We start from the raw sequence: 60948 nt of genomic DNA, 5'->3' as shown, positions 1-60948 counted from the left end.
AAACTTCTACTAGTCAGTACAGTGAGTTGAGTTGAATCGAATGGTAAGACATTTTATAAACAGAGCAACTTGATTATTTTCCTAATACAGCATCTCCTTTAGTGTTTTATCCTTTAAGGGAGTTCCCTGAAGCAGCATCAGTATCAAAAAGTTTGAAAAGTATGAAAACGTTCTATTGACTTGCGCCGGTGTTGTGACACAGTGGTGTAGAACCCCAGGTACTGAAAACCACACATAAAATAAATAAACACATACATAGACAGACATATTTATGGATGTCTTATTTTTCACGTCAGTTCCCAAAAGCTGGTCAAAGGCTGGATTTCGGACATCACACTGTGGTGCGTCCGGGTGGCTGGCCACATTCAGCTTGGCAGCGCTGCTCCTTCTCACTAAGGTATTTGAGGTAAAGTAAATGAGTCGAAGCTGTATTTTCTACTTCACTGCACCACGTTTTACCATTTAGCAGTGTAGTGCATTACACTAGTGTAGGATTCTAAAGGTTGAAGGAAAACTCCACCCTCAACCACTTAACAAGCATTTTATTCTTAATGGGTAAAAAGGAACAGCTATGTGTTACTGCGGCTCATGCCCATGCTAATCCTACCGTAAATACCACCATGCTAGTCAGAGTTTTCAGAGTTTTCCTAACTAGCCTAGATAATTCTCTGCCATGATGCAGTGTCTACCTCCAATATTTTTAGGAGCTTTGCATCCAACATACTCCATATTTTCAGATTCTTTCGTTTTTATTAGCTAATCAACAAAGGCGGTTTCATTTTCCCAAAAAAAAAAATCAGAATCAGCATGGTGGTCCAAAACCACTAATGTTTGCAGGAATAACAAAAATACAGCCGCAATTAATAAATAATTGCTTTACGCAATACAAAGTTTTCAGGGTGGAGTTTTCATTTAAAAAATACGTAAAGCGAAACCAGGGAGTTTAATCATCATAAAAGTCAAAGTTCATCATCAACTATCAACAAATATTACTTCCATTTATTGAAAATTAAAAATGTTCAAGCTCCATGCTATAGTACAGTACAACCCCCTGACGAGTAAATCTGCTTACAAACGGTGTTTTATTCACATTATTTATTATCGCTCTCATATTGATATCCTAATACTCACATAAATACTTTAAACAATTGTATTTAACTCATATATTTGTCTGTTATGAAATAAATGAATTCAGCTTGCACGCAGCGAGCAGGAAGGAAAAAAAACAATGAAGAAGGCTTGTTGTTTTTGACGTGGTCGTGACATACGGGAATACAAGAAAAGTGTTCAAGAGGAATCTCTCTAATGTGTCTAATTTGTCATGGTGACACCGGTTGAAATGTGCCCACATACATTCCAGGGATCCTAGCTCAAATCTGGAAGTTTTTAAAGCAGGGAATGATGAATAAACACAGTCAGAATCATTGCTTTTTATGGTGAGCTTGATCGCCTCGAGGTTCTGCCCTTTCACAAGCTGGAGAACATGTTCATTACGAAGCAATCGTGATGCGCTTTCCGAGTGCAGGTTGTTATGGTTGCGTTATCTATTGTGTGATCGTTAGGAGTCAACAAAGCAGGAGGTGTGTACATTAGAAATGGGAACGCCAACAGGAGGTTCTGTCGGGTTCAGTGAGTCCATACTCAGCGCCTTTTTGAGAAAAATACCTCGTCTGCTACACCATAGCCGTCGATTTACTCAAATAATTAATCCATTTCATAGTCATTTTTCATTCCAAAGCAATGTTTATCTTATCATATATCTCATTATACATCTACTGTAGATTATATAAGTATCACAAAATAAATTCTGTTCAATATCATATACTTAAAACTCAGATAAAAAACAAAAAAAAGTTATTTTGCCACATATGAAAATACTTTTTTTTGCATGCCTACAGCTGAATTAAAGATCCACATTGTCTTTTCATTCCAAGCTGTGATAAGAATTGCATCCGACTGTCTTTTACCGGCGGCGTAAAAACAGATGTGCCACAGTCAGTGGTTCAGTCGTGTCATACTGAAGCGTTTGCAGAGCAATTAGCTGCCTCTGGCTGTCCACTATGTGATTCAGTGTTGGATGGCAGTCCAAAAGGAAGCAGTCTCAGACGGGAGGAAAAAGGGAATGGCGGCTATACCCCCAACAGCATGCCCATAAAATCCGAGCCGTTCTGTATCGTGATTGAAGCTCCTGCTGCGTTATCCACGAATATAGAAGTGTACTGACCAGCCTGAAGAGAAAACACAATAACACCGGTTAAAAATATTAAATCATTAAGATCACTCCTGCATACTCCGTATGTGTCCGGCTTAGACTCTGACCTGGAGCTCCAGCAATCCGTGAACGTACACCGTGAATATCTTGCTGTTGCTCTCCAAACCAACGATCATCTCCAAAGAACTACACATGGAAGTCAATGCGTTAATAATAGAAAGCAATAAATAAAGTGATTTTCATGGATATAAGATAGAAGGAACAAATACAAAAAATAGATGTAAGCAATAACACACAACAGGATGAATTGTCGAAGCCGACAGAAGCTGTTATAGGGTTTAGAAAGGCGTGAAATCTTTTTACGAAGGACGTCTCGAGTCTTCGGCTCTAACTAAGCTCATGCTCATGGAAGTGGAACGGAAAATCAGAAGTGACGCTCTGACTTCTGAAGATCCGCAGCGCCGCTCTGCCACATTTTCGCCACGGCTCTCGGACGGAAAGTGAAGAATTTGTCATGGTGAATCAATCTTCCTGACGGTCTCTCTAAAGTGCTTCACTACTGTACCTCACATTCTCAGGCTCTGTTTCACCCAAACAAATCCAGAATTTTCAGATTTTTGTCTTTCAGGTTGCAATCTATCATCATACACTCTTAGTTGACTTGTGACCATTTCTTTAGCAGTAATCTGTCTGCACTGGTGTTACTGGTGTGCTTTGCATCCTGTAATAAGAGAAGGACAGAAGACCTTTAAGTAAATAATCTTTTAGCAGCCAGGTCAGATTTTTTGCCAACACGAATCCACCCCTGTTGTTCCAAGGAGCCTGTTGTTAAAGTCAAAGGTGCTACCCAAGTGGTCAAAGGTTACCAAGGGTACTGAACCTGGCTCAAGGTTTAAGGACATTTTGGGGTTTTTTTTAAAGGTCTGCTCCATTTTAACACAGGAAATGCCTTGCTGCTTCCACACAGGCCGGAACAGACGACATAATTTACAGCCCGTAAATTTTGGCTCAAGATATTCTGGCATCCTAAGAGTAATCAGGTTTACGAACCATCTCTTTCGCGTTTGCGCAGGGCGTAACTAGAGCAACAGCAAAAAAAAAAAAAAAAACATTACTGCTGCCTTAAGGGATTTGCCTGGATCTACCCTCGATTCTCTTCCCTTCAGTGTCTTTTTTTCTTCAGCTAAAATCATTTTTTCGTTTGATTTCATAAAGAGGACTTTTATGACATGCGTTCGCTTGCCCAAAACACTTAAACAAGAACCACATGGTCTTAATTCCAAGAGGAGCCCGAAGAAAAATACTAATTTTCATCACCAATGATGTATTCTCCGAGCGGGGTCATGCATGAATTTATGAAGATGTGGATACGGTCTGTGGAAACAGAGTCAAAATCGGGGGTTTGGCTGTAATAAATACATGAGGGGAAATTATACAGGCGACTGACTTTCTTACCAAAATTGCTGTTATAAGCAAAGATGTCTCCCACATGGGCTTGTTAACAGAGTTGACATTGTCTGACAACAGACAGAGCTCAAACCACCAAAACTAACATAGGGGCCAAAGAGAATCACACTGAATGTGATATACAATTATACATATCAGATTTTTAGAGTTTCAGCATCGTAAAACGGTCCACAAAGAGCAGCGACATGCCGCTACTTACAGTAGAAACGCTGGAATAATGGAATCATACACCAGGCTATGAACAAAGTACTAGCACAAAGCAGCAGAGTCACGCCACATGTTTTACTTTCGCACTTGATGAAATTATATACAGACAAATGCATTACGTCTTTCAGATGAACTGCACTGCATCTCCCTACAGCCTGACTTGTTTCATTTGATACTCTGTCTGAATGCATTCGTGTGGAGCTGGAGTTCTCACATTTACTGGTCAGGTACTCCTTTAAAGTCTTCATGAAATAGTTTTGTATGTAGTATAATAGATTTTTCAGCTGTTTTTGTATCTGTGGATTGATTGTGTATGTTGGTGTACTTACAACATATTGACCAGCTTGAATGATATTATACGTTAACGTTCGAGAAACCTCACACCCTCAAGTGGTTAAGGCTCTGGGTTGTTGATAGGAGGATCAGGGTTCAAGCAAGGCCCTTAACCCTCTCTGCCCCAGGGGTGCTGTATCATGGCTAACCCTGTGCTCTGACCCAAACTTTCAAAGTTGGGATATGTGAAGAAAGAATTTCACTGTGCTGTAATGTATATGTGACAAAATAAAGGCAGAACGGAGAAAGGAAATTCTAGAAATTCCATCCTGTTTAACTAAGAGTACAAGCTTGCAGCTAACAATCTGCTATTGCTGTTCCAGTAAAGATGAGTTACAGGGGGCAGGACACAAAGTATATGGTTCTAATTGGACCACCGTGAAGATCTGCACATACATGAATCATGATGACTGTTTTTTTTTTCACAGACCCCCTTATGACAGTTTTAATCATTTATACCACTATAACACACACTCACTCATTCATTTTCTACCGCTTATCCGAACTACCTCGGGTCACGGGGAGCCTGTGCCTATCTCAGGCGTCATCGGGGATCAAGGCAGGATACACCCTGGACGGAGTGCCAACCCATCGCAGGGCACACACACTCTCATTCACTCACACACTACGGACAATTTTCCAGACATGCCAATCATCCTACCATGCATGTTTTTGGACCGGGGGAGGAAACCGGAGTACCTGGAGTAAAACCCAGAGACACGGGGAGAACATGCAAACTCCACACACACAAGGCGGAGGCGGGAATCGAACCCCCAACCCTGGAGGTGTGAGGCGAACGTGCTAACCACTAAGCCACCGTGTCCCCCACTATAACACAATTTTTAAAAATTTCATAGTATTGCTAATCCTCTGTGGAGAACCTTCTGCATCCAGAACACTCACGTGTATCGATGGCAGAGAGACTCAATGCAGATTAGGACTCTCACGTTGTCTCGAGCCCTGAGTTGGTTTTTACTCCTTTTCACCTCACTGTGGTCTGCAAATAGAAAACACAATCAGCTTCACGCCTGGAGCTAAACAACTGGAAGACTCCTGTGAGTGTATTCAAACATTGTGAGGCAAACTGAAAGAGAAGACCAAAAAAAGAAGAACTAATCTGATTTTCCTTTACTGAAGTAAACATGGCGTAAAGCCTGCAATGTCATCAGCAGTATAAACAGTAAGGTATTGGCGTGTTACCGACGATAAGTGCCAGGGAACTGAGGGAATGTTGTATACCACACAGAGACAGAGTCGAATCGCAACACGGCCTGAGCGTGGATCGAGGTGATATTTACAAATTTGTCACATGATGGTGGAGATTCTATCATAGTCGTGTACTGAGAGATAATTCCTGAAGCAGAAAAATTTGCCCCAGGAGAGGCTTTAAGGCATTTGGTCCAAACATAGAAAAATGACAAAGTGTACAATTAAAAGTGACCTAAAATTAATGACTAAAAAATGTCTGTTGTTCATGCTGGTGTTTGAATTTGTGATTCTGATTGGTCAGAGGGCATTCAGTTATTTTCTATGACAGGACAAAACAGTGAATGTTGTGAGTTTATATTACTTTCTAGTATATTTCTATAGTAACGTTTCTATAGTAACAGTTATGGCACGGTATGGCACAACACACACAATCACTTTTCCTTATCACTTCTTTTACTATCACTTAATGTTCTTCATTCATTCATTCATTCATTCATTCATTCATTCATTTTCTACCGCTTATCCGAACTACTCGGTTCACGGGGAGCCTGTGCCTGTATTATCTCATAATACACCCTGGACAGAGTGCCAACCCATCGCAGGACACACATACTCTCATTTACTCACACAATCACACATTACGGACAATTTTCCAGACATGATCTTCTTCATAATAACTAAAATAAAGTATGTTAAGATATTTGGTGTATTGTCTCAAAATATCCAAATATCACTGAGTATATTAATACTTAGCCATAACACTTGGTTTATTCTGAGAATCTCTCTGGACATGACTACATGCTTCTTTATAAGTCTTCTTTATACAATTAGGTCTCCATTACAGTCATTTCAGAACAGCTTGACAGCTTGACTGCAGTATCTGTTGTTTGCTTGCTACAGTATTGTATCTAATGGATACACAGAACTATTTCCAAGCATTAAAAAGCTAAGATTTATGTGATCGTCTTACCAATATGGACGTTGGCAGAGAACTGATAAATTCCGGTGATGGGTGCTGTAAATCGACCAGTGGACTGATCCATCCCTGTTCCTCTGAGAAAGGCACCTTTGGCAGGAGGCTGAAGGTAAGAAGCAAGTGAGAATTACTGAGCATGACAAGCATTTGCCAGACACCAAAATACCAAGGTCAATTTTGCATTTATTTATTTATTTATTTATTTATCATATAACCTATGCGGCTTAACAAATACACTTGCAAAAAAGACCCCTGCAGAGAAAATGTTGTGTCTTTTGAGTAGCATTCCAAACTATGAAATGTTTTGAGAATGTCTTTTTTTTTTTAGGCAGTTTAATACACTGCAATATAATAAGCCCACATACTGTTACGAAATAAATCGAGTTCGGTTTGGGAGCAGGGAGACGTTAAGGGTTCAGAAATATTTCGTATTCTGCCAAGACGCCTCCATTCCTGTTTTTGATCATCGCTGTATGGGGCGGTCATGCCAGGCCGCATTATTCTGTATTACGCCTTCCGAATCTATCAGAATGATTTTGTACTTTTGTCATGACAGAAAATAAACTCAAATAATAGCATTTAATTGGACTTTTATCGTGTAATTCTTTTATGACACGAAAGACTTGAAATTAACATTTACAATGCATTCTTAAAAATAAAATACGATCCTGATTGATTGCTTTGAGAAAGGTCTAAAACCAGCCGTTCTTCTACACAATTTATAACAACGTTCCAGCTGAGTGCACATTCTATTACTGGTAAGAAATCATGCACCTTTAAACTTTGATGCTGTTTTAGCGGTGGCATGCTTGGCACCGCAGCCTTTTATTGGGGAATCTTGTCTACATTCATCAAAGCCCTGGGTTTTTTTCATTCCTAGTGCAAAGGCCACTTCACAGATTACAAAGGCTTTTTTTTCTCCCTGACGCTCCCTTATATGCCAGCGTCTCACTTCCCAGCACCAGGCGCGTCAGAATGTCACAAGACATAGCTCTTCCCTGAAGCAGTGTGCCATTTCAAACAGAATCTATTTTTTTATCCCTACCGCTCCCTGGTCCAAGTCCCAAACAGTGTACCTTTTTGTACAGTGCCAAGAAGGCAATGTGGCACATTTGGAAAAGGAGATATTTTTCAGTAGGAGGACTGTCAGAGGCTCAGGTTTGCTCCTGTCTGGATGATTGGCTAATCCAGACGACAAGAGCTATTCACACTGAGACACGCTGCTCCCAAATGTGGCACGTAGTTTACAGAACTGTGTAACGATGAGGACACGACTGCAGGGCTTGAATAAATATTACATGCGTAAATATTCACCATATTCCCATATCTTGTTCTGTAAAAGTCTGGAATAAAAAAAGACTCAATAATCTACACAAAATATCCCAAAATATTAAATTGCAAGGAAAAATTAATATTTCGATTGCAAAATTATTAGTGCATAAATATTCACCCCATTGCTGTAAAATTCCTAGATCTGGTGCAACCAGTGATCATAAAAAAATTAAAAATATGTTTTGGTCACAGAATAAAGATCGGCAATAGAAGATTCTCGAGAAGAAAGGAACAGACACAGCCAAGGAAAGACATACAACATCCTGTTTGGTTTGAAGAGTCAAAGACCCAATCTCTTTGTTTGGCGGAAACCCGAGACGTCTTATTACCATGAGAACTCCATCCCCATAGAAAAGCATGTTGATGGTAGCATTTTGTTAAGAATTGGCCTTTAGATTGGTTTTCTGACTAATGCCCCCTTTAACTTGTTGTGTTCTGAGAAAATGTTTCACTTTTCCTGGAATTTGTTGGATTGTTTGGAGAGCACCACGGTTTTCAAGGTACTCTAAAAATCTTCAGGAACAGATGTATTCATACATCCGTATTTATTAACCATATTTCTCTGTATGTTGCTACTGGATGCATGAATTTCCATTATCAATAAAGCAGGTATCTATCTATCTATCTATCTATCTATCTATCTATCTATCTATCTATCTATCTATCTATCTATCTATCTATCTACTGTAATCACTGTTTTTGATTGCATCATTGTTAATTAAGCGGATTCAAACCACTTGATCTAATCAAACTTTTATGTTTTAATTTGAAGAATTTTCCCAAATTTTGGGTTCTTTTGTGTTGATTCATGACACATGATGCCCCAATTAAGCCCATTTGAGCCATTCCAGTTTCAGCTTGTACCACTACAAATTGTGGAAAAGTTCAAGGGGGGTGAAAACTTATGCCCTTCATTTTAAGTGGAACTTGGATCAAAATCAAAGAGGTTCACAAAAGCCTGGAATTTGTCCAAAAACAAGTCGTCGTCACCAACATCAGTGCTTAAATGAGCTATTACTTAGGTCCACTGAGTGCTTTTCAGGGTATGATGTTAAACTGCATCCATTATTATTACATTATCATTAGATATTCTCTGCTCCTCTCTCTCTCTCTCTCTCTCTCTCTCTCTCTCTCTCTCTCTCTCTCTCTCTCTCTCTCCCTCTCTCTTTCTCTCTTATTGATTTACACATTATGTTCTCCACACACAAACAGCAGGCTCATAAACCAAAGGCTGCCTGTGATTTTACTTCAGCCCACCTGTTTTTGTTTTTATGCATATGTTCCTTTCATGGCATTAAAGAATAGAGTGAAATGGAGATATGATTACGAGTGATTAAAGCTCTTGTGATGAGGTAATGCACAACGAGGGAAGATAAGACATAAAACAGTGGACGCAGAAAGAAAAACAGACAGGGTGAGGATAGATGTTGGGGGGAAAAAAAACACTACTGCCTATCAGTAAAAGCGACATCATGTTATCATTAGCACCCTCACCTTTATATGATATTTTCAGACAATGCTGTTGACAATGCTGTTGGCTGTATCATTATTCACCCATCTTTGCATGTCACCTCCAAATAATATTCAATTATTAAAAAAACCTTTGCATCAATTCTCCCTAAATTCGTTCCCCATAAAAGAGATTTTCATAACGCTTACTGTCTGGAAGTTCTGCAGCTCAGTCAGTGTCTTCTTCTCTACCACGACAGGACCTCTGAGCTTACAGTGGAAGGCTTCTTCGATCCTCCTGTATGACGCCACACCTTCCAGTGCCAGCAGAGTTGTAGGCAGCTGGCTCTGCCCGCTTACCTTGTCCACCATCGATCTTCTCTCTGTGGCTTCTGAATGAACACAACACACCAAAAGTGTCAATCAGACACCATTTCAGACATGATTCAGTCACGCTACAATAACAACCAGAGAGAGCAGAATTAAAACATCTCTTTGCAGCTAATAGTTTTGAAATCATTTTTAATAGTTGTCGAGATTATATTTTATTGAATAGTGGGATGATTAATGTGGCTGAATGAATTTATTTATATACTTTCAATCATCTTCTTTGGGTTATCCAGTGTTGAGTGATTAGCTAGTTGCAAGAAGCAATGTTATTAGCTTAGCAACATTTTAGCAGCTGGGATATTTTCATTTTCAGATAGTAGCTACTTTTTAAAACTTTTTTTATATTATTTATTATTAATTGATTAGCTAGAAAATTGGAGCTAAGCTGGCAGCATATCCGAGCAATTTTCAAAATAAGATAGCTTTCTAGTAAGTAGTCAACATGCAGCGGTGTAGTACTTATTAAGAGTGATGTACAAATACCTACATTAACTCTATGATGGCCATATTCTGTACAAAGCATACCTCAGTTCAAAAAAAGACCCTTGGAAGACTTTTAAAGCACAACAAGCTAGATCAATAGCTAAGATCTTCCACATGTGCTAATGGAAACCTGTTTGAAACCCAGCCTAGTGTATATTTGCTTATTAATGTGTGAAAAACCCTGAAAACCCCCAGACTCTGTGTGTGTCAAATTGTCAACACTCAACAGATCAGTCTTTAAAAAGAAAAAAGCATATGGTTAGCATACACAAATTTAACAGGCTAGTTTCTAGACCATGAAAAGCTCCTTGTGTGTAATCACAGGTTCTCTAAGTGGTGTTGCACAAGCTAAGACCTTCTACAGTGGCTTTTGGAGAGCATGTGTGAGAATGTGTGAAAGTGAAGGCATTGGAAAACCACAGCCGCGTGAATGGCGTCGTTCGGCAGATCAGACTTTTTTAGAAACCCATATGGGTAGCATGTGCAGATTTTTAAAAGCTTTATGTCTTAGGTTCATGAGAAGCATCTCGTCCAATCACAGGTGCTGAGATTTCTAACATATGCAGATGGGGTGGTTTTAAGGTGTGTGTGTGTGTGTGTGTGTGTGTGTGTGTGTGTGTGTGTGTGTGTGTGTGTGTGTGTGTGTGTGTGTGTGTGTGTGTGTGTGTGTCTATTAGAACACACCTTTGATCATTTCTTTAAATTCCTTCAACAAAACCTCTTGAGTGACCTCTGCACCAGGGGCCCCTGGTGGACCCTGAGGTCCTGGAGGGCCAGGAGGTCCCTGAGGTCCCGGCTGAAACATAACATACTCTTAATCTCTAACTCAAAGGTCATAAGACATGTCACAACATGACATAATATATCATAACATCAGATCAGAAAGCAAATCAAATCAGATTAGAAATTGATGAGTGACACAGTATGATTTGAGATTCAATACCAGAGGTCGCTTCCTTCTCCGGCATTTTGCTGGGTTGCCAACAGGCCTCTTTACAAAATCCATCCATGATCCATGTGGGTCTACTCTTTGGCTCTCTGTGACCTGAATAAATAGAATTTCAAATATATATTTATATATGTTGTTTCCTTTGTAAGCGTATAAGCATGCAAGACTTTGCTCGAGATTGTAGACTTGGCTTTGGTTACACGTATCATTGATCACTCTGCCTGTGTTCACACATTTTATTTTTATTTTCCTCTTCAATGAGCCTTGGAAGACTGCACTAATTATGTGATTTATCAGACATGTTAAACTGGAATCGTTCTCCACTTGGCATTTGGTGTAGAGTATTGTCACTAAATCCAATGAGCCATAATTTCTGCTTACAAACCATCACTGAAAAATCTTGCCTAAAGATACTATTAAATGGTGCCAGACATCAATGCAGGTTGTTCTCTCTCTCTCCCTCTCTCTCTCTCTCTCTCTCTCTCTCTCTCTCTCTCTCTCTCTCTCTCTCTCTCTCTCTCTCTCTCTTTCTTTCTTCATATTGTTTTTTCTTTTTTCTTTTCCTTTCCATTAAACTGAATGAAGTGGTTTTGTGGCATGTTAAGCTACCACATATTAAGCATGGTCCTGTTTTATGGATATTGCCCAGGTGATACATCAGACACCACGACCTCCATAATAGATGTTATAAGTCACAATGTAAATAAAGTCTAGGGTTAAGGTCTAGGGATGAGGTAAGGATTAGTGTCTAGGCTTAGGTATAGGATTGGAATTAGTGTTGTATCAGGTTAGTGTCTAGGGTTGGGGTCTAGGTTTTAGGATTAGGTCCAAGGGTTAAGGTTCGTCTCATCTCATCTCACATTCACTCATATTGTGGTTATCAAATCTTGATAATCTTGACAAATCTGATATAATGCACACATTTTGCAAATAATCTAAATCCAAACTTGATGACAAACTCTCGATTATAGCATAATCCGATGGAGATATGGACATTTCACAGCATCCAACCTGCAAAAACATGTGCTAGTAAACATTTAGCTAGCTGAGTGGCCTACACTAGCTAGCTAGATCTTTTGTTTGTTGTTTTACTCTGTGTAAGTTTTGTATTAAATTTAAATGTCATTTAAGAGTTATTGCCTGTTGAGCAGGTAACACTTGCTCATTAAGATAGATAGCTAATTAGATATCTGTATAAATTAACATGAGCTAGCTGGTTAGTGACTGAACCTAGCAAGCTACTGAAACCCTAAGCATTTGACTAAGTAGTCAGCTAACACGACCTTTATTAGTATCCATTTTTGGATTAGTTATCCAGGTAGATTTTTTACTAGAGGACATATTAACTAGTAGTATCACTACATTTATATTTACCCAAGTGAATAATTCCATTAATTAAGTATTATTATTATTATTATTATTATTATTATTATTATTATTATTATTATTATTATTATTATTATCATTATATTGACTGGAGACACAAGTAAAATATGAACAAAAAGGAACCACACTGCAGTGGCAGGACTGCCTTCAGTAGATTTTCTTTGGAATGATGTGGCGTTGGTTGCAAATGACCAACTCAGTCATCCAGTTGTTTTAAACAGTTTGAACCAAATTCATAGAACAATCCAAACAAAAACAATCTATACAAAAGAACTAAACTCTAACACCTACAACAATGGATTTACTCTCTTCCCTAAAAGTCAAGTGACTGTCATGGAGATAAAAGTGAAGGCAGAGCAGAGTCTTAGAGGTGAGGTGTCTGAAATGGAATTTGTTTGGGTTTGGCAGCCTGACATGGATCACTTATCTGTTAAACTAACATGCCATTTTTCATTGCAGAAAGACATTTTCTTATGCAACGACAAAGTAAACCCTTGTTTTGTTTTGTTTTTAATCTCAAATATTCTGGTATGAAAGGGGCTTGTATTTTGGTTTTGGTTGGGCAAGGTTTTTTCTCTCTCTCTCTCGTTTTTCTTGTGACAGCAGACAAAATAAACAACTTAAGTAGAACACGAGCTTCTTGCGTGTTGGACGTCTTTGTGTTTGTGTTGTGCCTCAGGAGCCCTGAGACATGAAAAAGACAGACAGGCGCAGTCAATTGTAAATATATTGTTAAGGCCAAGAGTAATTCTTCAGATCCTTCCCACAAAGGTAATTGGTTCCTCATTGTTCCATTTCCTGGAATGATGCCTGAATGCAAATAGGAGTAGGATTGCATAAGATTGCTAAGGAAAGTAGCTTAAGCTAGCCATATATTTAGTGTATAAATAACTTAGCCGGTAGATGAAAATGAACAATGAAGGTCAGATTTTGATCAAATTTCTGTTTATTAAAATAAATTGTAAGATTTCTCATTCTATAACTTGTGTAAAAACTTGTAAATGATTAAGCTTTAGGTGAGAGACAGAGTTAGTGCTCATCCATGTGGGCTCGCTCTGGGTTCTCAGGTTTCGTCCCACAAAAGCATGCAGGAAAAAGTTGTGAATGATGGAGATACTAGGTGTCCTATCCAAGGCGTGTCCAGTGACCAGTTTATTCGTGTTTTAAAAAAAAATCACTCATTTATTAGAATTTATCACAAGGTTGTTTCCATCCAAGAAGTTTCCATCTAGTTTTCTACAGAAGTATGGAAGCATCAACACCTTAACGAAACCACATCGAAACAGTGACCGGCTCTCGGCAAACACTGTGAATGAACAGACACATATCGTGCATGTGGAGACACCATAATTCTCTTAAAGCAGGGGATTAGTGAGCAACAAGACAATGCACATGAGTTTTGTAAAATTTCGCACAGTAACAGCACTCCCATGTTCTGTCTGTGGTAACAATCGAGACCACCGTAAAAGTGCAAATCTGCCACTCCATAGCCCGAGGGAAATAAATAAGGCTCAGAATTGCTGTGTCAAGAAACAAGCTGAGGATTGTCAGCACATAATAAGAAAAAGAACGATACCATTCCCCTAATGTAGCACAGATCGGTTTCAAAAACCAGGATGATGATGATGATGACGGTGGTGCCAAACCACCGTCTTTATTCCAAATAATTCAAGAAGCGATCTTCATTGTCTTGTTTGTGAAACAGCACTCATGCAGTGTTCTTTGTAAACAGAAGCGGCAACATGACCAGCGTGGAAAAAGCTGCTACGCTGAATTATGTGAACATTTTGAGAAATGCCTGTCATGGATCATGCCAAGGAGCTCGTAGCTCAGCATACCTCCACCTACGCTCTTTTATGGACCTAGTTTTTCCTCTGATGATTTGGGTTTGTGGTTGTTAAAATAGCAGTGCAGTTTGGGGCAGGGCTGCCAAATACTCCATTATGGGTGACCTGGTGGAAAGAAAGAATTTTACTCGATAATATACGCCTCCCACAGAAGTAATCTAGAGAAGATGAAAGGAAAACACAAAGCTTCGTAATTTATTAGCCTATGAATAAAACACTGATGTAGTAGGGGTGTCAAGGGGTGTCAAATGGTATGTGGATGTTGGATACCTAATAGTTTTGCTCGAACCACAGAAACACTAGCACACGATGCACGTTCAATATACTGTAATTAGCTCTGTTTTCTTTTTTTTTTCAAGATAATCAGCGCCTAAGTAGTGAAAGTAAGTGACATGTGTATACCTGCAAATACGCAATTACGAAATAATTTGACCACAAAATGTATCTGGGCATGAAGAAACTGAAAATTGTTGCTTTTGGTTTTGGATTTTTATAAGAACAACACTGTACCTGTAAGTTGTGACATGCTATAATTGTCACGTAAGCCTTTTTCAGTATGTTCTTTGCTGCATTCGTTGAATACTTTAGTCAAATTCAAGGCTCCACACGACTTTAAAACAGAATGGTTTCACATCAGGCATTTTTTATTTAATTTTTTATTTTTTTTTTGAAAACCTCTCCAAAGTTCTGCCACATAGTATTTGTTTAACATTTAAAGGAAATTTGAAAATGAGCTTATTTTGAGCAACAAAAGTGGGAGGAACGAGAGGCTGCCTGCCACGGCAAACATAAACACAGCCATTAAACTATTTTGTGGCCACCATCGACAGCCATGCAGCACTGTCTTTTTGTGGAGAGGCTTAATGATTGTTTAGGCTTACATTTCCATGCCATTACAATCAGCTTGGTTATGATTAATATAATTCCAGATATTCGTGCCATGACTATGCATTAGGCCTTAATTTTTTTCCATTGCATTTACTGACAGGCGTGTAGGCCGTATTTCTACAGCCTATAATTAAGCCCACGCACGCACATCCTGCACAAGCTAGACTAAATATTGCATAAATAATGAATCTTTACAAATTGGGTGCCCCTTACACCAGACAGACTGTCATGTTTCCTATTTATTTATATCAGATATAGAACCTAAGCTATTATATACAGCAGGGAAAATGGAAAAAAGCCAGAAAAAGCACTGCCCAGCTCTCTGAAGTGAAGAAAAAAAGCAAGAGGTTGGTCTACTTTTAGAATGAGGCCAGTGAAGCATTTTGATGCTCAACGTCTTCAACTCAGCCTTGGATAATTTTGCTTGGATACCGTCCATTTGTACATGAGAAGTGCTGAGGTAATCATAAAGACTGCCCTGTTTTCATCCTAGCACTCGTTTTCACAACACACTCTCAGAAATACCATATTAAACTTTACATTTGCTTGTCACTCATCTTAGTTGATCTCCTGGGAGAAAAAAAAATCCAGATTATATCTCCAGATTATTTAAAAAATTTGGAATGTTGCTCTGGAGATTTGCCTGTTCAGCCACAAGAGCGACAATGGTGTCGTGTACTGGTGTTGGGCATTCCAGTTCATGCCAAAAATGTTCAATTGGGTTAAGGATCTGTGAAGTGAAGTGCTTTGTACAGGACACTTGAGTTCTTCCACTCCAACAGTGATACACTATGTCTGGACATAGTTGCACTTTTGTGCTGAAACAAGTCTGCTAATCGTACAGCATAGAAATACTAAACAATTTGCATGCTTCCAACTACGTGTTTAAAGAAGATTCATATATGGTTGAGATGCTCAACATGCTTTAGTCAATGTGCCATGGTGGCTCTAGAAATTGCAGAACCATTTACATACAGTAGTTAAGAAACTAGGTGTATGAAGTGTTCCATGACAAAACCACCACAGTGACAAGAAAATAGTTCCTCATGGTGTCTCAGGGAGTTTTTCCTTGCCACTGTCGCGTTGTTCATTAGAGATCTAAACAAGCATCTCTGCTCTGTGACAAGGTCTATTGTCTATTGTTTAAGCAAAATAAAATTAAAACAAAATTGAAGGTTTACCTTTAGAGCGCATGGGTGTTTTATACTGTATACAATAAATGTGAAGAAAGGCGAAAAGCTCTGACTGACTACTTTATAATATCCCACAGAACAAACTGTACTGATTGCCATCACTAAATTTCAGTTCTGTAATGCAGTGTAGTTACTGTACACAGTCACCAGATCTATAGATTACAGTTTCTTTCCTACAAAAAAAAAAAAGGTTGACGGATGTTTAATTAAAGGGAAATAACAACAGCCACAAACTTGCACTCAGATTCCTGAATGCTCGCATTTGTCCTCTCTTTTTTTATGATTAGTTGACTAATCAAGTTTGTGGAAAATAATTACGTAATAACATAAAAGTAGCCATATTTAACTATCATCAGATTTACCATGAGCTCAGTTTATTGTCTGCTATGATTTTTACATGTTGTTACCGTGTGGGTTTTTTCTTCAGCTTTCCAAGGTTTCCTTTTAACTCCCAAATACATGGCAGTAAATGCTGTGGTGTCTCAAACTTGGTTTTTGAACCGTTCATGGTGTTTTCCCAACTCGCTCCCAGTATTCCAGACTAGGCTCCAGATCATCCCTAGTGTATCTCTTCCAAAAAAAAAAAAAAAAAACTAAACTCGTTATAAACTCATCTAAAATTACCAAACAGAACTACAATTTAATTTTTCATTCAACTTCCTTTGACTCCAATTTCCTATGAACGCCATTTGTGAGGTTCTTAAGACAGAAGTAGATGTTTTGTATGTTTTTTTTCTGCTCATGCAAGTTAGCAAGCGTTTAAATTCCTGACACATGGATCCGTTCGACTTTCCCAGCTGGTGAGTTTTTACAAAATGTGTGAATTCGGCTATACTATGCTATTTTTTAAGCTTCATTTTCGATGTGTTGCTTTTTGCTTTATATCTGAGAACTGTGTTACCGTCCGATTATGATACAAATTTGAATATGAAAGAAAATTTAAAATTTAAAAGTTCAACATTGTGTTATATATTCCGTAGAGTTCTCTTGTAAGAAATTTGATTTTGCCTGCAAAAGGAAGTCGTGACCTAATGGTTAGAGATTTTGACTACTAACCCTAAGGTTGTGGGTTTGAATCTCTTCCTGCTGCTCGTATTCACAACATACTCAAATCACCAGCACACATAAGGATTAGGATATTTGACTTCCTAAAGGAATTGGCAAAAACACAGAATGATAACTTTTATCAGTCGTCATCAGTCATCATCTGCAGTAACTGTTTTATTGTGGGTTGTGGAATGAGACTGCATGGCATTCACACCTAGAGGTGTGAATTTAACAGAGCCAATTCAAGGGTCTCGTATCCGTTCCCGTTCCAGTCCATCCTGAGTGGCTGTGATGGAGATTAAAAACACAGGTAGATGTGAGCTGTGAAGGTGAGCTGAATGAAATGGAATATGTTTTGCTCACTCTTTCAACTTTTCATCGCTGAAAGTAATTTCCTCTTCTTACACAGAATGTAACAGCATAACCTTTTGGGTTTTTTTCATCCCTATTGAATCTAATGAAGGGAGCCTCTCTTTGTTTTGGCGTTTGGACATCATTGGCGTGTGTCCTCGCTGTTACGCTCATCTCCCTCTTGCCATTCAGCCACCATTCCACTCCAGTGCCTTGTTCCATTCCGGTGTGAAAAAAAAACCCTACATTTTACATGCAATCTTATACACATTTTTACCATGTGCGCTTAAACGACTTAAAAATTAGTATGTCGAAAGAAATGTGTCAATTTCTTATGTTCATCATGTGATAATTAAAAATAGTTAAAGTCCATGTTACTGTTCTGTAAGCATGGACACAGGATTGGACCCCACTTGAGGCCCCCAGAAAAAGAAAAAGTGGTACACTGTGAGTGAATGAACAAAGCGCAATGATGCCATGTTCCCGGCGTTGCTTTTTACGGATTGGTGGACAGATTTACAATCACGATTATACGAGCGCATTGGCGGAACGCCTCTGTGCCGTACCTACAATTAAACCCTGGGTTGATCCCAAGTCATTATGCCCTTTGGGATCCAGTGTGGAGATACAAAAGAAAAATGATCATTTCACTGCATGTCAAACAGGAGGCCACGTTTTCAAAGGCTTTCACCGAACAGGTACCATGTAGTTTTCATTATTTCATGTCATCTCTTCTTCTTGCCTAAGGTTTGACAGCTAATATGCTCCGGACGGACAAATATAGATGTTGCTCTTTTGTGTTTGGTGAAATATTTGTTTGGCAGATGCCATAAAGTTCCTTTCATCACATCTTTACATACACAGTGAAACAGTTAACTGCTGTGTTATTACTCGAGAGGAAAGTTGGAGAGGCGCCCATTAGGCCCATGGGTCATTAAATCAGTGACAACAAAGACGGCTGTATCTAATTTACACCGCCATCTAGCACACGTTTACAAAACATACCGCCGTGTACAGTATGTGTCAAGAATGGCTGGGAAACTTTCCACGGACAGAGATCCGAGCTGAGGTTAGCTGGGGCCCCGTGTTGTTTTTAATCTCTTGGCAGTGTAAACATTGTATAGATATTTTTGTGTGCGAGCGAGCGTATATCGAGTGCGCATTCCTTTGCTAGTGAAGACATGTGAAGAGTAACAACCACAAGGCCTATTATGAGCTCTGTAGAATTATTCAACCCACCTCCTTCAACAAGACTGAGAAGAGGAAGATCGGAGCATCACACCTGCTTTTGTACACAAATTACAGTGCAGAGATGGAGGCTGGAGTGGCTGCTCTTTTTCCTCCTTTTTTATCTGTGGTAGGTCAAATGGATCGTTTATGCCAACACTTTGCGTCACAGAGACCTAAGTATTTTGATGGCTGCCCTGATTTTGGGAAGCACCTTTGATGATGGCGATTCATTTTTTCCATAGGGTTGTTCAATGATAGCTCTGGAGTTCTTCACTTGGTGACTCAGTGGTTTGGGGTACTGAGCTACTCATGGAGGAGCTGCTGCTGTTGGGGCTTGAGAAAGACCTTTAAATGATTGGTTTTAATCACGTCTCGAGTCACTTTGGATAAAAATGTCAGCCAAATTTATTCATTTATTCATTCATTTTCTACTGCTTATCCAAACTACTCAGGTCACGGGGAGCCTGTGCCTATCTCAGGCGTCATAGGGCATCAAGGCAGGATACACCCTGGACAGAGTGCCAACCCATCGCAGGGCACACACACACACACACACACACACACACACTCTCATTCACTCACACACTCACACACTACAGACAATTTTCCAGAGATGCCAATCAACCTACCATGCATGTCTTTGGACCGGGGGAGGAAACCGGAATACCCGGAGGAAACCCCCGAGGCACAGGGAGAACATGCAAACTCCACACACATAAGGCGGAGGTGGGAATCGAACCCCCAACCCTGGTGGGTGTGAGGCAAACGTGCTAACCACTAAGCCACCGTGCCCCCTCAGCCAAATTAAGCCAAACTTAAAAATGCAAATTTAAAATGTTAAATATGGCAGTAACAACTTACTTAATGTTGATTTTTGTCATATATTTTTTTGTCATATTTGTTATTATTTATCCTTTATTTTCTGCAGCAGCATCCATGAGAAGATGTAAACTAATAAGGTGCCTCTGACAATAAAGCTTATATTGATTCTAGATTAGAAGACATTGTTTTATTAATTTGAAACAATTCCTGCATGATATGAGATAAAATGACACATAAGCCAAGTTCACATTCATATTTCCAGAACGTGCCAATGTTAATTATGCCTTTGGCATGAACACAGAGGTTAAGTACAAACATTCAGAAGAATAAGCGAGCTGGAAAACGAGAGAGCTTACTTCTGTTTACTTATTTTAACTAGTAAGTACGATTATAAATCGTATAAAGATTTGACATATTTTCCTTTAATGCCTTTTAACATGCTTTAAATCTCTGAAATTGATCTTCGGCCCATAAACCTGGAGATCAACTTAACCCCGAATCCATAGCCCAGGTGATGTTGTTTGGCAGTGACACGATCTGGCATAACACAGGGTCTTAACGTGATTATGTCATTATTCCCTGATCGCATGGGACCAGATGAAAAGAATGTAAGCAAGGCAGGGGCAAAGCAGCTAATCCTCTTCTAGGTGTCCTCTTTCAGGACCCTTTCTGTGAGGCTTTGTGAGGGGCTTACACGGCCTGCTGCCCTGGTTTTTCTTTTTTTTTTCGCCCTATCGGATGTCCCAGACACAGTGGAGTCAGGCTGGCCTGAGAATGACAGAATCAATGGGCTGGGAAAGAGCTCTGCCAAGGGTCTTTAAATATCTCCCCACCTAAACTTTCCCAGGAATTACATCATGGCAGCTTGCCTACACCGGACCACAGCAAGAAGATGGAGGAAGAAGAAGAAGAAGAAGAAGAAGAAGAAGAAGAAGAAGAAGAAGAAGAAGAAGAAGAAATTGGGGGAGAAGGTGGAGGAAGTTAATATCAGAAGAAAATGTATTGTTGGGTGAAGCCTCCAGAGCTCATGGTGTCCGATCCAAATGACTTCTGAGTTAAATATAAAATTATTACTGCCTCTATATTAGTGGGTAAAATTCACATAAAATTCAATTAATTTTTTTAAAATATTTATTTATTTATTTACTTACTTTCTCATTAATTTATTTTTTATTTTAATTTTTTAATATTACGTTATTATTATTATTATTATTATTATTATTATTATTATTATTAATAACAGCAACAACAACAACAACAACAACAATAATAATAATAATAATAATAATAATAATAATAATAATAATAATAATAATAATAATAATAATTTTATTGTTTATTTTTTTAGTCCCAGTAATTAGATGCTAGTAATCAGGTACGCCCTAACCTAGCGCACATATACTAAATCATTAACCCCACTAATGACTTTGATAAAATCAACTGTGTAAGTCCAAGACATCTCACTATTAGTTTCAGGGAAAAATACATTTGTTTTGAACAAACTAAGCGAAGCATACAAATCATGAAGCGTACTGGTATGGAGGCGGCGAGCCAGAGGGAGTCATTTGAGAATGCCAACACAATGGGTGGGCCGAGAGAGGCAAACGGTCCAGTGGAAACCATTATATCTAAACAATACTTATGCAATAAATAAACAGGGTTGAACTGGCAAAACATTTGTCATGGTAAAGCCTGAGGATATGCATGCATACTTGCATTCAAACTCAGTCACCGCATGTGGGCGTTCATGTCGCCTGACTAATGCTGAACCAGACTAAAGTTAATGCTGACATAATATTTTACATGTTCACTTTGGAAAATGTTATTTTTGGGAGTGGAATAAACTTCAAAATACATTTGTGTCGGTCTGTGCTCTTGAGCTCTTATGGCTGCTGCTGGCCACAGCTCATTAACACACTGAAGGCTTAATCAGTAAGGTGTCTGGAGGTAGATGGGGACTAATTGATGCACCGATCGGGCGACCCAAGTGCACATTCCTCACATACCTAAGCCATTCATCCATTTGGACCTGCAAACATTACAGTAAATTGCACTTTCACTCTGTTTCAATCTCTATCATCCAAACAGTACACACCTGCTCCAAACAGGCTGAAACCCACGATCTGTCAATTATAGGCTAATTCCAAGGGCATATTCTTGGCTGATTCGTAAGCGTGGGAGGAAAAGTAACACGAATAGCCCTGAATTCTACAGTAGCCTTTCTTTTTCTCTGAGGTAAAACAGCCAAAGACTTCTACACTTACCCTACTCACAGACATGATTATGATGGTCAGAATAAATCACTTGGGTTCCCTGCTGTCTGATGAGTCCTCCAGATTTGCTCTGCTTAAGGAAATGTTTCAGTGTACTCTTTCCAATATGTTTACAATATGTTATCAAGATAAATGTGGCTATCTAGCGATAAAGACACTTTTTGGACCTTTAAATCATCCATAAATAAACCAGATTTTTTGTTTCTGCATGTTTATGATAAATAAGGACCTACAGAGGATATTTAGGAAAGATCTTTTTTCTGGGTACTACTTGTAAAAATAAATAATTGTTGGGGAATATATATATATATATATATATATATATATATATATATATATATATATATATATATATATATATATATATATATATTCCTCATTTCAGGTGAAGATGTACTTCCATCAGAGCCATACACAAAGAAAGAGGTGAGAGAACAGGTTAGGAAGAGGCAGAGGAATTAGACAGGAGACGTTTACCTTTGTGCTCTCATCCTCCTCCTCGCTGTTGGAAAGTGTTGTGTTGAACACCTCTGTGTGCTGCGGGGGCATCTCTTTTGGCCTTTTGCGCGCTTTTTTGGCCTCAGCCCCTTCCAGGAGTGTGCACTGACTCCAAAGCAGAGCTGCCAAGGCGGCTAGCAGCCAAAGGCGCATCTTTGGTTCTCCAGTCAAAATCTCGTAAAAGTAGTCTTCAGATCCTTCAAACAAGCCTCGCTTTGGAGCGCACACAACCCTCTGTTGGGGACAACTTAAGTTTCCCCAACAATGCTTGGATTCAGTGGAGCAAAATGGTTAAAGGGACAGGCACTTCAACTCAAGGACTCCCTTCTTAGGGAGGAAGGCTAGAGGTGATGATGGTCTCAGTAGGTAGCAAAAGTAAAGTTCACACTAAGCTGAAAAGCTCACTCAACTCTAAGGAGTGTCAAGTAGAGCAGTCCTAGGGAGTGACAGATCACGGCTGGTCTGACAGCAAATAAACCCATTAGTGAGATTTTTCACGCTTCCTGCCCCACTGGGGGTGGAGGGTACCATGGGGCGCCTGTAGAGGAGGGGCCAGGAGCCAAGAAAAAGGGAAGGAGGGGGCTGGAATGGTGGCTTCCCCAGATTCTCTTGTTCTTTCTCTGGCTCAGAGGCTGTGGTGACAGTTGTGATGAGCTGGAGTTTCTCTAGTGAGTGTAGTCGTCTGCTCCTGAAGGTGGATGGAAAAAAAAGTCCTTGGGGAGTTAGAAGTTATGGTCACTCCAGTTGTCTTGACCTTTGCCCTTCTTTCAGCTTTGTTTTCTTTCAAGGAAGAAAAAAACAATGTTTTCCCACAGACACCTTTAAGCAAGCTACAAAGAAGGAGAAGGACTTGGTGGAGACAGCTATTGCTGTTTTCTTGTCGATGTAGCCACTTGCACACTCAACTCAGAAGCCCCTAAGTCAACAGCCAAGTATGAAACCACAAGCACACACACCTCCGTGTCTGGGCTGCGTGGTGGGTCCTGCCTGCTCTGTGCCTGCTTGTTTCGACACACTTGCTTTTTCCAATCTCATGCACAACTACACTCCCCAATCTTCCTGACTGAAGCATACAGGAGGGCTCACAGCAGAGTTTATCACTCAGCGCTCTCTCTCTCACTCCCCTCCTCTCTCTCTCTCTCTCTCTTTCTCCTCCCTCTCTTTTCTGATTCCCCTTGCTCTCTTCTCCTCTTCAGTAAAATTGGCAGGCCTTCTTGTTTCACTGGCCTGTTTTATCTCACAAATAAAATGTTCATGTGAGCTTCTTAGAGCTACTTGAAGGGCTTCGGGGGATGAGTATGTGTAAGTGTGTGCTGTTTTACTGTAGAGTAGTGTTCTAAATACAAACTAGTGATCAAAATACAAAAAATACCGATAGGGCTGTGAGAAAAATGCCCAAAAAATCTATAACAGCTCTACTACCAGCTTAGAATGTATTCTGTCTTAGTTGAATGAATTGCATGTACTTAATTAATATATGCAATATAAATGTAATGCTTGTACCAGCATCATAAAGCATTATTAAAACGCTTCAACCATTCATTTCATTTCATCACATTTTATTCAGATTTCTTCAGCTTAATGACAGATGACTCTGATGAGCTGCTTCCCTGAACTGGGTCATAAGTAAGGAACAAAACACTCGGGTTAGTGTGATGGGATGTTTCTAGCCTGAAGTTGATTATTTTCCTTTAACAGCACTCTGGAAAGGTTTTATTCCATTTTATGCCAAAGCAAGTTGCCAATGATTACTGTTTTCAATTTATTAATGAATGCTTTTATTAATCCTGATTTTTTTTTTTTTAGGTTCAGAGTTTATTACTGTGGAACATTTGCAACAAAAATAGTTCCTGTTAATATTTATACTATATCATAACGAACATCACCATGAAAACATCAATATATATATATATATATATTTATATTTTTTTTATGCAGCTTTTTCCAGAAGTTTCTATATAACCCACCAAAGCTCTCTGACTGATGGAAAACTTATTGACTGTTACAAAGCACTGAAACTGGAAACTCGGTTTTCTTTGTTGAATTACATTTAACACACAATAGACCTGGGCTTCACCGTGACCTTTATGTTTGTTAGTGTCTATTTGTCTGTAGTCAAACAGTAATAATGATATAACATTAATAATAAAATAAATAATAAAACAATAGATTAAAATATAAAATATATATTTATATAATTATATATAGTTATATAGTTATATTATATTTTTATTCTTTTTTCTGGATATATATTTAATATATATAATATTAAATATTGTCTATAATATAATACTTATCTACATACATTTGACTTCTAATATGGGGTATAATCTAACTATAGGATTCCAGTCATAAGGAAAATTCTCATATTTCCAAATATAAATCTTATATGGTATACATTTGTGTGTTCTCCTCAAATTACGTTGATGACTCGTCCATAATAAGTTAATAATAAGTTCCTTGTTTTTGGCAAATAAAGGTTAAGATTCGGCACATCCAGTATTTTTATGGATATGACACATGATTCATTATGGTACTTATTATGTCATTATGTTATATATTTAAAGGATTAAAGAGGTAACCGTGTATAAATAGTGTTTATCTGCTGGTTGTATTGTATTATGGGAAAGTGTACAGGCTTTAAAGTCAGTACTCTTCCTCCCTCTGCTGACTAAAAATGGAATAACACTCACATTTTTATCTTACCAACTTCCCAATGATGAAGTCAGAATTCTACAAGAAAAAAAAAGTAAAAATTAAAAAAAGTAAAGAAATTTGTAAAATATATCTTAAGCAATATGTGTAATTAGTAAGTATATCTTTTTGAGGGTACAATGAATAATATATTTTTTATATATCTTATATCCTGATGCTTGACTTTATACAAAGAATCCTAACAAAGTTGATGTTTTACAATATACAGATTATTGCCATTATACATAGGAGAATATGTGGCTTGCTACAGCATTGTAAAACTTCCACCGTCTCTTAAAATTGGTTTAATTGTACATATGAGGATGTTTTGGTGTCCTTTGGTGTATTCTTCTAAACAGTGTTCATTATTCCTCATGGGCAGTTTTCTTTCTCACCCCTTGGATTGGGCACAGACTTAACTATTAAAGTGATGGATATGGATGTTCAGTGTCCATGGAGTTGTTTGTACAGGTTATACAGTATTTCTGCTCTTAAATACTCTATCAACATCATGTCATGGTCCAGAGTCAACAGATGGTACCACAATCACCTTATATCATAGGTTCTAAATCCTGGACACCAAATCTTGCGTTCTGCACATTTTTCACTGCACTGACTCACTGACTTAATTATCTGATCAGTTTAATTAAGAGTGTTGGGAGCAAGGAAAACAAAATGTACATGATTGCATGATTTCCAGGACCAGGCTTAGGAACCTTTGGTCAAGAAGATGGGAGAACATACCTAAAGCTTTTTAGATGCCTCAAACTGTCTGGCCTGCTGGTATCTTTGCCAGCTCCAGGGTTCAGAGACCTGTGTTCAATCTTGAGCTCAGATTTCACTTTCTTCCTGTGTCCATGTTGGTTTTCCTCCAGGTTCTCAGATTTCCTCTCACCACCATAAATAAATGCCTGTAGGTGACTGATCTATGTGTGAATGAGTGTTGGAATGTGTATTTATTACACCCTTTAAAAGACTGGAGTCATGTTCAGGGTGTATTCCCACCTTGTGCTTAGTGTGTGCTCTGAGTCCAAAAGCATACTAAAAATAAGTAAATGAATAAAATATATGACAGAGTTAGAAAAACAAATAGTGTGTGTATTTAGTCATCCTTATGAAAGCTATATTTTAGATGTGGATTATTTATATTTGTGTCATTGTAATAAAAGTGTTGTGAATTTTTACTATAGTTGAAAAAGATAGATAGATGGACAGACAGACGGACGGACGGACAGATAGATAGATAGATAGATAGATAGATAGATAGATAGATAGATAGATAGATAGATAGATAGATAGAAAACAGATAAATAGACAGACAGACAGACAGACAGACAGACAGATAGATAGATAGATAGATAGATAGATAGATAGATAGATAGATAGATAGATAGATAGATAGATAGATAGATAGATAGATAGATAGATAGAAAACAGATAAATAGACAGACAGACAGACAGACAGACAGACAGATAGATAGATAGATAGATAGATAGATAGATAGATAGATAGATAGATAGATAGATAGATAGATAGATTGATTGATTGATTGATTGATTGATTGATTGATTGATTGATTGATTGATTGATTGATTATTGTCACATCCCAAATCGTTCCCTTCTCTACATGTAAGTCCTTTCATGCAGGGTGTAGAAGTCATTGTGTAGCTATATAGGGAGCAAGGGTGCATTTGGGACGGGCCCATTGTCGTTTTAACAATCAGCAGGAAGAGATATAGTCATTGGTCTAAACTCTATCTACAGCTGGCCACGTCAACCGGAAGTATCCGCCCTGTAAACTTCAGAATGCGATGTGTTTAACGAAACGGAAGGCTGAGCGTTATAACGAGGTTCCGTTTTCCGTCGTAAACAACTCATTGAACTGGTATGTGATTCGTTTTCATCACGCGCACTCCTTATATTCAGGGAAGCTAGCTGCTAAAGCTATCAGCAGTCAGTGCGAACGAGCACTGGAGCTAGCGTTTAGCCCAGTAGAAAGATAGGTGGCTGGTTAATATTCTTGAACTAAGTTGCTTTTAAACTAGGATTTTTCTAACCTTTAACTTATTTAAAGTTTGACGGGTAAGATAAGATATAGCTGTTAGCTCAACTAGTCAGGTGAATTCGGATTATTTTCAGTGTGAATGTGGACTAGCATATGTTAGTGAAATGTTATTGTCACTGTAAACACTATACATATGCTGTATGCTAGGAATTAAATACAATTTTGTTTTTAATTTTAAAATTGGAATGAACGTGTAAAATATAATGAATATACTGTAGTAAGGTAGAAACAGATACTTGGATCTGAATATATGGGTGAAATATTGTATTTGTTTATTTATTTATTTATTTTAAATACATAATGATTTTTCATGTAATATTCTTTAGTCGGTGTGGTTTTATAAGGAAAAATTAACATGTATATAAATAATAATGACATAAATAAACAATACATGAACACCTGACCATTACACCCTTATGTGCTTTTAAAATATCCTATTATAGAATTAGTCACTTTTTTAACTGTTATAATAACCTCCAGTCTTCTGGGAAAGGTTTCCACTAGATTTTGGAGTATTTTTCAGTGATATGATGTTACATTCGGTGTCATCGTGTGATCAACGTTTGAACGATTGACATGACTAACATTGTGTTTTCTACTCGTAGTGTCTTCAGTTGAGGTTAACTGGCAGTCATGTCCAGTACTAGAGGAGTTTGGTCAGGGAACCACTGGGCAGGGTTCTTTGCCCTTTTTGTGATTTTGATCATCAACGTCCAAACACGGCCCGCAAACATATCAATCCACAGAAACAACAAACATGTAAACGGTAAAGAGAACGAGAACGAGATCCTTCCCCCTGACCACCTAAACGGTGTTAAAATGGAAATGGACGGTCACCTGAACAAGGACTTCCATCAGGAAGTGTTTCTGGGAAAGGAGATGGAGGAGTTCGAAGAAGACTCCGAACCCAGGAAGAACCGCAAGAAATTAATCGAAATTTTTAGCAAGTATGTTATGCCCGATGAACTTGAAGTTGTTTCTGCATTATAAGGTGTTTTTGTTGTCTTGGACTATTTAAATAAGATGGGTAGGTTAAAATAACACCAGACTATGACGTCTTTCTTGGCAACTTTTGTCTGTTTTTTTTTTTTTTTGGTAGAGTGGATTTCAACAAGGACAGAAGTGTCAGCGCTAAAGAGCTTCAAAGCTGGATCATGCAGAAAACAGAAGAGCACTTCCAAGAGGCGGTGAAAGAGAACAAAGTTAATTTCCGTGCTGTAGATCCAGATGGAGATGGTGAGCTTGCATAAGATTTAGATCAAGGCGGAGAATTTTTTTCCCCCTATAATTAAGTCTACACAGGCAATATTTGACCATTTTTTTATTACCCTTTTTTGTTCTTTGTTCTCCGCTTAAGTTCAGGTTTGCATATTATTTAGCTATTCAAATAAATTGGGTCATGCTACTTTGAAAATGAGCTTTTACCAAAGAGGAAAAAGTGGTTCAGTTCATTTACTGAGATTCTTCTATACACATACCAACAATGGTATCATTTATTACAGATATGTTGAATATATTACATAACAATAATCTCTTAACTTTGTTCCTGTTCCCAGTTGTTTTTGTTTTAAATCTAACTACCATTTGCTCAAAGCAATCTGAGTTTTATGCTTTTCTAGTCAAATTGTTTGTCTCTCAGAGCACGTGACATGGGATGAGTACCGGGTGAAGTTTCTGGCCAGCAAAGGCTTCAATGAGAAGGAAGTGGCTGAGAAGATAAAAAATAACGAAGAGCTTAAATTGGATGAGGAGAGTAAGTGAAAAGATCATTTATAATTCACGTATTCATGATGCTGTGTATTCATTTAGTGTGTTTGTCTTCACTTTTCATCACATTTTATTTCCAGACCTTGATTGAGAGGTCTGTAATTATATTGTTGTACTGTTATTATATTGTAATTATTGCAGATTCCACTCAGAGCATTTGTTCAGCATGATGAAGGTGGGTTTGGTTTGTTGTATTTCCACAGCCCAGGAGATCTTGGAAAGCCTGAAGGATCGCTGGTTTCAGGCCGATAACCCTCCAGCGGACCAGCTGCTGAACGAGGAGGAGTTTCTCTCCTTCCTTCATCCAGAGCACAGCAGAGGCATGCTGAAATACATGGTCAAGGAGATCATCAGAGACCTGGGTAGGCATGACTCTACAGTGTCTTTTGTTTTTGTCCTGTGGTCTTTTTTTGTCTGTTTGACATGATTTTCAGTTTCAAGACGATTAGTTTTGTACACTTAATGGCATGGATACCTTCGATAAATGGGGTTGGTATCTGGGTGAATTCTGTTAGCACAAAAATATGGTTGAAGTTAAAAAGTCACATAATTCAACTTTTTTTTTTATTCCGGTGTTAAAAAAATGTCAATGTTGGTTATGAGCTCAGTAACTCAAAAAAAAAATCATAATCTGCATACAAGCTAGACAATGAAATGTTAGTAATGGAAAGATTTCAGTAGTAACTGAGAAGAACTTGGTAAATGTTTCAGTGCACTTTGACTGCTTTAAGCAACCATATACACTGTTATGTCAGCATATTTCATCCCTGGTATGGAAAAATGTACTGTATAGTGTTTAAGTAACTTTAAAATGCAAGTAATCACTTTCTGTTCAACTACTGTTTCTGTCAGATCAAGATGGAGACAAAGAACTGACACTGTCAGAGTTCATCTCTCTGCCCATGGGCACGGTGGAGAACCAGCAGGGACAGGATATTGATGATGACTGGGTTCGTGAGAGGAAGAAAGAGTTTGAGGAGGTCATCGACGCCAACCACAACGGCATTGTCACTATGGACGAGCTCGAGGTCTGCCGAGTTTCCCCTACACATTAAACCCTTTAAATCTAAACTAACGGGGTTTTTTTTTTCTGCCTTTCTAACACATTTTCTCCTCCACAGGAATACATGGACCCCATGAATGAGTACAACGCTCTTAACGAAGCCAAACAGATGATCGCTGTTGCTGACGAGAACCAGAACCACAGCTTGGAATTGGAGGAGATCCTCAAATACAGCGAGTACTTTACCGGGAGCAAGTTCATGGACTATGCCCGCAATGTACATGAGGAGTTCTAGGACATTCTCGCTAATTCTGTAAAAAGAAAAAAATATATATATTCTGACCCAACAGCTGAACAGGTTGGATTTGCCTCCTAAGGATCTGATTGGCTCATTGGAGTGTGTGTGTGTGTGTGTGTGTGTGTGTGTGTGTGTGTGTGTGTGTGTGTGTGTGTGTGTGTGTGTGTGTGTGTGTGTGTGTGTACATGGATGTTTGAAGCAGCTTTAACGTCCCTGTAAAGCAGTAAAACACTTTTCCTGGTGTTGATATTGATTAATATTTAAAATGAGAGCAAAAAAAAATTTCTTTGAGGTATAACCGGGTCTTACGGATCCTCGTTGTATAGAGAGAGAGAGAAGACTTAAAGTAGATGAAGCCATTGTGTGAAAATGTAAATAATGTTCTTGAAAAATGCTTTGACCTTTAGTTATGTGATTTTCTCAAGACGATGCTCTTGACCTGTGGACACCTGCTGTTTCTGGATTCCGAAACAAGAATGTAACAGCAATGTCACAAAAAAAGGTCAAACTGAAACATGCACGTGTGTTTGCGTGCTTGTGTGTGTTTGTCTCTCTTCTCACACTGTTGCACTCAAGACTTTTATTTTATTATATACCCATGTGCATTTTCTTAATTGACAAGGACTTATTTTCCCCTCTCATACAGCCAGTGTTTGTCTGCACATCATAAACGAGTAGTTATTGACATGATGCAGCTTCCCCGTCCGCCTTTCATATCTCTCTGAGAAGGAGAGATTATGGATTCTTTTTAAAACTTTGTAAGGACATTTTGTTTCATTTCTAGGTGATTGTTTTTTTTTTTTTTTTTTTTTTCCCCTGTTCACTGGAAAAACAAGCTGCTGTTAATAGAATCTGGATCTTGTGTTCATTAGCTTTTATGTAACAAGGATCCTAGGCTCTCTGAATCAAATACAATGCAAATGATTTGTTTTATTGTTTATTTCTGATTCTCCTTTCTAAGACTAAAGTATTTAACTTTAACTCCAGTTTTCGTTTTATACTTCTGGTGTTTAGCGTAGATTAAATTAGGTGTATCGATGTATTACTTCATTTTCCGTAAAGAATATGCTCTTAAATTTGACAGGTTTTGTTTCAGTAATATTTAATAGGTCCTCTAATTCTTCTGTGCACTGTATCCGATTCCATTAATCTATATGCTCATAAGTATGCGCTCTCTCTCTCGGCTAAGTTATTACCATCTCGTGCTTGATGTGAGTTGATGAAGCCATGCATGCACAGTGTGATGCCCATGTCTTGTGGAAATGTTTGATTCACATTTTATTTCAGCTGCTGAATATATTTTATGCATTAAACAATGCTGGGTAAATCGAGTTAAACCTTCACCTCTATTCTGTCTATAGTTAAAAAAAAAAAAGATAGATCACATTTCCACATCACTGATCCAGAGCATACATTAGAAAAAAAATTATATTTGTACAATCATTTAGGGTGAATAGATGTTTATGGTAATGTTTTTTGTTGTTTTTTTTAATCAGAGAATGATCAGATTTCTTTACACTTCGTTTCCGAAGCCCGTGTCCTAAATCCTTCTGAACCACTTCACCATCTTTTCCACAATGAAAGTTATTCTCGATTTTCTTTATTACTGAATAAATTGGACTTCAAATGTTTAAGATGTTCTAACTTCCTTTCCATTTTGTAATGTTTCTTAAACATCCCTTTTCTGTGGTATAGAGTCAGAAGCAGAAGTTCAGAAAGCGTTTACTTTCTGCCAACAACTTTGTTGGTAAACGATAAACGTTTACCATATTTTAAAGAAAACGTGGGTGAGAAGGCAAAACTAATTTATTTTATTTCTTATAGGACCCAAGTTTATATGTAAGGCATAACAGAATGGAAAAATCAAACAACATAAAAAAAAAGTGTATTGTCTCTTTAGCATCAATGATGGCGTGCAGTCTTTTGTAATAATTGTGCATGAGGTCCTTAATTCTCTCAGGTGGTAGAGCTGCCCATTACTCTTGGCAAAATGCCTCCAGTTCTAGTAAATATTTTGGTTGTTTTGCACAAACATGTTTGAGATCTCCCCAAAATGGCTCAATGATATTGAGGTCAGGAGACTGTGATGGCCCTTAGGACCTTCCAGCCTCCAGAACCACTCACAATATTTACAGTATAAATAATACAATTCAGAGTCAAACAAAAACCACCATGAGCAAAGATTTGGCTGCTATTTATTTTTCCACACAGGTTTTTAATAAAGCCCTTTTACATGCCCACGAGAAGGTATCAAGGTATTCAAACAACCACCCAGCTAATGAGCAGATGTAAAAATGAGCCATCGCTGTATTGTGCTGGACTTGTGTGTGTGTGTGTGTGTGTGTGTGTGTGATTCTACTGAGCGCTAGTCTCACTTTCAGCTTTGTGAAGCTCCCAAAGCAACTTCAGGTCACAGGTAAACTCCTGAATCTGTGGATGAAAAGATTTAGAAGTTAAAAGTTATTACATTTAGCGATAATTACATATAGTAATGTTTTTTTTTTCTATACATTTCTGGGACATACAGTTCTAGAATAAATTAAGAGAACATTGCAAAACGATCGTGTTATTTTTTCTGGTTTTACTATTTACCGGTATGTGTTTAAGTCAAAGGAACATTTTCGTTTTATTCTATGAACTACTGACATTTCTAACAACTTCCAAATGATCCTATTATCGTTTAGAGCATTTCTTTGCAAAAAAAAAAAAAAAAAAGACAACTGGTCGATATAGGAGAAAAGATGCAGTGTTTTCACACCTCAAAAAATATCCATAAAGACACTTCTTACTAAGTATTTAAAGCTCTCTACAATACCTTGTCCAGCATCGCCATGATCTGCACTTTTGTATCCGGCTTCGGGATTTCGATGCCCGTATCCCATATGATCTTGCAAAAGTTAAAGATGGCCATATTGATTTCAAACAGCTGAAAGTTTTTCTTTTCGCCCGTCCACTGAATGTCTTCCCACGCTCTCTCCTGGTTACAGAGTGACACAGTGAACAGAATAATTCTGTCAGTGAATTATTGCACAATTATATCAGTCAGTCTGATGAAATAGAGTCTTTCGATCAGGTCCGACATTGTCAGAGACCGATTAGAGATGTATTCTAGTTCTAAGCACAAATTTACGAGGTGACAAATGAACAAATAGGCTTCATTACACAATTGATGACACGCCATTAAATCATTCTGCTAGTTTGTTTGCGATCTCAGTAATAATCTCTCACCCATAAATCGACATTCTCTTTGGTCACATCCAGTTTGTAATTCAGATGGTGGATCCTGGCCTCCAGAGTCATCTGTGTGAGGTAGTGTTCGTCCTTCATTCTAGTCAGTTCTGCTTGGTAGTTCTCCAGCTCCAACTTTTTCTTCTCTATGTTAACCTTCAGCTCCTCCTGGACCAGTTTCTGTGTGTTGTAGTGCCTGAACAATTCCTGAATGTCCTGGAACTGAGAGCAATATCCGTACAGATGCAGGGTTGCTTGTTTGTGTCTCGCAGGGTCTCATTGTACACATTATTATCTATTAACACACAAACATATGAATTGTTATGACTAACCTGCTCACTTTGCTGCACCATTGCATCTATATATGTGGAATTAATGCAGTGTGTCTCAGCTTCCTGCCTCTGCTGCTCAAAACTCAAAGCACACAGTTTCTTGTTTAGTTTTTGAAGGATCTCCTGGTTCTCCTTAATCATCTTGATGATGTCACGTGCTTGCATTTCAGCCTTGATTTGTTGCTTTTTAGTGTTCTGTGTACAGAAAGTGCCAATGTTTTAATCCCATTTCAATCAAAAGCACATTTTCTTCTAACAGAAGGTTGTGAGTTCAAATCTCAGGTCTCTCAGAGATGCTGCTCTACTCTTGCGTATGGCCCTTTTGGCTGTCCAATGACCTCAACCCTGCTTGCAGAGGTAGGAGGTAAAAGAACCGTGACTCAGTTACTGGTTTTTATGTCTCTGAACCTTACTCTAGTTCATTCATTCATTCATTTTGTACCACTTAGCCGAACTATCTTCGGGTCACGGGGATCTCAGGCGTCATCGGGCATCAAGGCAGGATATACCCTGGATGGAGTTACTCTAATTCATCTTTCACCTAATTTTGATGATTCGCCTCACACTTTAATCGATCTGCCATGACATACACTTTTTTTTTATTTATCATGACATACACTGCAGGCTCTATTGTGTCAGCTCACTGTTAGCATTCAGCTAGTTTATATAACTTTTTCATGAATAAATGTAAATGTGCATGAATATGCACCTTTATCTGTCTGAAGGATTTTATGTGATCCTGCATTTTCTGTTGGTTTTCCTTCAGTTTTTCCTTACGCTCAAGCATGGCATGTTGAAAAGTCTCAAACTCCTGGGGAAAAAAAAATCAGTGGAAAATCAGAGGAAAAACTATGTACAATGCAAAGCCACAAAAAAAAAAATCACACAGAGCTCATGGATCATGTCAAGTGTTTATATGTATAAGTATAGGTCATTTATATTTGTGGTTATACAACGTCATTAACAAAAAACATGTTCTTCTAAATAAATCTAAAGAACTTTCATGCTGTAAATCTGATATCGTGTATGTTTTGTAGTGCGAATATCTCTCTCAGTGGTGATTTGCCTGACCTTTTTCTGTAAGTTGACTTTTTCCTGCTGTCTGATGACCTCTATTTTCGTCCTCAGCAGCTGACATGTATGTGTCAACGTCTCATCTTGAGGAGGACTGAGTGTCCTGTGAACACAGTAAGGTAAAGCATGTCAAAGTTCACACTACCTGAAACACTTTTTTAGAGAAAAAAAAACAACAACAACTATCCTACAAAGAAAAATCACTACTCTGCAGTTATTATTATATACAAATAAAATGTATGTATGAATATCTGCCATGATGACACACGGTATCTCAAATAAACAGGATGCTGTTGAGTGCAACAACAGACATTGGGGATATTTGTGTGGATTAAATGGTAATAAAACATTAAACATGAAACACAGATAAAAACTCACAACGCTTGCCGGCCCTGCTGTCGTCCATTCATCTGAAATCCTCTGAAATCACTTGTCTGGAAATCAGCCATTTTTCTTACAGAAGACAAAATACAAAGTTCTCTGTATTGTATGTATGTAGGCTTGATTGTTATAAGCAACAATAGATCACAGATCACATGACATCATAGGTCAAAGGTCCACAGTCTGTATCCATGTAACTCTACAGTACCTGGCAACAAACCTGATTCTGATTCTGATTCTTTTTTTTTTTTTTTTTTTGTCTCCATGACTTCATCACTGTTGATGAGGGGAGGGGGGACATGGGAGGGAATGAGACATGGGGGAGGGGGCATGGGGAGAGAGGTGGGGAGAGGGGCATGTGGAGGGGGGCATGGGAGGGAGTGACGGGGGAGCTTCACATTTACAGTGAATCTACTCAGTTACAGTTACAGTTTAATGCCACAAGATGGCACCCAAGTGTCAGAAATGTTTATTTACTGTTAAGACTTTTATTTTCTTAATATTGTCTAAACATAACCTTACTCTCAATAGCCAAAAGGAAACATTGGCTTTATTTCTATATAAAAGCTGGAATGTATGATCAAAAGATGTCATTTACACTTAGACTTGTAATAAATCCATTCGTGCATATGGTTGCTGTGCTAATACACGACAAGTATTTTCATTTCTTTCACTCATTTATTTGTATTTTTAATGAAACGCAAAAACACTGTTTTGCTATTGACAGTCCTGTCTAAAAATCTCACAGGTTCAGCTGAATCACTGAGCTTTTAGGGTGTGGTGTTGTGTGAAGAGTAGACAGACGGGTTTTCAGCCTGGTGGCAGCGGGTAAAAGAGTTCTCTCTCTCTCTCTCTCTCTCTCTCTCTCTCTCTCTCTCTCTCTCTCTCTCTCTCTCTCTCTCTCTCTCTCTCTTATGCAAGAGACTTTCCACCTCCCCTCAGTGTTGTTGTTTTTCTCAATGAGCCAGGCTCTCCCCGGTGCAGGCCACTGAATGTGCCTGTCCACCAGGCCCCTTTCCTGGAAAAAGAGTCCTCTCAGAGAGCGACAGAGAGAAATGGAGAGAGAGAGAGAGAGAGAGAGAGAGATGGGGAGTGGGAGGGGGTCTTCTTCCCTTCCTGTAAGTCACATGGCTGAAGATTTGAGCCTGGGCCCTACACAAACCTCAGATTTGGCCAATCCAGCCTGTACTTTGCTTAATGTGGGTTGTGTTAGGTGCAGGCCATGAAGGACACCGAGGCATTTTGTTAGTTCAAATACAGTAGTTCAAGAAAAAGGCAGATTTCCTTCTACTGCTATTCTCAAGATTCTTAAACATATTACTCATACTCATATTTTTTATCTTCTGGGTCATAAAAAAAAAGAGGCGTCTTTTTCTTAAAACGTTCAAGCACGTTAACTGAAAACTGAATAAAGATGTTTTACTTCAGCTTTTATAAAACAAGCTAACCTGCCATTTTAGAGTAAATTTATTGGTTCTTCAAACTACAGTAAGTAGTTTGTGATTAGTTTAAAGAAAGAAAAAAAAACTATTGATGATTATTAGTAATCCTCCTAATCAGGTCAAGAAGCTTTTAGTCAAAACTAATTGGAATCTATGAAATAATTTTAAATAACAAACCTCTAAGAACAGTCTACTGTAAGCTTAAACTCAAATTATATATGGATGCCCTCATTTTTGTTATAACAGCTAGTTATACACGATGCACAATGTAAGTCTAATAACTAATGCATTAAAAAAAACATCGACAACAGAAAAAGTATAATCATTGTTATATTGTTTCTTTCTTTCTTAAGAAAATGTTTACTTATTAAGGAAGGAGTCTCCAGTGACAAAGTCTAGATCCTGAGTTTGTGAATCCACCACCATCATGACCAGGCTAATATAAAGTGGCTACTAAATCTGGATGTTCTTAAAATTGTAATATTTCAAATAAGGAAATATGGTTTACTTGTGAACTGTCTATATTGTTTAATAAACATATTCATAAAATCTTCTTAGAACGATACGCATAATGTACTCAGATTTATAGGGCAGTGATGGATCACGCGGTTAAGGCTCTGGGTTGTTGATCGGCAAATCAGGGTTCAAGCTCCAGCACTGCCAAGCTGCCCTTAACCCTCACTGCTCCAGAGGTGCTGTCTCATGGCTGACCCTTTGCTCTGTCCCCAACCTCCAAAGTTGGGATATACGAAGAAAGAATTTCACTGTGCCGTAATGTATATGTGACAAAATAAAGGCTTCAATTCTAAATAACAGTGATTTTATCACTTACAGTCATCCTCTTTATAAAAAAAGGGGAAGTTGTGTGGTGATATGTATCACTAGCACTCGAATGCAGAGTTCTCTATAACAGATGCGTCATTTAAATACAATTTTCTGTGAGGAAAAGGTTTATTTAGCATTGTCAGAAGGACAATAACTCAATGTCAGTAACTTCAAGATGAAGGGCTTTGTGGTTTCTCTGTAACATCTCAAGCTATATTTCTTGTCTTATTAACTAATAGAAAGGGAAGAAAAGAAGCTGGTGGGAGGAAGACAGTTTATAGTTGTTAGAACCTAAGTGTGATGAGAGTGCCTAATTACTAATGTACCTATATGCTTCTTTTGGACTAGCGTTACAGTACTGGCGCCCTCTTTATGTATCTACAAGTCCAGAAGACGTGATCTCAGTCGTGGTTTTATTAAGTGTAGTTTGTATTTGGATCTTGTTTCATACTATTTTTCCCAGTGTCAAATTTTTTGCTGAGTTTTTGACCACTGTCGACTCAGATCGCTGTTCCTTGGTTTCAGGAGTGTGGTCTTCAGTAGTTGTTGCATAAATTGCAACGCTTTTCTGTTTACCATGTTTGTAGTAAGTGATTATTTGCCATTTTTGTCATAGCCTTCTTGGTAGCTGAAAGCAAAAGTCATCTATATCTTTAAAGTCACTTATAGATGACTTTGATTGTCTCATTAAAATAGCTCTGGAGTCAAAGTAGTCAAAGTTATAGTAGGCAGTAAGTAATCAGTTCTCAAAGTTGGTGTGTTTGAAGCAGGAAGAATGGGCACGCATTAGGATCTGAGTGTCTTTAACAAGAGTCAAAGAGTGCTGGTTAAGACGTGCGGCTCAGAGTATCTCCAAAACAGCAGGTCTTGTGGAGATTTTACGGTATGCAGTGATTAGTACTTCCCAAAATATGCCTTGCCACACTGCAACAAAAAATCAGAAATGTGTGTTGATGTGTTTGTTGGTTTCCGAATTTTCTACGATCTCAAACCAATCGAGCATCTGTGAATTGTGCTGGATAATTTAGGCATCACCTCACAACTTACAGCACATAAAGGATCTGATGCTAAAGTCTTGGTGTCAGGTGTCCTACAGTCCTCTATTCCTCAACCAATCAGAGCTGTTTTGGTGGCCCAAGGAGGACATATTCAAAATTAGGAAGGTGGTTTTAATGTTATTACTACATTTTGGTGTGTATACTGTATATACACACTGTAGTTTTCATTCATGAATGTATAGATCATGTCTTTAGAGCCATGAAAGCACTTCATTCAATATCTCATCCTTCCATCACAAGCAAAATTAATAAGGAATCATTGATTGTACTGCATGATCCATAGCTTAGAACCTGAGAGAACCCAATACTGCTTTTACTACCACCCTGCTTAGGTTTTTTCACAATTTCACAGTGAGTATTGGGAACCTAAGATTTTAAAGGTGAAGTTTGATTAGTTGTATGACTTTGGTCAGGTCTGATGAGAGTTTTCTACATTCAAAGCGCTGCAGTATTCCTTTCGTTTCTACACCATTGACATTCACAGTGCTGTTCTTCATGCATTCAATATTAATATCAAAACAAGAAATGTTTTGCAAGCCAATGTCCTTTCTTCTGACCTGAAAAGAAAAAAAAACGTAAGAAAAAAAGCATGTTTTGGAATTCTGCTCACAATAATTTTAGCTACGAGTCCGCGTGGCTTTCACGAGGAATGTAGACACTGCTCCAATGCTTGTTTACATCTCAGCTTTGTGGTATAGAATTGGCCCCAGCTGGGATTTCTCAGGAATAGATTTGCAGCACTGGAGTTGCACTTCTTAAAGCTTGAAGCCTACCACTCTTTCTGTGCATACTTTCATTTTTAGTCTTCATACTGTCCTCAGCTTACCTACTTAATACAGTATACAACCTACAGTTTACACTTTAGTGTAATTGTGCAATCTGCAGCACCTTTATGATCTTGCAATTAACAGAAATTCACTTCACATTGAATGCAAATAGAGTCTGATTGTATTGAAAAGTTAAACTGTATATCTGTATGTTGAGGTTTGCAGGTAAAAAGGATCCAACTTATCAACTGCATCTTGATTTCTTAACCCAAAACATTGACTTCTGAGTTTATTATTCTAAGCTTTTTTTTTTTAAACTGACAAATGTAATCAAAACCATGCAATATTTATCTATATAATTTAATATCAGAATTGCCCACATACTTTAACTGATCCAGAGTTTTCATATGCTACCATTCTCACATCTAGTTAGTTTCTTTGTTTTGTTTGTTTTCTTTAATTCTTATTCTTTTTAGAAAGCAAAAGACAAATTCAACAATGTGCATGTTGTCAGTGGTGTCCTTTCGTAAGTGATCAAATTTGACCACAATATTTGTCGCTCCCAAATAAAAAAAAATAAATAAAAAGAAAAAGCACAAAAAACAGACTGATCTTTAAAATCATTACATCATCCAGAAGGCAGTGCATGAGGCTAAGACTTCATTCTAATTCATTCAAAGCGCTTATTTTACTTATTAAAACATATTACTTTATTTTAGTGACTCACTGTTGCTAATGCACTCCAATTTTCTTTAAAATTAAGGAAAACATATTAATTATAAAAATACAAACTGTAAAAAATGATAAATCTATAAATCTATTTACACAAACAGTTACAGTTCAACAGGAACTATACTGCTTAATGTCGTCAACAACAACATTAACAACAACATCTTTAGTATGCATGTATTATATAATACATTAACTATTAACAATATGGTTATTGAAGTGTTGCAGGTATTTTTTTATTCAATCAGAAGGATTAGCAAGAAACTAATACAGTGACATGTCACTACATGACCATGCGTCATACACAAATAGGATGTTCTAACAATAACAAGAGCAACGAGTCAATTCAATTCAATTTTTTTGTATAGCGCTATTAATAACTGATGTCTCAAAGCAGCTTTACAGAAGCATAGAAACAGAAGAAAAATTGTAAAGTGTAAAATTATATGTCTATTTATCTCTAACATCTATCCCTGTTGAGCAAGCCGGAGGCGACGGTGGAGAGGAAAAACTCCCTGAGATGATATGAGGAAGAAACCTTAAAAGGAACCAGACTCAGAAGGGAACCTCCTGCTCATTTGAGTGACACTGGATAGGAAATAATATACATGCACCAGGATCATCAGCACTGCTACTGCTACATCAACCAGAAAACAACAACAGAAGACTAGAGTCTGGTGACATTCTTTTCTTCACATAGCAGCTTGTTAGGGAGCTGGGGTTCTGGGATTGGGCAAGATACAGGGGCGGATATAGGGTTAAGAGTGTCAGCCTTAAAAAATTACTAAAAAAGCAGAAACTAATGATAATAATAATAATAATAATAATAATAATTATTATTATTATTATTATTATTATTATTATTATTATTATTATTATTAGTATTAGTATTATTATTATAGGACGATTTGACAATGTTAAAAGCTGTGTGTTAAATAAAAGCAATCCGAATGCTAATGTATATCGAAGATTCGTACCCTGATATTTCCCTCATAATATCGCACCCGATATTGTTTTGCATAATTGATTAATTGTAACGTGCACTCTGCTATCGTCAGACGCGCGAGCGCTGGAATGTTTTCAATGTGGAGCGCGCGCAGCGGAGAAGAATGCTTCAGCTACTCCCACTTCGCGGACGTCCAATCGGAAGAGAGCAGCCGTTTCAAGGCGCCCCGTGAAAGCCCAACGAAAGCAAAACAATGGCAGAATAAACCGCATAATGGCGTTTTCTTGTCGCTTTCTTCACTTCCGATCCACGCGGATTCACACGCTGGACGCGTTTAAGTCGTTTGCGTTGAGTATTGAATTTGGACAGAGCCCAGAGATGAGGTTGTTTATGTGTAGTAAGGGGAACTTGAAACCGACCGCCTTGCCCCATGTCCTCGCTTGTTTTCCTTCTTTCGCTCGGATTCTCCATGTTGTCTGAGCGGACTCGACTCTGGCGCAGAAATAAATACAGCACGCATTAAAACGCACAGCTGATAAGAGACGATGTCGGGGCCCCTCCCATATGGACCCGGAGACAAGGCGGGATAAACGTAAATACATAGTTATATATCAATGTATTTAATGCTTTTCTCATCATTATATGAGTTTTTTTTTAATATGCATTCATTGGTATAGTTGAATGCTGACCTGCTGAGTTTGCACGGTTGATGGATTGGAAAGTTCGGTCGTGGTGCAAGTGCAGAAGCGTCGAAAACAGGTAGGACGCGCGCGTGCATTGCGTGCAACTCGCTCGCGCGCGCTCGTGCATTGCGTGCAACTCGTTCGAAAACCCCATGTTCTAAACCCTGGAAGCGTGTGTAATGTTTATGGTATGCTTTTCGGCGATGTCGTTGCGTACGTGAGCGTGTCTGTTGGAGTGTGTGTGTGGTGACAGCTTCGTGTGACTGTAGTTTGTGTGTAACTGGGTTTGTTAGCGGAGCTGTCATGCAGCGCTCTCTCGCGCGCGCGCTCGCGCTCAGTAACTGCGAGTTGTTTACCGTCTCTTTCTCTTTCGGACAGAAACAAAACCTTACAGTCAAATCGTTCGGTAAACTAGTTTAGAAACAGATATCTCACGTCGTTAAAACGCGTAATCTTAATTACGATTGTTTTGCAAATGATGCATAATTAAGAGCCCTTTTCATTGGATTGTCTGTTTGTTTTTAATCGTTTTTGTAAATTGTGTGGTTTTTTTTTCCATTGCTGTTGTGTTTTTTAAGCTCTGATTATCGACTGTATTACAGACTAAACCTTGTAGTCGACGTGTTGTTTTTCCTTCTTAAGTGAAACAAAATATTAGCCAAAAAAGAACCTTGTTTTTCATGCTGAAAAATGTTTACACATCACGTCATTTAAAGACCTGTGCGTTTATACTAGAAAGGAAAAGAGTGCAAAAATAACTGCAACACACTCCAGCCGAGGCAATGCAAGGTGTCGCGGTTGAACAAACAAACACACACACACACACACACACACACACACACACACACACACACACACACACACACACACACACACACACACACTCTAACACTCACACACACCCTCCTCCCTCCGCCTGCACAGTGTTGTTGACAATCCGGGTTTATTGCCTGTGTGAAGATATGTTCTGCCATTTTAAAACCGCGTTCTGCATTTCAACCTATTTTGGTGTTAATTACCAACAAATTTCTAGACATTTACAAAGAAACTTATCTGTAAACATAGACTCTTCCATAAGTAGCCGAGTAATCTTTGTTTCTGTTACTTGAACTTTGTTATTCAGTGACCTTTGTTTGGTGTTTTCATGTTCTTATGTATTGTGTTGCACTGTGTTTTGTATCCATGGCTTTGTGTAGACTTTAGTTAGTGGTGAAGGAAAAAAAAGAACTATTTTTAAGAAAACCACGTCACAATTATTAGTTCCTCATAACTCTTCGACACCCTTCAGAAAAGTGCTACTCCCATTTGTGGTCGATATTTATTCATGGAAACGTTCACATCGTTACACATTAATTACACTTGAAATAAATAACATATCTGTGATGGGTTTATTTAACGGTTCAGGTGTTAATTTGTTGGTCGGTCTTGTGTTTTTCTTATGCATGTGCTCCTATGCTGTTATCATAACATTACCAGCTCAGTTACAATGAAGTTTAATCACAGACAAACTTCCAAAAGTCAGGGTTTACCGTTAGCTCCTAAAAACTAAACCGTCACCCATTTCCAGCATCATGTTAATGAAAAATTCATCGGAGAAGTAGTTTTGCAGATGTTGGAGTTCCAGGATGCTTTGCATTTTGTTTTGTTTTTTTGTTTTTATGCTGAACTGTTTGAACTAAGTATACAGATGAGGTGTTGAAAGATGTGGACTTAAGCACCGCCGCATCAACTGCTAATCAAAATGTCAATCAAAGAAGATTGAACTAAAAAAATAAGAAAAAAAATAGGAGACCGTTAAAGATCACATGTTATTTAAATGTAACGATGCATGCTAGGGTGGATTTTAGGGTGTCTGTGTAACTGGACAAGTCCGTGTATTTTACTGAGGAAAAAGTAGCAAACAAATGCTTTTTTGAACTACAGTTTATAGTTTATTTGTGAGCATGTATTGGTTAAAGGTTTGGCAAACACAGAAACGGATGTATGGGACAAAGACAAATAAGACAACAGTCTGTGGTGTTTAGGCTGTGTATGTAAATCCCTTCTTGTTTTTACATAATGAAATAACTTCTTGTTTAAGAACTAATAGCTATAAATCGAATACGTATTAAGTACTGCAATCTCGCAGTTCATATAGTTCTATGTTGCACTTTCATCGAGCAAAACCAAGATAAGGTGTTACTAATAGAAATAACAAAATTACATTATTTTCTATGTAGGTTTTTTTGCCGTAAGTTGTCCGGTTTCTGTACTTGCTGTCATTCTGGATTTTAGCCACTTATTAACAGGATTATTAACTTCCATTTATGTTTTTTTTTTGGGGGATATTTTTCTGTAAAAAAAAAATAGATGTACTTTTATTTTAACATTAAGTTGCAGCAACAAATCTTTATTGATGACACTTCAAAGTTGCGTAGTTTTATTCGCTAAACTGGATCTTAAAAAAGAATCGGATTCATGAAGCGAAGTGATTCGTAACAACAGTTCGACACAGTTTTAGTCGTTTTGTCATTTGGAAATCTATTTGTAATTTATCGGTTAGACGAAATGAGCGTGGAATTAAAAGAAGTGTCAGTCTAAATATTAAGCAACAACAGGGTGTGGCATAGAAAAAAGTCTGCTAATGGGCCTTCTAACACTCACAGCTTGAGGGAGATTCTTTCCATTCTTAACCATACATTAAACCAACAGACGTAGGATTGAATTATGTATCTAAAGGCCATGTTTAAAAAAAACAAAACAAAAAAAAATGAATTGTAAGAGAAACGGAAGCGTGCGTTTCTTTGTGCTGAATTTTTCTCACTGTAGTCATCTCCCTGTGAAATTCTCTTTCACAAAATCACCCACAGGTTTTCTCAACAGAATGGTGTCTGTAAGATGTCAATCTGTGTCTATAAGACTAATGAATTTAAAAAAATAATAAAATAAAGCTTAAAAATTGTGTCAGGCATTATCTTGGGTTGTGTTAATGTGATACCCATCAAATGCAGCGTAATTGAAGCCATTCTCTGTTGTATTGTAAACGGTCCTCACTAAAGAAATTTATGAAAGTAATAAGTTACACGAGAAGCCTTGAAGTCTCAGGTTACAGCATTAGGGTTTGATAATTGCATACAGTATTTCATCTTATTATTTAATTTTCCGTGTAGATTTTTTACTGCTCCTCATGCTGAGATGCATGCAATAATAGTTTTCTTAGATTTATTGTTTTGGGGGCTCGAATGCTTTGGGAGTGTAGAAGAGCCTTAATATGCATACTGGAAATTTGCTATAGAATATACAATATGTATACTGTTCGGCGCTGCTTTTGTGTATTGTCTTTTGTGTAACATCATGTATTGTTTGTTTTGTCTTGCACTGTTTGCACCAGGTTGCACAGATGCTCTGTATGTAGGACTTACTTAAGTCCTTATCTCTGTCTTTGTTTTATGTAGCACCACGGTAATGGAGAAACGTCTCATTTCACTGTGCCAGCTATGTATGGTTGAAATGACAATAAAAACTTCTTGACTTGACTTAAATTGCAGCTATGCATACTGCTGATTACTAGTAATTACGATATTAATTTCAGGGATTCAGTTCCATTTACTAGAGTTTTTTACACAAGACTTCTCAAATCTAGTTGCGGAAAAACCTTAAAAGATCTAACACCTCCCTCCTTCCGACACGTCGCTCCTAACAATGGTGCAATAGTAATCCACGTGCGTGTGTTAATATCAAATCAAGTTAGATCAAGCAGCTCACGGCAATTTTGGACCGTCCTCCATTTCCCGAGTCTTCGGTGCTTCATCAATGAGCATAAAGATGGACAAATGAGCAGCGAGCGGTAACGCAGGGGGCCATTTTCCCTTCATCCGTCTACACAGTAGCCTACACACAGTGCTCATGTGTTACATAAGACGATTCCTATGGCTGTACAAACACCTCAACGAGCACGGCAGGCAGGGAGAGAAGGATAAACAAGGCTCCTTGTTTTTTTGTTGTTTTTTTCTAACTCATTATCTTGAATTGTATCTGAATATTAAATTTTTTTTTTTTTTTTTTTAAGTATAATGTGAGCAGCAGATTGCTGTGCAAACAGATTTCCCCGGAGATAGAACTGTTTGATATTCATGGCACTTTGCAGAGTCTTTTCTTTCTTTCCTTTTTTTTTTTTTCTCCATCCCTCTCATGTAATCCAAAAAGCATGTGCCTTGATTAAAATATTTGCAAAGGCAGATATGCAAGAGACATGCCTTAAATTCACATAAGCTATCCATAATGCATCTGAAAGTTCGCTGGCGAGGTTACTGTATGAAACATGACTCTTATTGCCACGCCTGCGAGCTCTGGCTTTATGGCATATGCACTGCACGGGCTCGTTCCTGCCAGACTCTCCTGTGATGAAATGGCGGGAGTGTTTGTGTGAGCCTTCACGCACACACGTTTGCGTGCTGTGTGTGTGAGTCCGCGCAAGTGTGTGTTTTGCACTGAAGCTGCATCTGACATGTGTGGGCTTTCCCACCCTCTGATTATATAACATATACTAACCGTAGCCAGCAACCTCATTTAAAACAGATTTTTTTTTCTGCTCAGAGGGGACACTGAACTCAGGGGGGACGATTTACAATGATTTAAAAGAATGAAGCTTACGTCGTGTTCCAGTCCTGGCTCCGGACAGAATGTCAATCCTTACATTTCTTTACCGTTGTATTATTTTGGGGAAAAAAATTTAAATATCTAAGATGGTAAAGAAACCCCAGCTTGAAATGGAAATTTTTACTTGATTGAAGACATTTCATGGGTTTTTGCAATAGCCAAGTGTTTTGAAATCCCCACTGAAATGTTGTCTTCGAAGACTCTCGGAATACTGTAGTAATAAGTTTAGATGCCCGGGCTTGCACACGTTTCATCATCTAGCCACAGATGGTGATGGGTTTAAAAAAGATCCCAGTAAAACTCGTTATTCATTTTATGTCTAATGTCTTTTTTTTTTGTAACTTAATTATCAGTGAAATGACTGCAAGTCACTCACATTCAACATACAAGCTCATATGTAAGGAATAAAACAGGACAGCACGTGCTGTTCGATGAAAAAAATATCACTGACAACGTGGTGTGACGTGACCCAAAGCAGAGTTATTTCTTGTTGATCATTTTCTAATTACAGAATGTCCTGAAATATTTTATTTCATTTTATTTTACTAATTGCAGTAAAGCATCATGCAACGACCACAAAACAAGCTTTAATCCTATTATCACTTACATTATAGCAGCTATAAACAGTTATAAACAGTTGTTCTCTCACTTTTTTCCTCTTCTTTCATAAAGTTAAATAAAACTTCAATATCATCAGCAGTTACATGTGTTTGATCTGGTTATCTGAAGCGTCTGTGGCTTATTTAGACCCGTGAACAGGAAATCCGAATCAGAAATAAGAGGGTGTAAATAGTGTCTAAAATATTTTGCTTCCTTCTCTGTTTTCACATGAGTCAGGTGAACAATTGCTCAGATTCAGATTCCTGAAAACAAAACACCATTTACGGAAACCGTAACGCTTATGATGCCCTGCAGAAAACTCGCGCCCACGATGCCCCACCTAAGGTAGCGGTCCCACCGGCACTGTTGCACCATTTCATCACTGATCTGTTCACAAGCCTTTAGGTCTTCTCCCAGTCTTCAGGTCCATCAGAAAGACAGCAAGCTGTTGCCGCAAAAAAAGCTTTCCAGAATTGCCCAATCTCTCTCTCTCATGTATCATTAAACACAGCTGACGAAAAAAGAAAAGAATACAGCTAATTACATGTTTGGTACTAATTACCATTTAATGCTTTTCCTATTAACTTTTTTAATAAATCCAAAGGGTTGGAACATTCTGGATGGAAACATCATCTGCCTATGGATTTCATCATGAGCAGCAAAGCAAATTTGTACCTTGAGCTCAAATACTCACACGTTGCGTAATTAAGAACAACAGGCTTTTTGTGAAAGCATGCAGTGATTTTGTAAATAAAGTCAAACACAGAAAATAGGGCTTCTTCTGGTTACTATTTTGCATGATGAGATCTTATGACTTATTTTTTTTTTTTTTGCCTGATGAGCAGATCCTTTCTAATCTGCAACATTCCCCTTCGCTTACTGAAGTGAATCTAGCAGATTAATTGGACATGGGAACATGAAGCAGACGTTCTTCGCTTATGCACATAAATCATTTAACACCATCCTAGCTAAGTCTACATGCTGCAAGTAAGTCGTGCGAAACTAGAACAAACTAATGAGTTGTATAACAAAAACCGGTCTATTTATAGCCCCGTTTACATAGGCAGTGTATTCTGACGCAACCAGCATGTCAAATGCCCCCATATGTTTTGCCACATGTGAGCTTCTTGCGCTTTTCTGCAGCACAACTAGACGTCACAAATATCAAGCTAATCACAAATATCCTGGAGTCACTGGATATATGTGTGACTTTCATATTAATAAATCTAAATGAGTTTTAAGATCTGATTAAGACGATTCTGATTAACAGATGTGTATTGGATCAATGGCAGTGTTCTGACCCTTAATTTTTCATCTTCTTTGTAGATCCCAATTACATGAGACCAGTCGTGAACCCGGATGAGCCGCAAACAAGGATTTTTGCTCAAGGTATTGACACGATGTTCATACTACACTCACATTCATTCTAAACTGTTGCCCTCCAGTTATTGCCCATTATCACTCAACAACCCAGACACAGGACGCTAGCTGCTAGAATTAAAACTTATTCCTTCGCTAATCCACTCAGATCAAACAAGCTTCATTAAAGGCAGACAGTCAGCCAACATGTGCAGACTTCTCAGCGTGAAACACTATACATCACAGGAACATGTGGAATCAACAAGAGCAACACCCAGCATAGAGAAAGCCTTCAGCAACGTCAACTAGAAACTTCTGCTTATCTCAGTAAATTAAATAAGGTTTTGGGGAATCGGTTATGGAATCTGGAATTTAGAAATAGTACAAAATGACTCACAACTACTGGATCTGCTTACGGTTTAGAATACGAACCACAAGCCAAAAAAATTCAACTTATTGAGCGAACGTTTAGCGATAACAAAAACCAAACCGTGTTAGTTGGATGATTTATCGTTGATAAATTGATGTTATAAACAATCGAAAGTATCATCATCCTCATTTTGATAAAGAAACTCTTGGTTAATTTTATTTAGTAGCTTTAGAGTTGCACAGCTAACGTAAAGCTTAGTTTTGTACTTTGATTAGTAATCATTAAGTGAATCAGTGCAGATTTCTCTCTTTCTGAGAACAGACAGTGTTAGGAATTTATAAGAAAATGGTGGGTTTTCTGTGAGAAAACAAGCCATTTCTTTTATTTTGTTTATATATATTTCCTATTAGCACAGGCGCTAATAGAAACCGAGCTTGGTTTTTTTCCCCTAACAAATGGACATCGTGCGCCCTCTAGTGCTCAAATGACCAAATGATTTTTACTTCATGTTTTCCTGATATTCACAGCAGTGACTCTGGGCTTCAAGATGAATAACTGAACAATTTGGGATCTAAAGGGGTTAAGTTGTATTTTTTAAGTTTGGAAAAAGTCCTTAACAGTTAGGTATAATGGAAAATAAAAGCAAAATGTTTTTAACGACAGCTGACATTAAATCAAATAATTAATAAGATAAGAATAGATTAATAGAATAAAAGATTTTATGCAAATCAGTAATTGCCATTACTCGTACAGCTACTTAATAATGATGATGATAATACTATTATTATTATTATTATTATTATTGCTTTGTTATTATTATTAATAATAATAACAATAACAATAATAACAATACATGTAGTAGCTAAGGAAAGTGCTATAAAATCAGGTGCTATAAAGTAATTCAGTCAAAGGCACATAAAAAAAATAAAGGGGTGGAAGAAAACATAAATACAAAAAAGAGCAGCTGCCCTCAGATAAATGGCAGATCAAAATACATGTTTTCGGATGCATATTAGGGAGGAAAAGTTTAAAATATTAGTCAGTCTGTCTCATTTAACGTAGCAAAAGCCATTTTTATAAATTATCCCCAATACACAAACTTTAAGAGGCAATTCTACAAGACTAAACACCGGACACTGCTGTCATCTACATACTGTATAAGCCCCAGTCTCATGTTTTTTATCCTGTTTGGTGTATTTCTTACTTATGACCATTGGTGGTGCTGTTGCTCTTAGTTCCACAAAGTCCATTTGGGTACAAGACCATGTGCATACCAGATATTAAGATTGACTTTTATGTATTTTTTCCCCCCATGAAAGAGTTTTTAGCCGTGCTAACGTTTTTCGTGTTATAAATATTCCAACATTTCCTCATTTGTAAGATCAGTCATGCTAGATGTAGATATCACAGTGCAAGCATACAGTCTGTATTGATTTATATTTGTCACATATACAGTTTTGTACATTAAACAACTTTAAATGGAATAAAAACCTGACCAATTCTCCAAGATAAATAAAGAAATAAACTGAAATAATAATGACTATAGATATAGATGCAGAATGTATAGATGTGTTCACATTCGTAAATGTATAAGATAATGTATATTGTCAGAAAAATAATCTTTTTATTTTCAGCAAATAAGAAAAAAACACTCGTCATTTCTGCTATTGTTTTTTATTGTTTTTTTCACTGTATCCTAAGCATCATGAGGTTTGGCTTCTGCCTGGTTCAAGTAATCCAGGATAGGTTGGTTCTCACTAGTACGGCCTATTCTTGATTACTTGTGTCATGAGGAAGCCGCTAGCAGCAGAACACGAAGCTCTTCCATGCAAGCCGTCATGCTTCATGACGGATAAGAGGCGTGTTTGATCGCTTCACTTTTAGCAGATTGTATATCTCTCCAGAACCTGACGAAAAGAGATGTGTAATGTAAAGAGAAAAAAAGCCCAGAAGCAACAATGTCATTTAAGATTTCTCCGTCACGCCATCTGCTTTGTACCAGCTTCTCATACGAACACTGAGGTTTAGTGGCGTGACGTATTCCTGATCTGTATTCTTTCTTCACAACATCGTAGCCTGTCCCGTCCGGCTTGCTTTGTTATTCCAAGAGTACTTTGTGTCTCAGCAGATCTGAAATGTCCTCAAGATCCCTGACCTTTCCGAAAACGTGAACTCCAGGATGAGCCTCGCCGAACCTCGTCTCGCAGGACTGGGAGGTCTGGGATGTGAGCTGTTCTTGACTTGTTTCCAATTCAAAATTTGTCACGTACACAATCATACACAATACAACACCTAGTGAAATACTTTTTCAGGACTGTCCTTGATATAAAAATAGCCAATTACCGTAATAAAAAAGAAATAAAGTAAGGAATAAAAATAGACAAAGAGTAAGTACAATTCAAAGAAGAAATAAACTCATGAGGCACAGATGAAGCAAGCCTTTAAATGGATTCACAGACACTAAACTGCTCCTGCTGCTTCACATGGACGTGTAACACACAGTGGAGGAAATCTGCCTTATTCCACATACATCAGCTCACATTAACGGTCACTGTGATTGATAAAGCATCGGGATTGTGCTTAGTCCTGGATCCCACTTGCTGAACTAGTGCTTTAAAAGAAAAAATAATAATACACCAGTGTACTCATACATACATCTTAGACATCTGTCACACTGGATTTTGTCACACTGATTTCTTCTCCTTAACTTTTGTACAAATTTCGTTCAGAATCTCTCAAAGCTGATGTGGATCATCTCTAAACAGCTGTGAGAGTTTTTTCTGAGGTTCATGTTCATGCTGCTGTTTCAGGAAGTGCACACAAAACAGGAACAAGCAGCACAAACAGCACAAAAAGAAGATAAAAATTCTATCTTATAAAAAAAAAAGATAATAATAATAAAGTCGTTCTGGGTAATATTTGGTCCAGTGGCAATTTTTTTTTACTATGCAGAATTCCACACCATATAAACTCGAACCACTGCACATTCTTACTTATAAATATGATACTATTAATGATGTTTAGGTTGCGTGCCTTTCTACAAATATTATTATTATCTGAATTAAACTCATCAGCAAAGAATAAATGATATATAAAGCAATTTCCAACATGTGTGTTACAGAATAAAATTGTTTCTGAAACCAAATGAAGCTTTTATTTAATAATTATAGGAATAGTGTTATATAACAATAACTATAAAATAATGAGTTCTCATAATTAAAGAAGTGGTTGGTCTCTGTGCAGGTTACGGTGCCGAGAGGACGTTAGCGTGTGGACGATGCTGAGATGCTTCACGTCATCACTTTTGACTGAGGAGCTATATTTGCCTGATGATACACACAACCAGCATTTATTTATTTACTTTAAATAAACAAATAAAAAAATAAATTATTAATTGAATAAGAAATAGAGATGAAATTTTAATAATATGAATATTTTTTCACCTAAATATCAAAAACATACTGCTACAATTATTTTATTATTGTATTTTTCTTTATATTTATTGACTTTAATTTTTTTCCTTTTAAAATACAGATAAATTACAAATATACTCGTCTGTTACCGCCTGAAGAATTACACCACTAACTAAAGCTATCATAAAACCGAATACTGTCTCATGTGTTGTTATAAATGATCACAGGCCACATAATATAAGATTTCTTTTTTAATGAACAGTAATTCATTTGTACTCTGTCTACTAAAGCATTTTTTTTTGTGTCTATTAAAGTGACAGGTTTTTTTTTGTGTTATTTCTTTAATAAAATTCGAGTGCAGAAGCGATTTTTATTCAAGCGCATAAACCTTCACTGGCCATTTTATTAGAAACACCTAGTAATTGAAACCAAGGTTGCAGAAACAGGACCTTTTTTGGCCTTCAGCTGTTGTAGTCCATTCACCTCGAGGTTTGTTTATTAGGAGATCCCTTTGTGTTCAGCATGAATGCAAAAAAAAAAAAAAAAAAAAAGTTAATGTAGCCTTTCTGCCAGCTCCAACCAGCCTTGACCTGTATCTGCTATGGGTTTATGCATTGTGCCACTGCTACATGATTGGCTGGTTGGATATTTGCAGGTTCGGTTGTTACCGAGGAGTTCGGGTGGCAGATCGGTATGTTTTTACAGTTGTGTTATTTTTATGTTTGGCTAATTGACACCTCATGCCACACGATTTTTAAAAAGTGTTTGTTTTTCCCACACACAAACAAATAGTGTGTACATTCCAGCTACACAACAGCAAGAAGTGACAAGCCTAAGTGTATCATACACTAATACCTTTCAGCCTTAGGCAGACTTGCCTGTACTTGACTGTAGCTCAGTTAAAAATCAGCCATTACTGCTTATGTAAACACGCTGCAGGTAATATTCGGAAACACAAGCCTTTTTGTGAATTGTTCGGTTTTATTTTCCCCCATTGCAGCCCACTGGTGTGTTTACTGGTGTTGGGAATGATTTGTCGTGATCTTGAATCTTGCCAAATATTTCCTAGGAGTGTTGAATTAATTAACGAGACGTTCTTTTAAAATAAAGAACCTTAGGGGCTCACGTCTCTATTAAAGTTAGGCCAGATTAGATGCCAGTTTGGCACCTTAACAATACAAGCCTTTAAATAGTATTGCTACCAAATGTAGTGTTCTGATTTAAAACACAAAAAAGTATTCCTTGTTGGACTGAAACTTCAGACTTTAGGGATGAAAAAAAACTGTAACTGGAAATCAAGTTCATATAATAACTTACTTACAACAGTAAGTAACTTCCTGTTTCTAGTCATTTTCCCAAACCGCAAAGCACAACCGTCTCTGTGCTGATGTCTCAGTAAGTAAACAATGTACTGACTTAGAAAGTTCTGATATTGGAGACCAAACAGAATAAACACACGCTGTGGTCAGTCTTCCTGGAATGGTTTAAGCTTAGTCTTCAGGATTTTATTTATTTATTTATTTTTGCATGTTGTCAGTTCAAATTTGAAGACGGTCAGAGAAACGCTGTCGGGTCCATCAGCAAGGCCTTAAAGTGATCTGTTCTCCAAGTAAGCGAAGAGTAAAGCATAGTAGCAGTGAGGGAGTGAGTTTGATGTTGTGGAGGCTCCGAAGTCAACTGCATAAAGCCAGTGAGATCAAAATTCTAATCGTACTATCCAGTGTCCACCAGACGAGGAGAGGTTCCTGGTTCTTCTCAAAGTCTTTCCTTAAAATCATCTCAAAAAGGAGGGGGGCACGGTGGCTTAGTGGTTAGCACGTTTGCCTCACACCTACAGGGTTGGGGGTTCCATTCCCACCTCCGCCTTGTGTGTGTGGAGTTTGCATGTTCTCCCCGTGCCTCTGGGGTTTCCTCCGGGTACTCCGGTTTCCTCCCCTGGTCCAAAGACATGCATGGTAGGTTGATTGGCATCTCTGGAAAATTGTCCGTTTTGTGTGTGTGTTAGTGAATGAGTGTGTGCGCGTGTGCCCTGTGATGGGTTGGCACTCCGTCCAGGGTGTATCCTGCCTTGATGCCCGATGATGCCTGAGGCTCCCCGTGACCCGAGAAGTTTGGATAAGTGGTAGAAAACAAATGAATCTCAGAAAGGTTTTCCTTGTCACAGTCACCTCTTAGCAACTTTTAGTAAATCTAATTTTAAACTTCCAGAATTCCTGTAAAACTGATTTGTGACTGTGTTTTACTTTGCATCCTTGGTTTAAAGCACTACTTTTGGCAGAATCACTAAACTGCACATCATCCTGAGAACGTTATCTTCCCCCGGTGAAGCATGGTGGTGGGAGCATCATGTTGTGAGGACGCTTTTCATCAGCAGGGACGAGCAATTTGGTCCAAGCTGAAGGAAATTTGAGGAAGCCAAGAACAGGGAAATCTTGGAAGAAAACCATATCAAGCTTGCCAGAAACAAACTCCCGTTCTGGATCCTGCCAAAAAGCAGGTCAAAGTCTGGCTGCTTTAGGAAAAATGCTGTGTCTCACCTGCTTCTTGCAGTGTTCACTTCCTTCAATGAATGAATGTGTAAAGTCCCTGACTGGATTGCAAGGGCTGACTGCACAAACTATGCACATTTAGTGTTAATCGTTCTTTTACATCTAGAATTTTCTGTAAACCAACCCCACACAAAGCAAGAGAGGAAAAGAAAAAAACAAATACCATAGACAAACTGCATAAAAACATTTTTATTTAATTGCATGAGTGATGGCAATTGCTTAAAAAGATGATTATGAAAAACAGATTTATGGCTTTTGTAGAGATGAGTGGAAAAAACATCCGATAGCACCTTAATATAAAAAGTTTACAGATATATTAACAGCTTCATCATAAATTCTTTTGTAAACATAGCAAACTAATATAAAATAGTCCTGAAAATGACAACAAAACAAATTGTCAAAAGAAATGGAATAGGTTGTACAGGAAACATAGGAATCTATTACACGAGAAGAGAAAATCCAATCTGAGGGATCTTAACGGAGAGAGAGAGAGCTTGGCGTCATGAAGACATGACATGACCTTAATGACATGTTTGAGGATAATTGGGTATGTTTTGTTTGTTTGAATAAAATCCAATCATTTCCAGACCAAAGTCTCAATTTTCAATCGAGTCATCGAGTCGTTTAAGAATACTTCACAACTCAAAGATAGAAATGATGTGGTTTTGCGCTAACGGTATAATAATCCTCGTTAAAATGAGTGTCAAACAGAAGGGAAATCGGTTGACTGGAAATATCCGTATATTTAACACGAGGGTCATGGCGATGTTTACACAACCTGACAGGGATGTCACAGGGTGGTATGAAGTTGTCACATGTCCACACACGGTGTTGGGAAAACTTCGTTTATGGTGGTGGGTTAAATCGCAAACGCGTACGAAACACGAGGATGTCGTCTGACAAGACGACACCACAGAATAAACACTTATACAGAACACTGAACGTTTAGAAACGAATAATCAACTTAAAGGGCGTTTCGGAAAGCCGGAATTTTACCAGGCGTGTAACCTAAGACCAAGAACAAGACTATCTGATAAGAACGAACATGACCTGTTATGTAACCTGATTAAGTTAAGTATCCAAACTAAGATATATATATTTAAGTGAAATGCCCTGTTGAGGACTTCATAGTGACAAACATAAACGTACACAACCTGGCACAGAAAATCAAGCGACAAATGCTAAAAAATAAGTAACCAGCAAAATGTGGTCTTGTCTTACCACACTCTCGAAAAGAAAAATTAAATAAATACATGCAAAGTAAAATTCACTATAAAACGCTGTAGCGCTATCGCTCACGGATAGTACTCTTATTATTGCTACAAGTTTTTGACACCTAACATAGAATGAACTCGAAGGATGTCAGTGTCTAATTCAAATTGTACACTGATGAATTTTTTTTTACTGTTGTACATAAAATATGCATATTAAATAAGGAACAAAAAAACAAACAAACAAAAAAAAAACATACACGTTTCACTTTGCAATAACTTTACACAACTATGCTAATGAAAGATGTGCGCTGATGTACATGTAGACAACTGAGAACATTCAGAGATTTTGTGATTTTTTTTTTTTTTTTTTAAATGGAAGACTTTTGAGCATTTAATCGTTACAAACAATTCACTGACGTGTCTACTCTGCTACAACCTGAATCAGAAATCAGAATGAATGCGGTGTAAAGACTGGTTTAAATTCATGACACAAGCATAGAAATCCCTCAAACGCGTTTTTTACGCTTCGTTGGCTTCTGTCCAGTAAAAATTCTCAGGTAAAAAGGTGATTTCTTGCAGGAAAACATAGTGGGTGTCTTCTGGTGCCAAAAGTGTGCTGTCTTGTGAGTGTCCACCAAAAAAAAAAAAAACAAACAGCATTAAGGTGTAAAAAAAAAACCCACAAACAAACAAACAAAAAAAAACGTTGGTACCTGATAGTCAGTTAATTCCTAACCTCTCAGCTACTGGCGCTCCCTCTCAGCCCTGGCTACCGCAGGAGGACAGGCTGTCATAGAGAGAGTCGCTGAGGGATTCAGGGGTCTCTAGGACCTGGGGGTGGCTAGGGGAAAGTGTGTCATCAGGCCTCTCTCTCACCAGCTCTAACCCAGGTTCTCTTCCCAGGTCTGGGTTGACTGCAGCACGTCCCTTTCCTCTGCGCACCGGAGTCGGCTGCTGGAGACTTCTGGGGTCGCTGTCACGCCTGAATGGGACGTCACTAGTCTTCGAGCGCTGTACACACGGCATAAATCACATCAGAATATTAATTGAAAAGGTATGAATGATATGCCACGGACAAATTCCATGCCGATAATCTATCTGCCGAGCATGCACATGGTGCGACATTTCCGGCGATTACAGCGTTATTATGATGCCATTCATGGGTGGAACCAACACTGAGGAATTATTCAGTACTTAAGTGGAAATATAGATCAGGTGTCAAAATCTTCCAGTATCCAGACACAAAAGTAGTAAAATGTAAAATATGTTTTGGTGTGAAAACTAGATTATAAATGTATCTGATACTGTTCAAATGATCTGTGCTTTATACCTGAATACATCATTCAATATCTGCAGCTTAAAAAAAAAAAAAACAGAAATGGAAATAATCAATATTTACCAATAGTTAGAATTTGAATTCAGGAATCAATACTAGTCTTTAAAATATTTATTAAATGTGGCCAGCTAACATAAATGCAAGTTAACGAAAATCAGTGAAAACGCTCTTAGATGGAATTCATGCCTTCTAGGGAGGCGAAGGGAGACGCCTCGTTTTTTTCCTGTCTTCGCGTACCCCAGCATGTTGAAACATTTTATTCTGGTTTGCCAGGGACGCTCACCATCAATCCCACATGGTAGTCTTATGAATATTTATATGTCTAGTGGCTTATACATATTCAGGAACACAGATATATAGCTCCAACTGTGCTGCGTGTCATGAGATCATCATCCAGATGATTATCATGATTCTTTTTATTTTTTTCCCCCTATATTGAAGAACTTGTATGTACAGCGAAGAGTCATTGGTTGGACGAGAAAAGAGACCTCTGAGTATTTGAGCGATTAAATAAATAAATAAATAAATAGTCAAGGAATCAATGTCAGTAGCACCGAAGTAAAGCAAAAATACACCAAAATAGTATAGTGTTCTATAGTATGGACCTAGTATAGTAGGAAAGTATGATTACTAAAATATTTTCCATCCCAGAGCTCAAATAACAGACTCACCCTCCTAAATGAGCTCTTCTGGTTCACTGAATCTAAGGCCTCTTCTACTCCAAGATAAACATCAGACGGCTCTGTTGATCCTTTGAGGTTGGGAAATGTCCAGTTCTTCATGGAGCCAGATCTTACGGGTCCGCCACAGACATCGGCCCCTTAAAATACAAAGATGTTCCATAATTCATCAAATACGGTTGAAAGGCATAAAAATAACAAAAGTTTGGGGATTAAGACTTGTACTGAATATTTCATGTAAATATGTAAGGAATAAAACATCATGGTGCTGCTTAAGGAAAATTGATGACTGACGGCTCTGTTTTTCCTCTTAAAGATAAGACGACGATAAATTTGACTGTTAACACGGTCGTAACTCTGGCGGCTCTTGGCAAAAATATGAAGGTGTAGTTTGCCTTGCAGTTGGTATTACTGTCAGAGCTGATGTAACCTCTGAACTTCTGACCAAACAAAATCGAGAATTCTACGGCACTATAATAAATATTTAACTGTAAGTCAGATTGTAATGTGCATAGTTAATCGTACATAAAAGAAGAGACATCAATGTAAGAAAATTACATTAAGCACCACCATCATCATCATCTACAGCATTTAGCAGACACTCTTATCCAGAGTGACTTACTTTTTTTTATTATTTCATTTTATGCACATGAGCAATTGAGGGTTAAGGGCCTTGCTCAGGGGCCCTGCAGTGGAAACTTGGTGGACCTGGGATTCGAACCAATGACCTTCCGATCAGTGATCAAACACCTTAACCACTGCGCTACCATCTCCAAAGGCACAATAACTCGGGGGTGGGGGGGGGGGGGGAAGAAACACAGCACCAAACAAACATCAGTACCTTCTTGACCCATGTCGGCAACTTGGCTGGGTGCAAGCATGCCTTCCAGTGGGGTTCTGTCCATTTCCTGCCCCATGATGTAATCTTCCTCTAAAGACGATAGCTCTCTTTCCAAAGTCCAGGCCTTGTGAGGAATTTTAACTCCTGAGCCATGTCTTCCCTGAACAAAAGTAGGATCGTTCTCCCCTTGGGCCTTTCCTTTGGGGACACTTTTACATCCAGCGTTCACACTATAGTCAGGAAGAGGAAATGTGCCAATACCACTGTCCAGGGTGTGTGTGGAAATTCCAGAGCCTGTAAAAACCAGTCTGATATTAAAACAATTCAACCAAATGCTAAATATTTTGCATGAAACCAATATGGCAGCTGCTGAAATTAAAAAGAAATAGAAACTTTCATCAAATACTTTCATCAAAAAAAAATAATAAATAGGTCCATTGTAAAGATGAAATGCATCTGAAATAAGACACCTATATTTAAATCTTCTTTAAAAAAAAAAAAAAAAAAAAAAAAAAAAAAGAGCCATCACAGTAAAATCACGTGTTGGGATGTTGCTGCTCTGTAGGTGTGACTCATCATAAAAGCCACAGGAAGAGACATGTCAAGCAACCTGGTACTAGACGATCAGGCCCAGGCCTGTTTATGAGGTCATGCACAAACCCATTCATCAAATACATCATTTTGGTGTGGTACATGATTGTAGCATCAGTCAGCAGCCCTACCTGCAAAGTGCTCGTGGTGAATTGAATCGGCCAGGTTCTCATCAGACACCCCATCCACTTTAGTCATTAAAGATGCAGCCTGAGATAAAACACAGAAGTCGGCACGATTATTGTAATGTTTAGCTTAGAATCGAAAGGTATAGATTCCGGTTGCGGGTGGTGACATACAAACATTGAAGACTTTACCTTTTCCATGTCTTCACTACTTCTTGTCTGACAAATACCACTTGTGCCATGATGGCTGAAGACAGGCCTAGTTTTATAATCAAAAGACAAGCGTCGATGAGCCACGCCGATACCTCCGACATCCTTTCCATCGACCCTTTTAGAAAAGCAAAAAAATTTGTTCATTATTTAATAGCGCTTGAAGTATTATTTCCACTACACTCTCTTACACAAGGGCTACAAATGCAGGAAGGAATGACTAAGTGAGAAAGCTGGATGCGTAAAGGAATACGTAAGTAGAAAAGGTATGAACTTGCCACATCATACATACCGGTTAAGCAGCTGCTGCATGAAGTTGTCTGATGGCACACCCCTGTACATTACAGACAGCTGCCCCTGAGCTTGGTCCATCACCACCTCACAGGAATGTCCCTTTCCTTGTCGGTCCATAGCAACGCCCTTCACGTAGGCACGTTCCTCTTCCAGGGCTTTGTGTAGCCCCTCTGCTTTTTCCATTAACATGGATATGTTCAAGCTCTCGCTCTCTGGCTTTTTAGTAGCCACTTTAGAATCCTTTCCCCCTGAGGATATATTGAGTTTCCATTCTCTCTTATCATCTTTGCCTTTTGTAGCTTCGGGTTTCCGATTAAGAGCTGGCAGCTTACTTTTCCGCAAACCGAACCAGTTGGCAATTCCGCTGGAAGCCTTCTGTTTAATTTCAGGTGTTTGACTCTTGTCCTGTTCTTGAAGCTTTAGCATATTTTCCTCAATGCCTTTCATGACCTTTTGCTCAATGGAGGACTGAGGGCTTGGTGCGGAGTGTCGCTTTTCTTCAGCTGCCTCTGTAGGCCTTGGAGGTGGAGGAGGAAGGCTCTCCCCGAATGAGTTTGTCTTCTTACTGGCTCGGGATTGGCTTCGGTCTTCTGATTTGGACAAGTACCTTGGAAGCTCCTGGGTTGGTTTTCCATCTCGATTCAAAGACGGTGGTATGGTTTTAGTGGGAGATTTTAAAGAAATCCTGTTAGGGCTGCTACTGTGGGGACTGGAAAGGTTTTTCCCACTGTATGAAAGACTATGTGGTGTTGCATTTTTAGCATAGCTACGCAAAGCTTGTGCAGCTTCTAAGTTGCTAGACAGCGCAGGCATTTTAGATTTAGGGCTTTCTGGTTTTGCAAGGGACATTCTAGATGATTCACTTTCCATCTTAGAGATTGTAGAGCTTGCAG

General features: G+C 38.2%; 4 protein-coding genes and 2 long non-coding RNA genes across 10 annotated transcripts in view; 3 read left to right on the top strand and 3 right to left on the bottom strand.

Moving 5' to 3' along the window:
- Positions 1-981: 981 nt before the first annotated feature.
- c1qtnf12 (C1q and TNF related 12) lies at positions 982-23644 on the bottom strand. Its single transcript, XM_027144647.2, has 8 exons — positions 22522-23644; positions 11002-11103; positions 10743-10854; positions 9396-9577; positions 6399-6507; positions 5123-5216; positions 2320-2398; positions 982-2228 (listed from the first exon to the last, which is right to left on the bottom strand). Exons 1-8 carry the CDS (start codon positions 22693-22695, stop codon positions 2130-2132), a joined length of 951 nt encoding a protein of 316 aa, XP_027000448.2. The 5' UTR covers positions 22696-23644; the 3' UTR covers positions 982-2129.
- Positions 23645-26928: 3284 nt separating this feature from the next.
- Positions 26929-32001, top strand: sdf4 (stromal cell derived factor 4). Of its 2 annotated transcripts, none has more exons than XM_027145148.2 (7): positions 26929-27122; positions 27908-28249; positions 28402-28538; positions 28942-29055; positions 29273-29431; positions 29922-30097; positions 30191-32001. In XM_027145148.2, exons 2-7 carry the CDS (start codon positions 27936-27938, stop codon positions 30365-30367), a joined length of 1077 nt encoding a protein of 358 aa, XP_027000949.1. In that variant the 5' UTR covers positions 26929-27122; positions 27908-27935; the 3' UTR covers positions 30368-32001. The 2 variants fall into 2 exon arrangements, with proteins under 2 accessions (XP_027000949.1, XP_027000950.1); XM_027145149.2 differs by lacking the exon at positions 26929-27122 and adding an exon at positions 27175-27319.
- Positions 32002-33598: 1597 nt separating this feature from the next.
- On the bottom strand, positions 33599-35560 carry LOC113641947 (coiled-coil domain-containing protein 42 like-2-like). The gene is made up of 5 exons (XM_047807299.1): positions 35383-35560; positions 35002-35107; positions 34640-34741; positions 33998-34125; positions 33599-33893 (listed from the first exon to the last, which is right to left on the bottom strand). The coding sequence occupies exons 1-5, from the start codon at positions 35451-35453 to the stop codon at positions 33890-33892; spliced, it is 411 nt and encodes a 136-aa protein (XP_047663255.1). The 5' UTR covers positions 35454-35560; the 3' UTR covers positions 33599-33889.
- A 5807-nt stretch (positions 35561-41367) lies between these two features.
- LOC125140061 lies at positions 41368-52578 on the top strand. The gene is made up of 4 exons (XR_007139299.1): positions 41368-41744; positions 48400-48462; positions 50931-51027; positions 52046-52578. It is a non-coding gene; the product is annotated as an uncharacterized LOC125140061 (long non-coding RNA).
- Positions 52579-54299: 1721 nt separating this feature from the next.
- Positions 54300-55352, top strand: LOC125140049. Its single transcript, XR_007139270.1, has 2 exons — positions 54300-54363; positions 54479-55352. It is a non-coding gene; the product is annotated as an uncharacterized LOC125140049 (long non-coding RNA).
- nckap5l (NCK-associated protein 5-like) overlaps positions 54943-60948 on the bottom strand; it is a 24402-nt gene continuing 18396 nt past the window's right edge. For 2 of the 4 annotated variants that reach the window (XM_027144983.2, XM_027144985.2), the window contains exons 7-12: positions 60054-60948; positions 59744-59879; positions 59558-59636; positions 58836-59129; positions 57986-58134; positions 54943-56989 (exon numbers count right to left, since the gene is read on the bottom strand). The exon at positions 60054-60948 is cut by the window's right edge and continues 2188 nt beyond it. In XM_027144983.2, the coding sequence (XP_027000784.2) occupies positions 56738-56989; positions 57986-58134; positions 58836-59129; positions 59558-59636; positions 59744-59879; positions 60054-60948 (1805 nt within the window). In that variant the 3' untranslated portion in view covers positions 54943-56737. The remainder of the gene's footprint in view (positions 56990-57985; positions 58135-58835; positions 59130-59557; positions 59637-59743; positions 59880-60053) is intronic. The other 2 variants (XM_047807147.1, XM_047807148.1) reach the window with 2 other exon arrangements.

The sequence above is a fragment of the Tachysurus fulvidraco genome, chromosome 23 (genome assembly GCF_022655615.1).
Source record: "Tachysurus fulvidraco isolate hzauxx_2018 chromosome 23, HZAU_PFXX_2.0, whole genome shotgun sequence".
In the NCBI taxonomy this organism is placed as follows: Eukaryota; Metazoa; Chordata; class Actinopteri; order Siluriformes; family Bagridae; genus Tachysurus; species Tachysurus fulvidraco.
The sequence above is the reverse complement of the archived record's forward strand: the minus strand, read 5'-3'. Positions and strand labels throughout refer to the sequence as shown.

What these genes read in the sequence shown, in the direction of transcription:
- c1qtnf12 (XM_027144647.2), bottom strand. Translation starts at nt 22,695, where the DNA reads ATGCGCCTTTGGCTGCTAGCCGCCTTGGCAGCTCTGCTTTGGAGTCAG. An exon ending in AGGAGGATGAGAGCACAAAG is followed by an intron (nt 11,104 to 22,521) that starts GTAAACGTCTCC and finishes CTATTTATTCAG; the next exon opens with GTCACAGAGAGCCAAAGAGT. An exon ending in ATTTAAAGAAATGATCAAAG is followed by an intron (nt 9,578 to 10,742) that starts GTGTGTTCTAAT and finishes GTGTTCATTCAG; the next exon opens with AAGCCACAGAGAGAAGATCG.
- sdf4 (XM_027145148.2), top strand. Translation starts at nt 27,936, where the DNA reads ATGTCCAGTACTAGAGGAGTTTGGTCAGGGAACCACTGGGCAGGGTTC. An exon ending in GCTTAAATTGGATGAGGAGA is followed by an intron (nt 29,056 to 29,272) that starts GTAAGTGAAAAG and finishes GTATTTCCACAG; the next exon opens with CCCAGGAGATCTTGGAAAGC. An exon ending in GGAGATCATCAGAGACCTGG is followed by an intron (nt 29,432 to 29,921) that starts GTAGGCATGACT and finishes TGTTTCTGTCAG; the next exon opens with ATCAAGATGGAGACAAAGAA.
- LOC113641947 (XM_047807299.1), bottom strand. Translation starts at nt 35,453, where the DNA reads ATGGCTGATTTCCAGACAAGTGATTTCAGAGGATTTCAGATGAATGGA. An exon ending in CAGCAGGGCCGGCAAGCGTT is followed by an intron (nt 35,108 to 35,382) that starts GTGAGTTTTTAT and finishes CTGTGTTCACAG; the next exon opens with GACACTCAGTCCTCCTCAAG. An exon ending in AAGTCAACTTACAGAAAAAG is followed by an intron (nt 34,742 to 35,001) that starts GTCAGGCAAATC and finishes TTTTTTCCCCAG; the next exon opens with GAGTTTGAGACTTTTCAACA.